The 72089-nt window shown below is 34.2% G+C and overlaps 5 protein-coding genes across 8 annotated transcripts; 2 read left to right on the top strand and 3 right to left on the bottom strand.

Annotated features, from left to right (window-relative positions):
* Window positions 1-204: 204 nt before the first annotated feature.
* LOC132543452 (acid phosphatase type 7-like) lies at window positions 205-4181 on the bottom strand. The gene has a single exon (XM_060206951.1). The coding sequence runs from the start codon at window positions 3737-3739 to the stop codon at window positions 2135-2137; it is 1605 nt and encodes a 534-aa protein (XP_060062934.1). The 5' UTR covers window positions 3740-4181; the 3' UTR covers window positions 205-2134.
* A 291-nt stretch (window positions 4182-4472) lies between these two features.
* Window positions 4473-11595, top strand: LOC132543487 (UBX domain-containing protein 6-like). The gene is made up of 3 exons (XM_060206995.1): window positions 4473-4812; window positions 6244-6545; window positions 8302-11595. Exons 2-3 carry the CDS (start codon window positions 6326-6328, stop codon window positions 9396-9398), a joined length of 1317 nt encoding a protein of 438 aa, XP_060062978.1. The 5' UTR covers window positions 4473-4812; window positions 6244-6325; the 3' UTR covers window positions 9399-11595.
* A 3370-nt stretch (window positions 11596-14965) lies between these two features.
* Window positions 14966-23847, bottom strand: LOC132543437 (E3 ubiquitin-protein ligase RAD18-like). The gene is given in 11 exon segments (XM_060206938.1): window positions 14966-15051; window positions 15054-15136; window positions 15278-15315; window positions 15606-15862; window positions 16792-17544; window positions 17864-17924; window positions 19237-19313; window positions 20850-20922; window positions 22696-22807; window positions 23334-23433; window positions 23791-23847. Coding segments are annotated over 11 exon segments (1662 nt in total). The 5' UTR covers window positions 23813-23847.
* Window positions 23848-35693: 11846 nt separating this feature from the next.
* LOC132543436 (F-box DNA helicase 1-like) lies at window positions 35694-57424 on the bottom strand. Its single transcript, XM_060206937.1, has 19 exons — window positions 56033-57424; window positions 55354-55481; window positions 53659-53782; window positions 52224-52417; window positions 51719-51838; window positions 51302-51399; window positions 50009-50087; window positions 48975-49064; window positions 48023-48251; window positions 46450-46618; window positions 44723-44859; window positions 44440-44539; window positions 42275-42399; window positions 41322-41397; window positions 39626-39703; window positions 38814-38939; window positions 37116-37222; window positions 36786-36911; window positions 35694-36573 (listed from the first exon to the last, which is right to left on the bottom strand). Exons 1-19 carry the CDS (start codon window positions 57422-57424, stop codon window positions 36430-36432), a joined length of 3642 nt encoding a protein of 1213 aa, XP_060062920.1. The 3' UTR covers window positions 35694-36429.
* Window positions 57425-60079: 2655 nt separating this feature from the next.
* On the top strand, window positions 60080-71577 carry LOC132543478 (ras-related protein Rap-1b-like). 4 transcript variants are annotated; one of them, XM_060206983.1, is made up of 8 exons: window positions 60080-60161; window positions 62087-62172; window positions 62666-62734; window positions 63270-63326; window positions 63724-63864; window positions 64323-64463; window positions 68310-68437; window positions 68851-71577. In XM_060206983.1, exons 2-7 carry the CDS (start codon window positions 62116-62118, stop codon window positions 68406-68408), a joined length of 564 nt encoding a protein of 187 aa, XP_060062966.1. In that variant the 5' UTR covers window positions 60080-60161; window positions 62087-62115; the 3' UTR covers window positions 68409-68437; window positions 68851-71577. The 4 variants fall into 4 exon arrangements, with proteins under 4 accessions (XP_060062966.1, XP_060062965.1, XP_060062968.1 ...); XM_060206982.1 differs by having other exon boundaries at window positions 68743-71577; XM_060206985.1 differs by lacking the exon at window positions 68310-68437 and adding an exon at window positions 68119-68249.
* Window positions 71578-72089: the final 512 nt, after the last annotated feature.

The following is a 72089-nucleotide window of genomic DNA, read 5'->3' as shown; positions in this document are numbered from 1 at the left end:
TATTTTTTTCACTTTATTATACTCTTAAAACTACATCTTGTTACCTGTAATTTGCACCTTATCATCTGTCAAAACAAAATAAGACTGATGACCAATGCCTGTGATGTTTCAAACAGTTTAAAAGCAGGTGACTGTCAAACATTTGGTTGATGTTGGGATGAAATTATCAACACTAACACATAATAACAAAAATTTTTTATTGCTGACAACCACAAGGTTCACCGTATAATATAATATCTTGTTAGTTCTTGTGATATTATCAGTAATAAGTCTAAATAACACATTGTAACATATACTTTAATGTTCAATTTCATAACTTTGCAAGAAAAACATGGAATCTATTGTTTTTTCACACTAAATCTATGTGCATGTAATAACAACCATTTGTAAACCCCTTCAACAATTACTTACATGGTCAGAAATTGTGCCTTATGACAAAATAAAACAAGTATGACAGAAAGACACAGAACTGTAGTGCTTGGTCTAGTTATCAGAACAAGTGTGCAATTTCAGCAGGTTCCATCAGATTATCAAAAAATTCAAGAACTGTCCTGACGGTGACAATAATTAAAGAAAAAAGCAACAACACAACATTTTCTTGATTTCTGAGCAGCACCAGTGGAGAAGAAGTAAGAAGTTTAGTGATATGTTTTTTCCAAGGTGACTACCATAAATATTGTGGCCAGCTTGGACATCGGACCAACCCAAATAATTAACAATACTGTCTTAGGATCTTTCACGATAAGTTTGAGCTAAAATGTGTATCCCTCTAGTCTATATATGTGGTAGTGGAATTTTAGAAGAAGTTCAAACTTTTTTTTTCTTTGTTTTTCAAATAGCATCAGTGCAACTGGAGAAGTTAAAAATGTGTCTTTTTAAGCTGGCGACAACCTTAAAAATAACAACCCTTGGTTTGGACTATCTAAAGAGCATCTAGACATTTTTGAGCTAAATCCCACCCATGAAATTTGACAAGTTTAAAATGTGAAAAGATTCTGCACAGCCTTTGGGTATATTGTATCATAACTACGTACTTTGTAATGGGTTGTGACCTAATGGATGAAAAGGAAACCTAACTTCGTATCAATAAAATTTTGGATATGTTTTACATATTGCACAGCTCATCTGTTTATCCCAGTAAATAGTATTGGTTATGGAATGTTTATAATGTGTAACATCAAAAAATCTAAATTAAATTCATGATTATAATAATTATGCATTAAGAAAATGATGCATTCCTGGAAAATAAGCTGTGAATAAGGCCAAACTATTTATCATATTAATGGTACTATTTACATCAACTACGTACATTTACGATATATATATAGATGCTACTCTCTTTCCTTCTTAAGGATGACTTATGCAAATTATATAATACTTTGACATAAAAGGAGACACTTCTTATCTTTTTCTATTCTGAATAATATTTTTAACAATAAAAGTTGGTTAAAATGCACCATCTGACCTGTTGGGCACTGAACCTGGACTGATTTAGAACCAAAATTTAAAAAATTCATACCTGACACTTTTCCTTCTAAATTACAGGGTAAATGATGGGAGCAACTACAGAAAAATGTATTATATAATATTATTACAATACAGTTTCTAAAAGACACTTCTTTCAGGTGAAATACTCATCATGTTGAACATATTAATAAAGGGAAGTAACTTTTTATCATTAATGGAAACCACCTGATGCAACATGCATATTTATCATAGGATTCAACATTCACTTTTATCAGAAACAGATGAATTTTTCTCAAAATAAAAAAATTAGAAATAGTGAACATCATATCAAAATAATGGGACGGAGAAACCAACATGCTGTATGTGATGATCCCAATTATTTCAAAATAACTGTAACAATATGTATAGTAACACAACTGAATGAAATGAAAATTCTTAAAAATTACAGCAGGGCAAGCAAATCTAAAATTCAAAATCAATTATTCTGATGCTTGCCTGATAAATTTCTGGTATACTTTACTTGTAATCAATTGAGGTTGTAGGAACATAAACCTGTATGACAATCCAAAGAAAAGTGAAAGACTCAAGTGGGATAAAGGCACTAAATGAGCCAAAACAATCTATATTACTGAATACACTTTTTCTTCTGACTTAAACACGTATATAGTCATGTGATATTATTATTACATTTATCATTTTTAAGACAACAAAATCTTAAAAAGTTAATGATCTTTTTCCTCAAACAAACTCCAATCAGCAAGATGATGGAGGTGAAACAAAGCACAGTGACTCGAGTATTGTAGTCATCGTAAACTACAAAAAAGTTCAAGTTGATCAGTGAGCCATCATCTTCAGTAGCTCCATTTCTATTTCTCCAGGCTTTACCAGCCTCTCCCAATGGGTCTGGAATGTTAACCTGAGTATTTGTGAATGGTCCATGAACTCTCTGAATTATCAACATTCTATCCACAAGGCTATTGTCCATTGCTGACCTGGCCTCCCAGTACAGGTGTGTATAGTTATATACAGTCAGGCGTCCATATATTTCTATTTCCATGCCTGATTTTGTAAATGCAGACCATCCTCCACCCGGTTTTGAGGTATACTCCGTCAGATATTGATTTCCTAGGGATCCAACAATAATGTGAACTGGGGCCATTGGATTTATGTAGTTCAAGGCCACAGCTTTGTTCTGGTAGGTTGGCCAGGTTCGCTCATACATATGATTATGTCCACTGAACACAACATCCACACCAAACTGGGAGTAAACACTTTCAAGATTCTGTCTAACAACAGAATCTGGCTTTCTACAATCTTCCCTTGTGTCATCCACAGAACAGTACATTGGACGATGAGCCATTACAACAATCCATGGGAAGTTACTTCGATTGTCATTGGCTTTTGTAAGGTCATGTTGTAACCACTTCATAAACCTTTCTACATTTCTTTCATCAGAGAAAAACACTTCCGTAGAAATGCATACAAAGTGAGTTTTCCCCATGTTTATGCTGTACCATAACTGCTCCATCTGCATTGGCCAGTCAGCATTTGGATTAGAAAATCTGTACCTATATTCGTCATCCTTGAACAAGTCATGGTCTCCTGGAACTGTCATATAAGGTGTGTTGGCAGACATCAATTGGATCAAGTTCAAGAATTTATCTCCAACTTTACCCCCATCACTACCCAAGTCATAGGCAATGTCCCCTACATGAAAAATAGCACTGTAGTTTCTTGCCCTAGACTCATGAACTAAGAACTGAAGATTTGCACTTTTAGTTCCTAGATCACCAAATACCATGTAAGTGTGTGGTTCATATTTGAATGGAACTCTGAAGCTGAAAAAATTGCTCCTTTGTGACTGGATGTCACCACCAACATTGTAGAAGTATAGACAGCCTGGAATCAAACCTTGTAAAGCTACTCTATGTAGATATTTCCACCCTTTAGTGTTATTCTCAAATACCACTGATTTTCCTTCCACTGAAACAGTGCTTCCTGGTCGATTTTGTGGATTGAACTGGACAATGGACTGGTCTTCTTTCTCTGTCGCCCACATTATTGTTATGTCTGTCGGATCAACACCAAAAGCAATGTGAATCTGCCTCGGAAGGGTGTCATCAGTTTGTCGTTTCATTTGAAAAATAACTGAATCTTGAGAATCCATTTGTCTTACAGGGTCCGCATAAGCGCAAAAGACAGATGAAAAACTGGACACCAAGAACAAAACAGTCATTAAGTGAATCAAAACAGCAGGTCTTTCCAACTTCATGTTTAAGGTCGGCAGGTAAAACTGATCGATTCTCACTTTAGTACCTGTATTTTTTCAGAATGATATTAGATAACTATCAAGACGTATAGACGACTCATGGCAGAGCACAAGTCGAGATAAACGACATCTTTTGGCTGATATTCCGGTACATTATGACTGCATTCTGCATGAAGTTAATTACAACTACGTTTTCTGTAGCCATGCATGCTGTCACCTGTAAATATTGATGACGTGTTGGGTTTTCAGGAAAACAACACCTTAAGTTTGTCTCCGATAACAAAATTATGTAAAATGTTGAAAAAAAATCACATCCTGCATGTGATTGTCGCTATAATGTTAGTTCACTTGCATTTCTGGCGTAAGCAAAAATATACGAGGTTTCGGCTTGACTTACGATGTAGCACCTAGAGTGTCCAACAGAAAACACACCAAACAACTTCAACTGCTACTTCCGCTAAAAATTAACCCTACGAATAGAGTCGTTATTAATTTCTACATGAGACATATCATTGACGAAAAACCCTTTTGGGCTCAAATAATACTGCTCACAGGCTGTCATTCATTAAAATCATGTAATGAATGGAATTTACAAGTAAAAAATTATTAGGATATATATACAGATGAGCACATGATATATTGTTTAAACTAATCACCAGTAAGAGTTGCCCCCCTCCCGCGTTGGAGTTACATTCGTAAATCATTAGCGACTCTGTGATGGTGGAAGGTATCGTTGATTTCGGATCTTTGAGTGTAGTTTTGTACTCTCTAACAATTGTAAGAGTTCGTCTATTATCCAAACTGATATTTTTGTGGTTTCGATGAATCGCCAATTCTAATGAATGATTTGGAATCTAAAGCCAACACTTTGCTGACTTCATCGTGGAGTGTCATTCTCGGTTTCTGCAACGACATAAGCGACTTTTTCAGTGCCAATCCATCAATAACAGATACGGACGACGTTCAGGTCCAAATACTGCTATTGTTGCTTATTTGGCTCGGTGTCAACACTGTCCTCATAGCCATATCTTGGTCAATTTATGGCACAAGGATACGTTCAAAGATTGACAAGAAAGGTGCGTCGGCTATGGGGAATATATTGACAATGTCTGTGGTGCGTGGTTATAATGAGTAGCCAATGCCGGCGTTGGACGGATACCAACTGCACATGTACAACCCGAGTTTGTTTGTCCCATCACCAGACAGCCCCTTTAAACTTGTCTTTTGGAATCGGGTGTTGGCTATGGGTGCAGGGAAATCTTGGGGATAATTGGAAGAGTTGTCATGGCGCTTATCTGTTCTTTTAGTTTCAAATGGTTTTGAGCAATATTTATTTAAAAACATGACATAATAAGCTCGTGAGCATTAACTATATAGGCCTTATTCTGTATCACTCATTGATGAAAAGAAACTTATTATATAATGCCCAGTAGAAAAGAAAAAACTTTTATATGACTAGGAATATTATGTTTCAATGTGATAAGAGTAGTAAATGAGAGGGCATTCGCATAAACTTTTTCAACAACACCCTCACCTTGATATACGGAAGCATTTCTTTACTTTCTGTGTTATTGATCTATGGAACAGTCTCCCTCAGGATGTAATAGATTCGGATGATGTCATTAAGTTTGAAATCTGTCTAGATGAATACTGTAACCGTAATAACATAACTTTCAATTTATAGTTTAAATGTTGCTCATTGATACAGGAAGTATCCTAGAAATGTAACGTGTTGTATGAACTGGTATGGATATAGAGGCCTATGGCATGCATCCATGATATATCCTATTAAATTATCCTTAGTAGTAAATGTATCCACAATATTGTTTTTGTCTTGGTTGTACACAGTCCATATGAAAATAATTAGTAGAAAAAAGCTTGATTTTTCCATCAATGCATTATTTAACATAAAACATTACTGGTATACTGAACCTTGCTGTCTGTGAAATTTGGTGGTACTTTTTTTTAAAGGACAGAACTCTGACTTGACTGTGACACGACAAAAATAAAATCATGGATAAATGGTTAGAACCCTTCAGACTACCCATGTGTATGTACTGAAGTTGAGAGTACAAATCACATTTCCAACCTTGACTAGTGTGAACTTCCCTTAGCCAAGCAGTAGAGTGTTTGACTAAAGAACAAAAGATGGCTAGGTTAGCCAAGCTTTCTTGGCTCTTTTTTATAGAACTTGATAGCATTGTCAAAGTTCATCATATAAGTGATGAACTGTGAACAATTACATATGAAGGATGTAATGATAATGGGAAAACAGGTAGTTATATACAAGGCCAAAAATAGTTATCTATTCACAGTGAAAAAAGTCCATAACTGAGAAAAATGTTTGTCATTTATTATGTAAAATCCTTAATCATGCTTAGACTTAAAAAAGATCTGTATAGAAACTCAAATAATTTTAGTGATGCATCGTAGGATCAAATCATGTATAAAAGCAATTTATGCAGTGATATTAAGATAAAAAAAAATTTTAATTATAAATTTTTCAGACCTTGCTGAACAGTTTCCAACTCAACCAAACTTGGAAAGGCAGTGAGATTTCTTTCTCAGTTTTGAATAACCACTGAAAAGATGGCTGCAATCAAGAAATTTTTTCAAAAAAGAAAACTTGATGTCACCTTTAAGAGAGCTGGAGATGGTCATCGCCTTACAGATGATACCCGGTCAACTCCTCGAACCATGGTGACAGAACCAATCCATCCTGTGTCAAGACAACAAACCTCCAGGGAAGCACAGAAGGCTGCTGAAGCTGCCATGATCAGAAATCAGGGTCAGAATACTAGAAAGTCAGGTAAAATTAAAATACATGTACATTCTGCTTCAGATTTCTGATCACCAGATGGTGGACTGTAGGTTCCTCTTAGACCCTTGTGGTGCCTGTATAAATTTCATGCCGATAAAAAACAGCACAGAGGATTTTTCTCAAATTTCATTTGTTGGTTACAGAGCTTTGTTACTAGTCAAGCTGTGCTTACTAAACCAAAAGATTGATAGTATAAACAAAATTTCTGTGTATATGAACTACATCAGAAATAAAAAGCAATATTTCACAAAATTTGGATGAAACATGTAGGAGTTTTTGGAACAGCCATTTTTTCCTAGAGAGTCGTTGATAGCCCTCAAGCTGCTTCATTTCTTGAGGAATTTCGGTTAGACTTCACATTCTCCAAAAGGACCATGATATCTCGAATGAGTTTGAGTTTCATGACTGATGGGTCATGTTCATTATGCTGCTATTTGTCAGTACTCAAGTGGCTACATTCCTTAAAGGATTTAGATCCAACTTAATGTATTTGACCATCTTTAATTGTGCTTCAGTCAAGGTTGACCTGTGATAGATATCATTTACAATGCCTTGTTTAGAGTTTTAAGTTTCTTAATAATTGTCTACAGTTGTAGAGTGTGGACTACCGTGCATTCTTTTAATCAGGATGTAGGAGTCGGAATTTACTAATGGTACTGAAATCAAGTTGTCTGTAGTCCAAACTTTTCTCATGGCACTGAAATCAAGTTGTCTGTAGTCAGAACTTTTCTCAAGGCACTAAAATCAAGGGGTCTGTAATCAGAACTTTTCTCATGGCACTGAAATCAAGGGGTCTGTAGTCAGAACTTTACTAATGACACTGAAATCAAGTTGTCTGTAGTCCAAACTTTTCTCATGGCACTGAAATCAAGTTGTCTGTAGTCAGAACTTTTCTCATGGCACTGAAATCAAGTTGTCTGTAGTCAGAACTTTTCTCAAGGCACTAAAATCAAGGGGTCTGTAATCAGAACTTTTCTCATGGCACTGAAATCAAGGGGTCTGTAGTCAGAACTTTACTAATGACACTGAAATCAAGTTGTCTGTAGTCAGAACTTTACTAATGACACTGAAATCAAGTTGTCCGTAGTCAGAACTTTTCTAATGGTACTGAAATCAAGTTGTCCGTAGTCAGAACTTTACTAATGACACTGAAATCAAGTTGTCTGTAGTCAGAACTTTACTAATGACACTGAAATCAAGTTGTCTGTAGTCAGAACTTTACTAATGGTACTGAAATCAAGTTGTCTGTAGTCAGAACTTTACTAATGGTACTGAAATCAAGTTGTCCGTAGTCAGAACTTTACTAATGGTACTGAAATCAAGTTGTCCATAGACAGAACTTTTCCTTTTCTCTAAATTGAAAAACTAGAACATGTCTTCAGACAGGAATGTCTCTGTTCTCATGTGTGCAAGTTTCATCGTTTGATTAATTTGCAGAAGTTGTCAAATGTGAACTTTGACCCTTTACCTTTGACCTTTGGCCACTTAATATAATCAGGTGTAGAACTTAATGTTATAATACTATAAGATAAATATAAACCAGATGTGTTTAGAGCATCTTAAAATTTGACATTGATGTGGAAAGGAATGTGGTAGGCAGGGTTAAGGCTGTATCATATACCTTCCATAAAACAGTGGGGCATAAAAAAAAGAACTTGGTGAAGACATGATTTATTAAGAAAATTTTTTATCATTTCTATTTTGTTTGAAAAAAAAAAAAATCCATTTTTCTTTTATTCATCAGCTGCAGTTTCTCAGAGAGCTAAGATGAAGCAGGAGATGGAGTCAGAGTTGAAACGGCAGGAGCAGGCCTTAGCTGCTGCGGAGGTGGCCCGAGCAGGTCCAACAAAGGTAGAACTGGACAGTGCTCCTGTACTGTCACAAATTCTCTACACTTGTCCAGATATTGGTCCCGCAGTCCTTCCCAAAAATGAAATGGAAGCCTGCATTGAGGAGTTCCTCTTGAAGCAAATTGCAGAAGAACCAGAAATGACTTCTGCTTTAATGATTCATACTCTCAACAAAGATAAAGAGAAAGTCAGAATTGGAATTGAAACATTGGTTAAAATTCTTGGTAATATCATAGCAAATCCTGGCGAGGAGAAGTTCCGAAAGATCCGACTGACGACTAAAGCATTCACAGAGAAAATAGAGCCTTTAAGGGGAAGTGATGAGTTTCTACAAGCTGCAGGCTTTCATATAATGTCCCAGCTGGTAAATGAAACTGAAGAAAATTTTTATATAATGGATGAAGTCATGGCACAAGACACTGAGAGACTTAGTGGCCTTAAAGAAGTGTTGTTAGCAGCAGAGCCAATCAAACCTCAGCTGGACAGGGCATTAAAAGTGTACCATCCCTCACAACATGCTTCCAAGTTCGACATTCCTAATGAATTCTATAATGTTAATCCTGAGGAAATCAAGAAAGAACAACAGAGGAGACATGATGCAGTGGAAAAGCTTGGCATGTTACGCACTAAAGCCATGCGAGAAAGGGATGAATTACGGGAATTGAGGAAGTATCGCTTTACCCTTATTCGAGTTCGCCTGCCAAATGGTGTTTTGTTGCAAGGAACATTTAAGGCCCAGGAAAAAGTGTCTTCTTTATTTTCATATGTGAGAGAAAATTTAGCAAATGATTGGATACCATTTCAGCTTTTATCAGTGGGTCAGAAACTGGAGGAAACGGACACATTTGCCGAAGCTGGACTGGTACCTGCAGTGGTAGTTACCTTCTCATGGGACCAGGCATTGATGGCTGATCTCAAGGCACAACAGGGTGCTGGGGCAGAAGGTGCAATACTGAAGCAAGAAATTATGTCTCTGATAGAAACATTATGATACTCTGATGTGACTGTGTATTGTGATAATATATGGAGAGTAATGTGGTTATACCCCTGGTATTTCAGAAGCTTTTGTTATCATGCATGTGTTTTTAGTTTGTTCATACTGGCCTTCTCACACAAGTTTATCGATGAACAAAATTACTGTTACATGTATGTAAAGCTAATTATATATCAGAAAATTGTTAATATATACATTAGATGTATGGCATTTGCCCATTTTATTTTCTTGATAGGATTTTCTACATTTTGGAGCTGTCCTGTAATGCTTTAAGTTTAAACAATACATATGTAGATCATTTAAATGGTGTCTATCATATGTAAGTTATATATAGGTATGGTGAATATTCTTATTATAGCCTTCCTAACTGGAAATATATTTTTGTCCAGAAAACAAATTCCGTTTAACTTTGCTTAGAATAATGGGAAATTGGAGATAAAATGTGACTACATTCCACTTGTTTTATAGTCCTTTCTTCACAGTCTGTTGGTGACACACTGAAAAAATTAAAACCACAATAAGAATACATTGTTTGTATATAATCTTGCTTTTCAAATGATAATAATTTTGATATAATGCCACTAGCAGTACTTTCAGTTCTTTTCAGTTTTATTTTAACTGATTTTTTTGTAGTTAATGAATTAACACAGCATTGATCAGGAGTTTGTTACAAAAGTTTTCGGTACTCTGGCTTTGGAAGTCAGTGAAATAGGACAATGTTAATAGAGTTAATTAACATCCAGATTTAAATTGAGACATGATGACAATATGGAACATTTTGAACTCACATACACTACAGCAGAAATTTATTATTTGTTGATTTTTTGTTAGAGTGAAGTTTAATTTGTTGTCCAGATTCGCTAGTCAATATTATATATATGCATATCATCAGAAAAAGACGTATTTGTCCTTAACATGTACTGTTTCTTCCATCTCTATGATTGACTTTCTTTGTGACAATTTTTTTCTTTGTGTTGGAATGTTTTGTTTAGTCTCATAACATGATGATAAAAAAAGTTCCCTGTATATGCCCACTCTGTAGGGAACTCTTGATTCCCTGGGATAAATAGGGTACAAATGTCGGAAATAGAAAGGTGTCCATATACACTGGGTCATGAACTTATGAAGGTTGTGAAAATAACTCAATTAGCAGAAATATTCTCCATTTAATCTGACTGCAACAAATTTTATATTTATCTATATCACAGAGGTTATGAAATGATTACCTGTAGCAGTGATAAGTATTACACACGCAAGAAATTTATTTCTAACGGGAAAAGCTTTCAAGCATATTTACACTAGTAAATTCCTCATTACCGTTTGTATTGATATAGAATCGTGTTAAATTTGTAAGAGAATTCCACCTTGACCAGTTATGTTGCTAGTTGTCAGTTCCACGGTCTGCTTCAAATCGAGGGTTAGACAAAAGTTTTGCCCCAAAGGTTGTGATTTCTAGTTTGTTCTTGCTGCAAGAGATCATCTTTTTTTACTGTCTCAGTGTTTGTATGTTTGTTGTCTTGATAGGTGTCTAATCTCTCTCACTAAAAACTGATGTATTGGTAGTTTATCAATGATTCATTGTTTTGTTAGTCCTTGGAGGTGACAGAGAAATCTTGTTCAAACTTGACATTAATCAATCTGTATCCCTGCAAATGATTGTTTGCTTTTCAAGATTTTACAAAAGATACAGATGTGGAGAGTACCTTTGGATACAAATATATAAAGTAGAGCCAGATAGTGCATTAAACTGCATCATACAGTCGCTTGTCCCTCCAGGACTCATCACTGATGCTGAAGGCCAAAGTTTTGAAACCTAGGATGTCTAAGAATAATCAAAGTAAATTGAAAGGAATATCAATATCTAGATGGGGAGGTGCACTGGCTACATCACTCAATAAGCTTCATAGTTTTGTATAAACAATGTATGTGATAATTTCAAGTTTGTTATTTATCGTTTATAAAGTTTCCAATGATAAATGTTTAGGCTGTTGTTTTTGTTGGCCCTGTATTGGTAGTATACATTTTAGCATGCTTTAAAGTCTCAATTAGAACATTTCTAAATTATGCTAACTTCAGCAGTTCTGATTTATCTTATGGATATCCCTTCTACAAGTAGCAATCATGAAAGGAGAAAAATCTTATGTTGAAACTTACATATTGCCTTTTAAACAGTAATAAAATATTGTAACAAAACTGTTGGTTCTTGATGTCGTTGTATTTAGAAATGGTGACTGCAGTAGATTGTTCATTTTAATTCTATTGATGTTCCATATGTCGTCAGTTTTAAGAGTCCTGCAGGGTAGAACAGTATAAGCCCATCCATTGTCAAAGATATGTTTAGATTTTGTTAATAAAACAAAATGGAAATAGTAGTGAAACTTTGAAAAAAGGGAAAAAAGTGCTGTATATTCTAGTGATAAATTTAAGTGTACCAAGATTAAAAAAGATGGGTGGAAAACAAAGAAATCTCTGGACAAGATTGAAATTCTGAAAAGAACAAAGGGCAATAACTTTGTGAAATATTGTTGAATCAAAATGTACTCGTGAAAACACAATCTATAATTGTGATAATCAAACCTACCAAGATTGAAAGAAATTGATTGATGACTGACAAAGGACGACTGACAAGATAAAACAAAAAAAAACAAAGCTAAAAATCCAAAGGGCGATAACACCTTCAAAACTTCTGGAATCAAATTTCTGTGTAGGAAAATCACTTCTTGTTATGGAGATTAAGTTAACCAAGTTTGAAAGAAATCAGTTGAGAAGTGAGATTTCTGGACAAGTTTAACATTATTAAAAACAATAAAAAGTATAGTAACTTTTCCAAATAGCATCAAATCAAACTACTGTTCAGAAAAACATAACTTCATATCATCAAGATGAAGATTTCCAGGCGAGATTAACATGAAAAAGGGGCAATAACTCTTCCAAATACAGTTTTATCAAACTGTCATGGAGGAAAACACAAATACCTTCCATGGATATTAAATCTACCATGTTTGAAAAACAACTGGTTGAAAATTGTGGGAGGAGCTCTCCTGACAAATGAAAGTTTACGAAGGACGGACAAATTCTTACTACAATATAACCCAACAAAATCTTTGACAGTTGTATAAAAATTCCACAGTACAGGTTTCTCTGATAAATATCAAGGTTAACTATAACTTCCTGTGCAAGACCAACCATATTGCAAGCGATAAAGATTAATGGAGAGAAAAACTGTATATTTCTGTAAAATAACATGAAAAATAAATAACAACTGACACAAGATTTTATCATTGAAGTCTTTTACTGTGCATACAAAAACATTTTTTTCACAAACTTTACAATAATGACAATGTATTATTAAAATACTACTTCACGAACAGTGTGTAGATTATCGAGAACTCCTATAGTGCTAAAGTATTAGGGATACTCTAGTATCTGACTCGTATAGTGCTATAGTATTTGGGACACTCTAGTTTCCTACTCGTATAGTGCTATAGTATTTAGGATACTCTAGTATCCTACTCATATAGTGCTAAAGTATTTGGGACACTCTAGTTTCCTACTCATATAGTGCTATAGTATTTGGGACACTAGTTTCCTACTCCTATAGTGCTACGCTAGCATCCTACAATAATTTATAATATGAAATTAATCTCAGTAACATGCAGCCTACACAATAATACTCTATCCTGCTGGTAGACAGAAAATATATTAAATACTAAATACATATTCTACGATTTAATTCAATAATATAAACGACGTAATTCTTTATTTCACATTTTATCTTTATGAAATAAATAGTTTTTAATGAAATAAATGATGATGTTTGAAATAAACCTGGCACATAGTAAATATCAGAATATTGAGATCCTTTTACCTGCAATACTTTGCTAGGATATTATTGAGTCATGTGATCCTTTCACCTGCAATGCTTTGCTAGGATATTATTGAGTCATGTGATCCTTTCACCTGCAATGCTTTGCTAGGATATTATTGAGTCATGTGATCCTTTCAACTGTAATGCTTTCTATGATATTATTGAGTCATGTGACACAAAATCACATCTAAATACTGATGACATTTCAAAGGAAAAACTTTTATTGTATTTATCCTTAGTTTAGCCCCCTTTCCTTATGTTAAAGTTCAGTATTAAAGTGCAGAGCTCGACGTTAACAGTTGCCCGATTGCCCGTGGCAAGTAAAAATTGGTGTCGGGCAACATGATTTTACCAGTAATTTGCCCGATCAAGCAAGCGAAAAACATTCAACAAGATAGGTGATCAAAGTCTTATGTCATTGATCATGTCACGTACCGGTAGAAATATTGTATTGAAAATCAGAACTACATTTTCTTACTTAAGTCTCCTTGAAATGTAAGCTCTAAAACAACACATCCTGACAATTGTTTCCTTTAATTAAATGACAGACATATATATTAGAACCGACTGCCTAGACATAGCCGATGGTTTCACAGTCACTAATGTTCACTGCGCATGCTCTAGTCGGCTAAATGGTCGAGACAAAATATATCGGTAATAGAATCTTGAAACAAACACATGCATATTTTATCAATAAAGACAAAGCTGGTATTAGCACAAATTGAAATTACAAGTGTCAAGAAATAGAAAGAATATGTTTAAGCAGCATGTTTTGTCACTAACCTTACATCACTAAACAGGAAGTAGACTACTGCCGGTATGGAATTGTGGAAAGATGCATGCGCAAAATTTCCCGTTCTATTAATAGACACTGTCATTTCGCTGTTGACTACGAAGCTAGTATGCAGTATGTTGTTACATAAATTCAGGTTTACTAGCAAAAGGCAAGCTGATCGCGATGTTGGCATTAAGCAAAAAAGATCGGACAGTAAAAAAGAACACGATCAAACGACCATTTGAGGAGGATTTCAGTGAATGGACCTAGTACCTCAGAATTTGACCCAAACTTGGTTATTAAACATTGGTGGGAAGCTGGTGAAAGATCAAGAAGGCCTAGTTGTGAATAAAAACATAAACTTGTTACTTCATTACATTTTAAGAGACTGTAAATAAAAGACAATCTAAAGGAACATAAGATAGTCTCTTTTTAATTCAAACATACAGTGCAATGTTTATACTAGAGTGAAAACCTAATAATTCAACATCATTTGTATGGGCAAGTTAATTTCGGCAACTGGCAAGTAGAAATTGAATAGCACTTGCCCAGCTGGGCAAGTACTAAAAACAGTTAACCAAGGCCTGAAGTGTGGGAAGAACTGCTGATTCTGCTAAATATGGGGGCTTATTTGAGGGCAGAAGCTTAGTGTTTAAAACCTACTAACCAGACAAATACGAATCACTTGAACATTGATTAGATGCTTTGCTGTAACCTTGATCTTAATGTACAAATTATTCAGTAACAAAACTGGTAAATATGTATGTGACATAACAGACTAAAAGATAAAACATGATTAGATAAGATTGAATACTTCCATCTCGTTTTACCGGAAGAGGAAAAACAACCTTAAAATATAACTTGAACAGAATGTTTTAACATAAGGAAAATGTCCACAATTTGTGAAGTTTGAAAAATTCATTAACAAATATGTTTTGAACGCCATTGATTCTGATTTTTATATCTCATCTTCTGCGTTTGATCCTCTTTGCGATGCCACCTACAGATGACCCAGTAGATCTCTTCCTCTTTGCGTTTCCTTTCTTCTTCTCATCACGGCTATCCTTTATACTCCTCCTCTGATCTTCATTTCTGTACATGAAACATACGACCTCAAGTAAATTCAATCATCTTGATCGAGATCTGATTTTCCATTTGTATTCCACAAGTATTGAAATACTAACAATTTAATTTTACATCATATAATGAGTCAAGGACAAAAATCATATTTACCCTGCTTTGACTCGTTCAGACTGTCTTCTGGTCCCAATCTGCAAAAAAAATAATAGAAAATTAAAACTGAAACTGATTTAAAGTTTATGGAAATAAGTTAGTAAGCAGACCACAAAGTACACAAATTTCTCCATTGGGTAGAAATAACAGAGAATTATGGGAAATGGTACAAAAGGTAATGACATGTAACTGATAATAACTAGACACATCAAGGATTATGGGGTAGACAAAACAGAGGATTATGGGATACAATACACTGAAATAAGGTCAATCTCTGCTACATCGTTATAAAAGACAAAAATCACGCCACGAAACCTTAGTTTATTACCTTCATGGTTACTGGAGACGAGACCCACAATATAGAAGATTCATCACTACCCGTGGAAACACCACTTTCAACTGAAAGCCCAGATACGTGACGCGACCGTAGGGATGTGTTGTGTACAACTTCAGTATCAAACAAAGGCGTGTCTTCCACTTCCACACTTTGAACGGCCCCATCCTGCTCCCGAGGTATGGGAGTTTGGGACAGGGCAGGCCAGTCAGATCGACAATCATCCTCTTGGTCATCTTCAGAAAAAGTATCTGCAGCGAAAAAATAACAACATTTGATTCGGACCACCTTGGGATCATTTCATGCAAGTTTGAGCCCAATACCACTAGTGGAACTTGAGAAGAAGTTAAAAATAGTGGACTTGTGGACACTTCGGGTCAGATGACCTTAAAAACAAGAGTGCTGTGGATACAATATACACCACCACAAAATATAAAGATCAAGATCAAATGGCATAAATCTGATAAAAATCAATGAACTGTAAAATCGCCCCTTCATGCCTATCGAACCATGGTATTAGTGACATTGAGCAAGTTTTATGAAAATCGGATAATTAGTTTTGGAGGAGTTGCGTTCACAAGGCTCAACTATGAGCAGGCTACAGATACAAAGTTGAAAATGGCACAAATCTTACAAAATCAATGAACCAAAAAATTGCCCTTTCATGCACATCTACCCATTGTAGTAGTGACATTGAGCAAGTTTTATGAAAATCTGATCATTAGTTTAGGAGGAGTTGCGTTCACAAGAAATGGACGTACATACAGAGGTACGGACGGACAGATGGAGAAGATGACGCCAATAAATCTGTTCTCAATGAAGCTCAACAAGATATCTACAGATCAACTAAACTATAGGATTTTTCTACAGACTTCACACAATGTCTGTAGAGCTAAAACATGCATTCCTGTCAGGAAGATGGCCAACATAAGATGGCCAACATATTACCATTATATGACAATTTAGAGACATTAATAGCAATCAGAAAACCTTCTGAATATCTGTTATTACAGTATATCTAATGATCTCTGAAAAACCAGAGTATTTATCTTCCAGTTGATTGTATTTGTTCCCCTTTCACCTTTTTGAAGTTTCCACTTCAAGAAAATTCTATGTAAGTTTACATCTAAATCTTCCTGTTTTAACTGAACTGATTCAGAATATTTAACATATGTTATACCTATAGACGAGTTGATTTTCTTAAAGAGTTGATCCTCTGTGTCACTTCCAAACTCGCTGTCTTCCACGAAGAGTGCACACTTTCCTGGTGATGGTGGTACAATGAGATCAGCTGGTAAGCTGGGACTCTTTAATGGGGAACATCCCAGGCCAGCCAGTTTTCTTGGTGATGGGGTGGACGTTATGATATCTCTATGTATTCGTCTTCTCACTTTCTTTGGTGTCCTTTCTATCCGTATTTCTGATGACCCTGTACTAGGACTAGGGAGTGTATGACTGGTTGGGGAGTTTTTGTCTAATCCTGAATTACTGTTAGAGTTTTCTGTTAGAGAGTTAGTTACAGAACACAACTCTGAATTTATTTCTGTAACAGGATCACCTTCCATATCTGGATTACTTTCCGATGAGTGTTCTACAGGACATGACGAGGAATTCTTTAGCACCGAATGATCATCAGAGCTACCTTCTACACCTGAATTACCTCCTAACAAGTTATCCACAGGACAAGATGTTGACAAAGAACTTGTTTGGACTAAAGGACTAGCAGAGTCACTCTCAACATATGACCTTCCTCTTTGAGACTTCATCACATGACTAGGTGTAACATCCGTAGCCATGGCGACAGGTTTTTCGTTTTCACTCTCCTCTGTTGGAATCTCACTTTTCTTCCCTGGATGTGATTTCTCACCTTTAGTTTTGCGACTATTCCTGGCCGCATTGACCAAGTCATCAAACTGAGACTTATGTGCCTTTTCTGGTGAAACAAACAAGATATCATTAATAATATTGTATCATTAAACATGGTGATGCTCAGGCAAACTGAAAATTACCATTATACTGATCATATCATTGAACATAGTAACAACTATATTTCACAAATTCATATTTTCAATCAGTAAATCAGAATGATACATCGGCGATGACATCTTAAGGTAACTGTTTTTTGTAACCGTTTTTTGACACATCGGTGATGACATCTTAAGGTAACTGTTTTTTGCAACCGTTTTTTGAAACATCGGCGATGACATCTTAAGGTAACTGTTTTTTGTAACCGTTTTTTGACACAAACTTACCATAATTTTGTAGGACACTTTTAATCGTGGCAGGGGAACTGTTCTTTTCAATATGAACTCTCTGAATGAAAAAAAAACAACAACATATAAATGTGACTACTACATATATTATAGATTAAGGAACTTTTCAGTTAAACAAACAGAAAAAGCTAAAATTGCTTTAGAAATAATTGGAATATTCCTCTACCAGACTGAGGAGAAGAAACCAATAATACCAAGATAATCATAAAATCATCCAGTGACCATAAAGATAATTTATTAACATCTCTACATATCAAGGTTTTAATTCTACTTAAATGATACAAATCATTACAGCAGGTAGCCAGCTCTCAAATAAAAGCCATTCATTTTAGGAGGCGATTTTTTTTGTTTATTTTATTCTAAATCCAGGAATTTCTATGTCTACATACTGTTATAATTAGTATAAGTACATTTTATACACTACACATTTATAATCCACGAAATCAAATGTCTATGACACTGAGCCTAACGAAAAGATATGATGTCATAGTACGATAGTGGAGAGATAGAGTGTCAGATAAACATAGGCAACTCTTTATCAAAGACATATTCACATATTTACTACAAGTTAATTTCGTGGGATAGAGGGCACCAACACTTCCTTAATACTTTTCAGAGAAAAAAAAACATGTCATGATGAACTTTCGAAGAGTTTGGTTGAAAACCAAATGAGGAGATTTTTGGACAATCAAAAGTTTACAATGGACAGTCCCAACACCTGATCACAATAGGTTGCAGGAGAAGATTTGAGAGGTGTATAAAAATAAATCCTGTAATGGTTTGAGAAACTGTATTATTATAGTTTACATCTGCAGGGCAATGGTGCTATATCATCTAACCAGACAGAAGTGTAAGGCTAAGTACCACCAATGAACACGTGATCATTTTGACCTCTCTGATGGCCAGGTAATTTTTCATTAGCTCTGTGGGGCCGGATACGGGCCACATTCCAAATTGGATTTATTTCCAAATGGCTAAATTTTAAAAAAAAATTAATAGCTTACTCCTAAAAGTTTCCTACTGAGTTGGTTGTTTTTTTTTTTATTTTTTGGTGTTTTTTTTTTTAATGAGATAAAAAGCCTCACTCCCAAATGAGTGAAAAAAGGCCTGCAGGCATATTAAATAATTACAGTATTAAATAAGTGATTCTAATTTTAAATAAATTTTTAATCAACAAGAGACAGCAACATATTTTATTTTCCAGGTTATAAGTTGTTATTGTTTGGCATGGATGTCTTCACAGATTATCTACGAACAGATACAGGGCCTGATGTTACATTCCATTTACTTAACAATCTCTCCATTTATAAAGAATGTCAAAAAATAGATATGCTTGGTTATAAATACAATACCTCCTTGCGTATACTGCTAGAGACTCCTGTTTGCTTTGCCTTTTCTAGGGCTTCAAGTTCTTTTATCACCTGTTCAACTGCAAAAATAAACATTTTCTGTTTGAAAGTATCGACCAACCATTTCCAATATACATGCAAGCTGCTGATGAAGGCAGTAACAAGATGTCTCTCGTATTTCAATACCATATATCAGGATATCTTTGCGGTGTACTTTTTTGCAAAAATCCAACAAATTTACTATTTGGCATTTTTGCATACCATCAGGTATTTTATCTTCTGTGATTTTGTCATAAATTTGATAGGCCTCTTTTGAAATATTAGAATACTGTAGAATGGACATAGCTTACATATATACCAGTTTACCAGTGGAACATCCACTGGAAATCCGACTGACCAGTCCTAACAGAAAGGAATATTCACAAGAACGTGTTCAGATGTAAGTAGATCAGCTCTATACTGAATTACCCATGCATTTACAACAAGGAGAGGAAAGCATACAAATTTCGAGATTTAATTTTTTTTTTTTGCAATTGATGAAGTGTCCATAAATTTGCAAAAATCTGATACCCACAAAAAATCTTGCTATATATCAATTACTAAGCTAATGTACTGCCAATCACATAGGGATACTGCAAGTTGTGATCAAAATTTAGTTGCTTTCATTTGTTTCCAAATAATTGAAAATGCTAAATATAAGTCTATAATTCTCTTTACTGCATTTCTAGATGCCAATTGGATAAAAGAAAATTCAACATGATATGTACAATGAATTATCCTGTTGGCATTCACATTACCTATGAATGCCAACAGAGTGTAGCCCAGTGCTGATACCGAAACACTGAAATTTCCCATCTGTAGATCAAGAGAATTACTGCCAGCAAAATTCAAATTCATAACAAGAGGGTCAATGGGCCTGCATCGCTCAATTGGTATTCAATGTGTATCGAACTAAGAATCGGTGTTAATATCACAAATATATTGACATACATACTTCTAATGCTCAACTCTAAACAGTTGTGACTTGGGATTTTAAGTAAATGACAGACCTTTCCTTCTCTTGAACTTTGACATAGAAACACCTCTCCAACAAATTTGTTGAACTTTGACATAGAAACACCTCTACAACAAATTCCATATTTCTCAACCTTTTAATTTACCAGAAGAAATCTTTTAAAGGTTTCAAGAAATTTGATCTATGTGACCTTCAAGGTCATATTTTTTTTAATATATCAGTGATCATTCTTTGAACCCATCAGCCAAATAACATGCTTCTACATCTTTTGGGTAGTCAGAAGTGTTTTGAAACATCTTCACAAATTTACCTCACTAGGATGTTGAATAAGCATCAATGTCATTTCTTCTTTGCAAACTTTATTGGGTTGTATCCTGAAAACACATCACCCAAATATCATGTGACTTTTGGTTAGCCAGAAAGGTTTTTTTTAACAGTTTTAACAAATTTAGCCCCTGTGACTTTGAACATGTGTGTCAGTGACAGCTGTATATAGTAACTTTAGCAGGCCTTGACCTCCACTGTACACAGTAATTTTATCAGGTGTAGAATGACAGATGATAGTAAATATAGACCGACAGTTGACAGCCTAAAATCATACCTGGCCTTGGATTTAAGGAATCACATTCCGCATTATACATCAGCACAAATTCACGATGTCGGTTTATCAGTGTCTGAAATAGCAACCGAACATAAATAAGCAAATCATACATAATCCAAATGTTACAATCCTAATAACAAGGTCATTTGTCAATATTGATTCCCATTATTCCCTGTTTCAGACTCAATACTTCATTAAATATTCTGACACAATGGATGGCATCTTTATATATGATTACAAAGCAAAATGTAAAACTATTTATACTTTTGTTGAATAAGGGATTATAACCTAATGGCTAGGTTAAGATTTTACCCCTCTGAGGAATGAAATCCTCTGCACCACTTCATTTTTCTTTTTTTCTAATTTTGATGCGGTAGTGCGACACAAACCTCTTACACACACAAGAAATCCCAGAGAAGAATCTTGGTGCCCACCATTGTTTGTTCTTTAAGAGTTGAATCTTTTCCTTTTTTTTCCCTCTTTTTTTCATATGATATTGGAAAATTCCTCTATAAAATATATATAATATTCTTTAACTGCCAAAGTAAACAAAGATCACCTCTCAGTACTTCTGATTTTTCAAACCAGTCCCAAACTCAACCGGGCACAACTAGAGACCAAGGGGACCTCACATATGAAATTTGAGAAAGATCCATCTAGTACTCTCTAGAAGTAACTATAACATTATGTTATAGTCAAAAGTCCAAGATGGTCTTCTGTCAGCTCCTTTTATTTATCACTTCCAAAACCATTAGGGTATAAATAGGGATCAAGGGAAAAGTACACATGAAAGGTCCATCCTGACTCTCTTAAGATCTATTCATAACAAACTTTCATTGTAACAAGAGGTCCCAGAGGGTTTTTTGGCACCCACCATCATTAGATTTTTATTTGTTCTTTGAAAGTTGGATCTTTTCCCTCCTTGTCTGTTTTTGCTCTTAATAATAAGACATTTGAACATTTCTCTGCAGAAATAAATGATAATCTTTACATGCCAAATCCATAATGGCCACCTGGAAACCATTTTGTATCTTCTGATCAGTTCCAAAAGCAAACGAGCACAAGGAAAGACCAAAGGGAACATACATATGATTTAGTGATATTCATTCAGTACTTCTTCAGAAATAGCAATAACAATCTGCACTAGGCAAAATCCAAGATGGTTGCCTGTCAGCCATTTTGTTTTTCTAATCAGTCCCAAAATCAAATAGGCACAAATAGGGACTTAAAGAACCACATACATGAAATTTTAGAAAGATCTATACAGTATATCTCGAGAATAGTGATAAACTTTCAAAGTCAAATTCTAAGATGTCCATCTGTCGACCATTTTGTTTTTCTGATCAGTCCCAAAAACATAATGGCACAAGTAGAGACCAATAGGAACCTACATATGAAATTTCAGAACCATCAAGTACTTGTTAAAAAATAATGATAACAAACTTTCAAAGTAAAAAACCAAGATGGCTGTCTGTCAGCCATTTTGTTTTTCTGATCAGTCCCAAAATTAGATGGTAAAAACTAAGTACCAAAAGAGACTATATAGGAAATTTGAGAAAGATCTATACAGTTGTTCTCAAGAAATAGCAATAACAAAATTTCAAAGTTAAAATACAAGATGGGCACCTGTCAGCTATTTTGTTTTTTTGATCACACCCAAAATCAAATGGGCACAACCAGGGACCAAGGGGAATCTAAATATGAAATTTAAGAACAAGGGGTCCCAGAGGGATCTTGGCACCCATCATTGTTTTATTTTTATATGTTGGATCTTTACCTTTCTTTTTTTCTGGTTTGCTTTTAATGATAAGGCATTTGAACATTTCTTTGCAGAAATTAAATTTACCTGTTTATCGCCCTTGCAGGACAGACCATCTTCTTTGAGTTTCTTCCGTAAATTTTTATCTGACATTATGTTGTAAACTAGCTTGGTCATATGTTTTCTTTTAGGTGTTGCTCTGTTGAATAAAAGTACACATTACATGCTTTAAGTAACATTCTTTATTCTCTGATTATTCAACAAAGCAAAGACAAAAAGTATTAATCTAATTAATAAATACTATTAAACAAGGACTGTCGGAAATACTGTAGTATAATTTTTTCGCTGGGCTTGAATTTACAATATGCATTTTTGTTGGCGCTTCATTTGTTGGATATTTTTCACTCAGATTTACCTTAGCATATATTTTTTCTTTACAAAATGATAGAAAACTGAGAGGAATACAGAAGTAATGAAAACAATTGTTTTTTTTAGACGGTATGAGATTTTTCATAATTCATTAATGTCTGTAAGGTGTTAACTCAATATATCATTCAATCAAATTACAGGTCTATTATACAAAATTTGTCTCATGGATTGTTTCAAGTTCAATATTCAAATATCATTGTCATACTGCACAGTAACATCCTCTGACAAGACTATCAGAAAAACATGTAAACTCCCCTTGTAACTATCATTAAAGGTTGCTATATTTATTGTTTTACCTTCGTAATGATGATTTCTTTTCTGCACTAGCTAGGCATTGGTCAAGGTGAGTGTTGATAGCCTGGTCATTCACTTCCACACCACACACTGGACATGGCACTAGGGACAAATGTATTTATAAATGGTGAGACTGATTTGTGATCAAATATTAAAATAACTAGATTGTGTGGTAAAGTCACACACTTAGCTATAATTCTGCCTTAAACCACATAAATACATGATCAATTGTACCTATCACAACTGAAATAGGTATATGTTACTATAAAAAATATCTCAAGTTTATTTTTGTGATAAAAAGTATATAAGTTTGGAATCAAAAAGTAACAGGTATGTTTGAAACTTTCTCATCTATATGAAATGAAGACACTGATGCCCTAATTCACTAAACAAAATCTTTCTACCTTATACTGAGGATAATTGTCTGAAAACAACAAATTTTACATGCTGGATAATTACTTTTAACAGTAGAGAACTCCATGGTTTGATCTTGTGGTGTTGAATCCTCATCATGAGAAAGTGACTCTGTGGTATCCAGTGATATGGCTGACAGAACAGGCCCATTTTTATCACAAGGTAACATACTGTTTTCCTTGTTACTTCTGGCACTTCTCCGACTGTCTGTGGAGACATTAGCCACATTATCTGTTGAACCTAAAGAGCTATCAGCTATACTCTCCATTAAATCTATATCAACACCCCCTATCTGCTTCTTACTGACAGCATGTGATGATCTTCTAGAACGACGTTTTTGTACTTGTTCATCTTGTAAGTTCACAATATTTGAGTTTTTCAAACAATCCTCAAAGTCTTCTTCGTCGGTTGAGATAACCACTGTGGGACAAGCTTCTCTGGGATTCTTTCTCTTGGGCGAAAATATATCTAAGATCAATTTATTACCCTGTAAATCAAAAAATATCTTAATTAGACAAAAAGGCTCATATAATTATTTATCTGAAATTAAGACAATCACATGTTTTCAATTATAGGCATAGTTTTGTGTAGAAATATCTTGATATCATTGTTTTGTGTAGAAATATCTTGTTTTGTGTAGAAATATCTTGATATCATGGTTTTGTGTAGAAATATCTTGCTATCATTGTTTTGTGTAGAAATATCTTGTTTTGTGTAGAAATATCTTGTTTTGTGTAGAAATATCTTGTTATCATTGTTTTGTGTAGAAATATCTTGCTGTCATTGTTTTGTGTAGAAATATCTTGTTTTGTGTAGAAATATCTTGTTATCATTGTTTTGTGTAGAAATATCTTGATATCATTGTTTTGTGTAGAAATGTCTTGTTTTGTGTAGAAATATCTTGTTTTGTGTAGAAATATCTTGTTTTGTGTAGAAATATCTTGTTTTGTTTAGAAATATATTGTTATCATTGTTTTGTGTAGAAATATCTTGCTGTCATTGTTTTGTGTAGAAATATCTTGTTTTGTGTAGAAATATCTTGTTTTGTGTAGAAATATCTTGTTATCATTGTTTTGTGTAGAAATATCTTGATATCATTGTTTTGTGTAGAAATGTCTTGTTTTGTGTAGAAATATCTTGTTTTGTGTAGAAATATCGTTTTGTGTAGAAATATCTTGTTTTGTGTAGAAATATATCTTGTTTTGTGTAGAAATATCTTGATATCATTGTTTTGTGTAGAAATATCTTGATATCATTGTTTTGTGTAAAAATATCTTGTTTTGTGTAGAAATATCTTGATATCATGGTTTTGTGTAGAAATATCTTGCTATCATTGTTTTGTGTAGAAATATCTTGCTATCATTGTTTTGTGTAGAAATATCTTGTTTTGTGTAGAAATATCTTGATATCATGGTTTTGTGTAGAAATATCTTGATATCATTGTTTTGTGTAGAAATGTCTTGTTTTGTGTAGAAATATCTTGTTTTGAGTAGAAATATCTTGTTATCATTGTTTTGTGTAGAAATATCTTGTTTTGTGTAGAAATATCTTGATATCATTGTTTTGTGTAGAAATATCTTGATATCATTGTTTTGTGTAGAAATATCTTGATATCATTGTTTTGTGTAGAAATATCTTGCTGTCATTGTTTTGTGTAGAAATATCTTGATATCATTGTTTTGTGTAGAAATATCTTGATATCATTGTTTTGTGTAGAAATATCTTGATATCATTGTTTTGTGTAGAAATATCTTGCTGTCATTGTTTTGTGTAGAAATATCTTGCTGTCATTGTTTTGTGTAGAAATATCTTGCTGTCATTGTTTTGTGTAGAAATATCTTGCTGTCATTGTTTTGTGTAGAAATATCTTGCTGTCATTGTTTTGTGTAGAAATATCTTGATATCATTGTTTTGTGTAGAAATATCTTGATATCATTGTTTTGTGTAGAAATATCTTGCTGTCATTGTTTTGTGTAGAAATATCTTGATATCATTGTTTTGTGTAGAAATATCTTGCTATCATTTACTTTTTCTATCAGTACCTGTATTAATCAAAGCTATGTTTTCTAAATCCCGTAGTAAATTCTAAGGTTCTAAGATGTTCTTGTAAACATTAAGATAACACATCACAGACATTAAAGACAACTTGATCTTATATTGTTTACAAGGGCTGATTGATAAATTGTGAGCCTTGTATGTAAGGGTTTGACTTTCAGCAGACATATTGCATTATTTTTCAAAATAACCCCCTTTAGTATCTATATACTTTTGCCAGCAATGTTTAAGGGCCTCAATGCCACTTTTAAAGAAGTCCTTTTCTTGACCGTTCAAAGAGTCCTCTACTGCATGACCAAAAATGGCCTTTTTCGATTTCAGGAACAGATTAAAGAGCCAGACCCATTCCGTTATAGATATTTTTTCATATTTTATTGACTGGAAATGTTGTTGTATACTAATTGATAATATATAAATAAAGACTTGTATAAAGTTTCGAACTTGAAATTGAAAGGGTACCGTAGATATCGGTGCCGGAATTAGTCTCATTAATCAACACCAGGATATGAATATTGATGAGGAAAAGTTACATAATACGTTCAGACGCGGTCAGAACCAAAACAAAAATGGAGAAAGAGGTGAGTAGTACGTCCATGTGACATCGCTTGTAAAGAGACAAATGACAAGATAACTGGTTAAAATGTCAAACAATATACATTGTATACAGAAGGAAAAATGCACTAAAATGACCTATTGTGAACAATAACAGTGAATCAATATTTTTTATGAAATTATTGTCCCGATCATAAAGCTGTGCAGAAAGAAAGAGGATACTGGTTGTATTATTAATGACAGACTTTTCACTTATATGATCGTTTAGCAAGAAAGGATTCTTTATCAACACAGACTTACCACCATAATGTAAATCCATGTGGTAACAGTAATCACTAACGACTCAAATTATCGTGTATTTACAGACCAACAATATCACTAAAAAGACTAATACTTTGGCTGGTGTTCGACAAGTTTCAAGTTTCGTCATCCCTTGAATAAGTATTATGACTCTGACCTTGAGATCAAAGTCAGTGACCTAACAGCAAAGAATCGCACACCAGCTCAATCAATTTCAATAATATATCTTTAATGGTTTAAATGCTACACCCAAACAAGAATTCATTGAACAGTTAATTTATTTGATCTTTGACATTAAAGTGAAACATTGCACTGCACATTGGCTCTAGGTATTGAACATATACAACTTTCATTAACACATCTTTATCTGGTTAAAAGTTTTAACAAGAATCTATTAGAAGAACCAGCACTACAGACATATGTCTCCAATAAGGAGGGAAACATAATGGTTATACACTTGTTTATACATCTGATAAACATGATATCTTTCGTAATGGAACTCAAGCCTTAAAATGACAGCACCACTGAATACAAAAAATTATACAAACATTTTCCAATTTCCTAATGAAAAGTTTTACCTGGTTATTTTCTCTTCTTTTCTTCATTCGGGTAAACCTGCCAAAACCAGAATGTAGTTTTTCATCTTTGGATTTGTCAGTCTGGTTTGCATCATTACCGAGGGACATTTGAACTTTATCGTCCTGATAGTCTTTTGTCTGTGAGGACAATTGTTGCTCTTCAGTCTGAATGTCATCCTTTTCTTGGGAGGAATAATGTCCTTGTTGCTTGCACTGAATGCTGTCCTTCTTCTCTGAGGAAAATGCCTGCAGTTTTCCAACAGCATGAACATCTTTCTTTGTAGCCGGAACATTGTCATCACAATTCCTCCCCTGGTTACGTGTTCCACTCTCTATTTGTTTGCCAGCCTTTCGATCTGACACCCTGTAATACAAGTTAACCATCAGAATTATCTGTCAGTCAGAAAAAGTAAACACCAATTCTCTGGATTCCTATTAAAAAAGCCTTCTGAAGTCCTAGGATCAACCAATAAGACGCAAACTTGAGAACAATATCATCTCCTGGTTTACTCTGTGTTATATCTACCTGACAGATGTAAACTTTACAACATATCATCTCCTGGTTTACTTTGTGTTATATCTACCTGACAGATGTAAACTTTACAACATATCATCTCCTGGTTTACTTTGTGTTATATCTACCTGACAGATGTTAACAACATATCATCTCCTGGTTTACTTTGTGTTATACCTACCTGACAGATGTTAACAACATATCATCTCCTGGTTTACTTTGTGTTATATCTACCTGACAGATGTTAACAACATATCATCTCCTGGTTTACTCTGTGTTATATCTACCTGACAGATGTTAACAACATATCGTCTCCTGGTTTACTTTGTGTTATACCTACCTGACAGATGTTAACATATCATCTCCTGGTTTACTCTGTGTTATATCTACCTGACAGATGTTAACAACATATCGTCTCCTGGTTTACTTTGTGTTATACCTACCTGACAGATGTTAACAACATATCGTCTCCTGGTTTACTTTGTGTTATATCTACCTGACAGATGTTAACAACATATCATCTCCTGGTTTACTTTGTGTTATATCTACCTGACAGATGTTAACAACATATCATCTCCTGGTTTACTTTGTGTTATATCTACCTGACAGATGTTAACAACATATCATCTCCTGGTTTACTTTGAGATATACTTACTTGATAGATGTAAACTGCAGAACAATATCATCTACCAGCCTGTTGCTCTTAAGGTCTGCATCATAGGTGGCCTGTAAATGACACAAATGCAAATCTCTAACAATATACTAGATTTGTATTCTAAACTCGTGATTGAAAACTTTTATATAAAACATCAAAATGCTGTTTTTACTATCTTCAGATAATATCTAGTCACTGTACAAGCTGTTTATAAAGATACCTGTAAATCTATAAATCATTTCAGTTATAGAACAAGACAAGAAGTTGAAATGCTTTTGATAAAGGTTGCTGTGATAGTTTTGTCAAAAGCTAAAAAACATCACCCTTTGGTGAAGATCTGTGATGGGAGGTTCTTATTGAAAGGGTTGTGTTTCAGTAGAAGCTGAGAGAGTGCTGACATGGTTGTGTCCTTGGGCAAGACACTCAAGTCTAAACTGCTTTGGACAGAATGTGACAACCCACACATGTGGCTCAATTAAGTAGCCATCAGTTAATACATGGAGACCCAGCCTCAAAATGACCAGCTGTTCATAGCACAACAAATAACTTACCCGGTACATCTAATAACCAAAAACCATGGTTACTAACTTAGATCAGAGTAACTAGAATTATATCTGTATGATATTCCTCTAAAATTTATGCTGATAAATCATCCAATATGTTGTTATTAGTAGGATAAGATGGCAGCCACTTTAAGTTGGATCTGACAATTGTATAATCCTATCGTTAGCCTTTGTCTGCTGTTCTGAAAGACACTGGTCATTGATATATAGACAATGTTAATATGGTTCAAAATATACAATAACAATTATAACTTCAAAAACTTACCACATTACAAACCGGGCAAACATTTTTATAAGACAGGTATTTCCTAATACACAGCGAACAAACTGAAAAAATACAACATAGTGATAACTGTTAGCTAACAGACTGAAAAAAATACAACAAAGTGATTACTATTAGCTAACAGACTGAAAAAAATTTAACATACTGATTACTGTTAGCTAACAGACTGAAAAGAATAACAAAAAATTGATTGGAAGGTTATAATTGATCAAATATTTCAAATGCCGGACAAAAGAATAAAATATAGTTTAATTTGTTGCTTTATAGTTAATGAGAAGTGGAACTATAAATGCACTCCTTCACTAATATAAGTACCTACACTTGATTTATCTTTCAGTAAGGGTAAAACACGACCTCATGAACAATCTCTTCAGGAACGAAATTTTCTGTATGAATACCTGATAATAGGTTAGACTCAATCACATCAGTTTAGTAGTTTTAACCGGTGTTCCCCCTTGTAAGAGAGCGCTTGAAAACAGGGTAAAAGTCTTAATCTGAATTTCATCAATCTGTACACTCATTTGGAGGTAATGGGGAACACTGCCTATTGTTTTATCATTATTACAAACAAATACTATCCTGATCTGCACCACTAATCCCACTACAGAAATATTTGAGATGAGATTGCCAACCCTTTCAGATTTTTCTGTACCCACTATAATTAGAACATCTTATATTACATCTCAAGAAAAGCAGGAGTCACTGACAGCTTTCAGACTTACATATGGATAAACAATTTATTTCAACTAATATATTGGCATGGACTTCCCAACCTACCACACTGTAAAGTAACATGTTCAGTATAAGAAGAAATGACTTCTACACCTTATAAGTTCCAGAGCTGGTTATACTTACAAGTATGTGAACAATTTATTATCATTAAAGCTGTCTTCAGGCTCTCAAAACAAATTGGACATTTCAACAATTTGTCAATTTCCTGTCAAATGAAAAACACATGTAAATTAATCTTCAAAAAAGTTTTTTGAAAATGTACCTCAGCATCTTTTTGATGTTTCCAATAATATATGAATTGAAAGTTTATGTTGATGTGACGAATATGCAATAGTTCTGGTATGGTATAGAATTTGATCATTACTGCAACTTGATAGTTGAAAACAGATGCTTAACTGTATTCACTGCACAAAAAAACCTACTGAAGTTACACTAAAGACCACTGTACAGTTCACAATGTCAGTGGTATTGCAGCTTGCATATATATATATATATATAAAACAATACGTACCACAACATCTTGATGGATATTGCAATACAGTTTTGTCCGCAATACCCAGCACTAATCAGCTTGCATATACATGCAAGAACTGAATTTTATGTGTCATGAATCTCTCAGTATATAAAAATGTGATTTCCTTACTTTTTAAATGCCGACACAGGGTTTTCCATAATTTTGTTAGTAGTAGGCTGTGTAGTGAAAGTAGGAGGCTGGCCTGCCGTGTACATGTAGTCGTGTACGGAACATTATTACAGAACTGGATTAGTATAGGCAGCCAAATGATCAAAGTAGCCAGTCAAATTGGCCGACAACCGGCTCTTATGGAAAACCCTGCCAACACAAGTCACTTACTTCCTTCATTTCTAATTGTTCATCTAAATGTATGGACAGATTATGGTTAAGATTAACACATTGTAACACTAGAATGCCAATAGAGTCACATAACTAATATAGTGGAACCCACTTAATAACATGTCTGTTAATGTCATTTTCCTGTTATTATCACGTTTTCTTAAAACACCAATTTTTCCCCTACATATTCTATATAATCAAACATCTGATTATATCACTTATTTTCATGTGGGCAATGCTTAACATCACTTCATTTTGACAACTATCACAAAAAAAACACAGGTACTTGAGGACAGGAACTACGGATTTACTCCTAAAGGATCATATGTCATGCCTGTCAGTTCCAGTCCATGACCATATGCACAAAGAAAATGTACCTGGTATTTGTATTGTTTATAATGTTGCATCTGATCTAGAAATGATTTAATATTGTTTGTGACACACTTTTCTACAACATTTTTGGCTTTCATGTTTCTTTTGTGTCCTTTTTTCCTAAGATACATTAGTAGTACACCTCCAACTGCCTTGTACATAAAGAGCTTGGACTGAAGAGTTGGTAGCTCCATCAGTGTGATACGTCCCATTTTCTCAAAAGTCACTAGTGATGAATGCAGCTGCCAGCTCATCTATTATGGTGTCAAGACTCCCAACTGTATTCAAGGACAAAACTGGCTTCTTACAATTTTGAGAGCATTTTTTAAGAATTCCTTTTTTTCGAAGCAGTGTGTTGATGTGCTAGATGGCACTATAAAATTTTAGGAGGTTGGTGATCCATTTCAGATAATCCACGTCAGTCAGAGATACAGACTTGTTTTACCTGTTTGTCGACGTGACTCTTTAAGGTGTATACATTGTAGCTTTTATGTTTCATTAATACATGTTTTATGTTTATAATGTAATGTTAGTGTTAAATTTCATTCCCCGATCACTTGCCCACTTCTCCAGGCTGTGTATATTATCTTGTAGAAGCTGGTGGTGACTGCATTTCATCCATAGAGACGTATCTCTTAGTATTTATATATATTAACCAGACATTCATCCAAAGGCATTTAGCTCGCTTATAAAAATAAGTATATACGGTATTCTATGTATATAAGCACACAAGTACCTGTGGTTCATCTATTCCCCTAAAACGTATAATAATCATCTAAACTGACCTTATTATGATTATATTCGTAAATGGTGGATCGCTAAAAAAAATTTATGTTCATGTGATTCAACGTACTTGTTTCAATCCACATTATGACATTATAACGACAGGTGACTGTCAAGTCACAAGACCAACCCGTTAAAAATATAAGACAGCATTATCCTATGAACTGCTAGTTATCATTTAAAAACCTATAAGAACACACAGTCAGTTATAACAAATTTATAATAAGCTAGATAGCATGCATAAAACTATTTACCTCCAACTCCGTCATCTTTCCCGCGTATAAATTTTCTGCGTGAAATGTTTCGTGCCTCCTGGTGTGAAGAGTTCCACACCGACAAGTTATCTCCCTTAAACCTCGCCATGTCCGAATAATAACTTTAAAAGTTGTATGAATAAAAAACGAAAAAGTAAACTCTAATTATTTCTTTTCTCTCAAAAAATATGAAAATTCGATTCTCATCATGGAAAATGAACTGATTAATGAGTGACTATTTTTCTCCACATTTATTATTATCTTTTTTTTTCACTCTGTTCTACAGGAAAATGTTTGCACGGTTTTCTAGCCAGAAAGAAGTTTGCAGATTTAACTTATATTTGACCAGAGACGTATATAACACATATATATATGATATATACGTCTCTAATTTTACAAATGTTGCCATTGATATTGGTATGAAATTGACCCTTCTATTCTCTTTATCGTTTCTATTATTTAAATTCAGCTGAGTAAATGAGCAGTTAATGATATCCTCTTTTACTATTTAAGGTGTAAATTACAACTTATTAATGCCTAGTGTTAAGTCAAATGTTGTATCTAGTTGGAAGCTGGCAATCCAATGAACCATGAAGATTACATTTTTTGTAGAATCTTTTTTTACAATTTTATGTTAGAAAGAAGGTCCAAGATAATAGGTCATTCCAATTTTTGAGGAAATATATCCACTTTACGAAATTTAAGTAAATTATTGTCCAGTTAGAAGTCTTCCAAATGTGTCTAAGGTTTTTGAAAGAATATATTTCATGATCGAATAGGTTTCATATTTAGAATGTCATTTTAACCCTTCCTTGACAGCTTTGGAAGCAAGTCAACTCTGCTGTGATTTCCTAATGACTAAGGTTTTTGACAACCTTCCTCTGACTTCGAGGTCTGTTGCTGAGGAAGCTGCAAGCCTATGGTTGGATGATGTTCTGGTGAAAATGGGTTCAAGTTTAGAATGCCATTTTAAACCTTCCCTGACAGTTTTGAGTCATATTCATATTTCCCTCTGACGTTGAAATTAACAGATAAAACAGCTAGATAAAACACAAAGTAATTGTTTACACTGTTTATTACACTATCCTTTCAAATACCAATCTCCTTTCTTCCATAGAAACATGTGGGGAAAAAATTGAAATAATTGATGATGACCCCATTAAAAAAAAATAAAAAAGTGATTTTTGTTAAATAAGGTAACCTTCAGAACTGTATATAGTAAAATTGACAGGTCGGTTCAGTAATCCTTAAGATTGATTTTCATCACCATCAGAGGAAGAGCCATCTGATGATGGCAGGCTAAAAAGGCACAACAAGGGAAAAAGTGGAACCTACTTAGAAAATTTGAGGATTCACTCTGGAATTCTCAAGAAATAGTACATGTAATAACAAGAATTGTTTGCATGCGGTTGACAGAACAGGAGTATAGGGTGATTTGACTGGCTCACCATCTGATCATGGTGGGCTAAAATTGTCTTTAGTATTAGTTTTTTAACTAAATGTAACAAGGCAAAACAAGGTTTAAATACATTTTATCTATATATATACCTTATCTCATTACAATGATAAGCACAAGCACCAATATTTCCATTCCTCACCATGTATTCTAACAGTAAAATGTCTGTTTTACATGTAACAGTCTTTCAGAATCATTCTAACAGTAAAATGTCTGTTTTACATGTAACAGTCTTTCAAAATAACAATGGCAGTTTGTAAGTTATTCTTCAAATGAAAGCACCTATGGCATGACTCTGTCTGAAAGGACACAAGTAATGTATCCAGTATCAGTATATATATATCAAGGCAGAATTGACAATCTCATACACAGCACCAAATGTCTGTTTTACATGGTCAACATCCCTGTAGGATCTGGTACCCAAGGTATCATTTTAAACCTTCCCTGACAGTTTTGAGTCGTATTCATATTTCCCTCTGATGTTGAAATTATCAGATAAAACAGCTAGATAAAACACAACGTAATTGTTTATCTTCCCCAAGTTTACACTGTTTCTTACACTATCCTTTCAAATACCAATCTCCTTTCTTCCATAGAAACATGTGTAAAATGTCTGTTTTTTGTTAAATAAGGTACATGTATATAGTAAAATTGACAGTCTTAATCCTTATGATTGATTTTCATCACCATCATCTGATGATGGCAGGCTAAAAAGGCACAACAAGGGAAAAAGTGGAACCTACAAATGAAATTTGAGAAGGATTCATTCTGGAATTCTTAAGAAATAGTACATGTAATAACAAGAATTGTTTGCATGCGGTTAATCATTCTAACATCATGTAAAATGTCTGTTTTTTTTTAACAAATGTAACAAGTTTAAATACATTTTATCTATATATATACCTTATCTCATTACAATGATAAGCACTAGCTCCATTATTTCCATTCCTCACCATGTATTCTAACAGTAAAATGTCTGTTTTACATGTAACAGTCTTTCAGAATCATTCTAACAGTAAAATGTCTGTTTTACATGTAACAGTCTTTCAGAATCATTCTAACAGTAAAATGTCTGTTTTACATGTAACAGTCTTTCAGAATCATTCTAACAGTAAAATGTCTGTTTAACATGTAAGTTTTTCAAAATAACAATGGCAGTTTGTAAGTTATTCTTCAAATGAAAGCACCTATGGCATGACTGAAAGGACACAAGTAATGTATCCAGTATCAGTATATATATATCAAGGCAGAATTGACAATCTCGTACACATAGCACCACAAGCTGGGATCAATTCTGTGAAATATTTTACAGGACGGTCCACATCCATGTAAGATGTTTCATCCATGTTTATACACCTTTAAATAAAAATGTTTAATCAAGCATTCCACAATGTCCAGCAGTAAACGTGGTCTGTATCACCAGGAAATCCACATGATATATAAATAATTTAGGAAAACATTTCCAAGCAATTGACCACAGCTTGTTTTGATTAACAGCTTCTTCAGAAGTCCATTTATAAAGTTGTTATACTGGGTCTGTGGTATTAACCAACATCAATTATCTCAACATGCTCCTATACTTCTGTAGGTATACAAACAGTTTTCCTTAAAACATTTAGTGTTTTTCTGCACCATTCAGGTTCTGAAATCTTCTGATAACAAAACATGCATTAACCAATCAAAGGTTATCAGGACTCCAGATTGTTTTGATAAACACCATCATTGTCTATTGATAAACACCACCATTGTCTATTGATCAACACCACCATCGTCTATTGATCAACACCACCATCGTCTATTGATCAACACCACCATCGTCTATTGATAAACACCACCATCGTCTATTGATAAACACCACCATCGTCTATTGATAAACACCACCATCGTCTATTGATCAACACCACCATCGTCTATTGATAAACACCACCATCGTCTATTGATCAACACCACCATCGTCTATTGATAACAACACCTATTGATAAACACACCATCGTCTATTGATCAACACCACCATCGTCTATTGATCAACACCACCATCGTCTACTGATCAACACCACCATCGTCTATTGATCAACACCACCATCGTCTATTGATCAACACCACCATCGTCTATTGATAAACACCACCATGGTCTATTGATAAACACCACCATGGTCTATTGATAAACACCACCATGGTCTATTGATAAACACCACCATCGTCTATTGATCAACACCACCATCGTCTATTGATCAACACCACCATCGTCTATTGATAAACACCACCATCGTCTATTGATCAACACCACCATCGTCTATTGATCAACACCACCATCGTCTATTGATCAACACCACCATGGTCTATTGATAAACACCACCATCGTCTATTGATCAACACCACCATCGTCTATTGATAAACACATTCCATTTCTACAGATCAACACCACCATCGTCTATTGATCAACACCACCATCGTCTATTGATAAACACCACCATCGTCTATTGATCAACACCACCATCGTCTATTGATAAACACCACCATCGTCTACTGATAAACACCATCATTGTCTATTGATCAACACCACCATTGTCTATTGATAAACACCACCATCGTCTATTGATCAACACCACCATCGTCTATTGATAAACACCACCATCGTCTATTGATAAACACCACCATCGTCTATTGATCAACACCACCATTGTCTATTGATAAACACATTCCATTTCTACAGATCAACACATCTGATTTTTGTTTATCTGTTCCTTCTAGTTTCCTCATATTCCTCTTCTTTTTTACGATCCTCTTCAGTGGTGCCTAGAAGACCATTCCATGTTGCATTTTCCAATCTAAGCGTTCCAGGGCTGTACACTCCACCGTCTAATTTTGTACCGTTACTCTGGAAGGTAACGGAAAATTCTATAACAACAATTTTGAGTTATCCTCCTTGGCAGTTGTACATAGATGATATATAATACATTATAATTATGGAGCTCTACTCTTGCTTCTGTTGTTAAAAAGAAAAGAATGAAGTTTTCATTTACCCAATATTAAAGAGAGAGCTGATGAAATATTAAAATGATGAGGAAACAAAACTGTCTTATCCCTCACCAATTTGATTTCCTTTTTCTGTAATGTCAAAGCATATGGTTTGAACTCGGTTCCAGTTTTCATGCATGTGAATGCGACACTTTTATCTTTCAGTTCTGAGCTAAGCACTGGATACTCAAACATACACTGAAACAATAGATAACCATATCAAACATGTATTTACAGCACTATAAATTTTTTTACATTTTGTATAAAAGTATATTTTTTTCAATCAAATGAAAAGTAAAAATATCACAACAAATATTATATCATTGATATCAATGAGCAATCCAAAATAAACAATCAAAACTCTTGAATTCTTCAAAATGTGAGAAATACCATGTTACGTACCCCATTTTTCTGGATCAGCTTGGTCAGGGTGGGTGACATGATGAGAGCGTTTTTAGCTCTGGTAACAGCTACATAAAGCAGATTACTCTCATCTTCACTCAGCACACCTACAAGTATCCATTCATTTATATACTGATCACTAGTAACATTTCTGATAGAACCATTCAACAGTACAACTCCTGAACCTATCACCTTCTGTTAGAACCATTCAACAGTACAACTCCTGAACCTATCACCTTCTGTTAGAACCATTCAACAGTACAACTCCTGAACCTATCACCTTCTGTTAGAACCATTCAACAGTACAACTCCTGAACCTATCACCTTCTGTTTGAACCATTCAACAGTACAACTCCTGAACCTATCACCTTCTGTTAGAACCATTCAACAGTACAACTCCTGAACCTGTCACCTTCCGTTAGAACCATTCAACAGTACAACTCCTGAACCTGTCACCTTCCGTTAGAACCATTAGACAGTACAACTCCTGAACCTATCACCTTCTGTTAGAACCATTCAACAGTACAACTCCTGAACCTGTCACCTTCTGTTAGAACCATTCAACAGTACAACTCCTGAACCTATCACCTTCTGTTAGAACCATTCAACAGTACAACTCCTGAACCTGTCGCCTTCTGTTAGAACCATTCAACAGTACAACTCCTGAACCTGTCACCTTCCGTTAGAACCATTCAACAGTACAACTCCTGAACCTATCACCTTCTGTTAGAACCATTCCACAGTACAACTCCTGAACCTATCACCTTCTGTTAGAACCATTCCACAGTACAACTCCTGAACCTACCACCTTCTGTTAGAACCAATCAACAGTACAACTCCAGAACCTATCACCTTCTGTTAGAACCATTCAACAGTACAACTTCTGAACCTGTCACCTTCTGTTAGAACCATTCAACAGTACAACTCCTGAACCTATCACCTTCTGTTAGAACCATTAGACAGTACAACTCCTGAACCTATCACCTTCTGTTAGAACCATTAGACAGTACAACTCCTGAACCTATCACCTTCTGTTAGAACCATTCAACAGTACAACTCCTGAACCTATCACCTTCTGTTAGAACCATTAGACAGTACAACTCCTGAACCTATCACCTTCTGTTAGAACCATTCGACAGTACAACTCCTGAACCTGTCACCTACACTTCCCTAAAACATAGATGTAGACAGTGTCCATTGATGAAGGAGTCAATCAGGGTCAATTAAATTGTTATCCCTCAGAAACAATGGAACTTGATCTGTAGCTTATATGAGACACTATTTGAAGAATTATTTCTCATAACTTTCATGTTCATCCCCAACATCTTACCCATTCTTTACAGTGTATATGTTGTAGGCAAAATAATGGAACTTGGGGGCACTTGGTTACAAAAGAAAATAGATTTGAAAACATTTTACCTTAGGGAACCTGAAAGTGAGTCTGTTCAGACATTTGAACGAACTTGGTAGTTTTTCATCCAAACATCTCACAGGCCTCATAGCAAAGAGCCACTTAAATATCTCAAGACATTTGAATCTAGTGACCTTGAAATTGGACCTAGCTCATTCATTTGGACAAATGTGGTAGTCATTCATCCCAGAATGCAATATTAGATCCTTGGGGCTCTTGGTTGTTTCTTTAACATTTGAACATATCTGACCCCAGCATAGTGAATGATATTGGGAAGGTACACTTACGAGGTAAAGGTGTGTTAATGAAGTCAAATTGCTCCTGCATCTGTATAGAGGAAACATAGTCGTCTGTCAGATGTACTGTACTGAATTCCAAACCCTTCGATTTATGTGCTGTACTCAGAACAACATCTGTATAAATATAATGTCCTTTTTTAATGTTCATAAATATAATAAATATATCACATAAATATATAGTGAAACAGACAAAGCAGATAAAACACTGACTTTTAAGACTGAATTTAAACTATTGTAAATCAATTAGATATCATGAATATTTTCTTTCACAACTTACATGTCCAGACATATTCGCTGATACATTATTTCATGAACGCTGATCTAGAAATGACTTTAAATTAGCAAATGATGAGCTATTTGACATGGATTCTGCAGAACGGATGCCATCCAGCATTATCATTGTGCAATTAATTGCGAGGGATATGAATTCGCGATTGACTCTCATGTATCAATGTGAAAAGAAAATGCACATAAAAATAAGTGATTTACAGTATATTTCATATTTTGCTAGGACAGAAGGTCTAAACATAACTGAACTTTTCTTACATTGACTAAAAAGGTGCCTCATGTACTACAAAAACTATTGACCACACAAATTTTACCCCTTACGACAGGGACTCTCTGGTCTGCCGGGAACTATACCTGTATATATGTTACAGTTTCAACATAAAGAAAGGCTTCTGAAGGGCTCAAAACATGGCCCCAGAGATGTCTTCCTTTGACTGATCAGTAGGTCGTAGAATTATTAGGAGAGCAACCACTAAAATAAGAAAACTGAGACAGAAATTGAATGGCTGTACCTGCTATTCTGGTGTCATGGATGGTCTTTCTGAGGATTTTATATAAAACCTGACATATTGTAAACAAGCAGTGTAGATCTCTTTATATAAAATATGTCCTATCATGTTAGAAGCAGTGTAGTCTCATTATAAAACCTGTATGTTTTAAGCAGTGTAGATCATATAAAACCTGACATATGTAAACAAGCAGTGTAGATCTCTTAAATATAAAACCTGACATATGTATTTTCAAGCAGTGTAGATCTCTTCATTATAAAACCTGACATATGTAAACAAGCAGTGTAGATCTCTTAAGTATAAACCCTGACATATGTAAACAAGCAGTGTAGATCTCTTAAGTATAAAACCTGACATATCATGTTAGCAAGCAGTGTAGATCTCTTAAGTATAAAACCTGACATATGTAAACAAGCAGTGTAGATCTCTTAAGTATAAAACCTATATGTAAACAAGCAGTGTACATATATAAAACCTGACATATAAACAAGCAGTGTAGATCTCTTAAGTATAAACCCTGACATATAAACAAGCAGTAAACAAGCAGTGTAGTAATCTCTTAAGTATAAACCCTGACATATGTAAACAAGCAGTGTAGATCTCTAAGTATTAACCCTGACATATGTAAACAAGCAGTGTAGATCTCTTAAGTATAAAACCTGACATATGTAAACAAGCAGTGTAGATCTCTTAAGTATAAAACCTGACATATCATGTTAGCAAGCAGTGTAGATCTCTTAAGTATAAAACCTGACATATGTAAACAAGCAGTGTAGATCTCTTAAGTATAAAACCTGACATATGTAAACAAGCAGTGTAGATCTCTTAAGTATAAAACCTGACATATGTAAACAAGCAGTGTAGATCTCTTAAGTATAAACCCTGACATATGTAAACAAGCAGTGTAGATCTCTTAAGTATAAACCCTGACATATGTAAACAAGCAGTGTAGATCTCTTAAGTATAAACCCTGACATATGTAAACAAGCAGTGTAGATCTCTTAAGTATAAAACCTGACATATGTAAACAAGCAGTGTAGATCTCTTAAGTATAAACCCTGACATATGTAAACAAGCAGTGTAGATCTCTTCATTATAAAACCTGACATATGTAAACAAGCAGTGTAGATCTCTTATGTATAAAACCTGACATATGTAAACAAGCAGTGTAGATCTCTTAAGTATAAACCCTGACATATGTAAACAAGCAGTGTAGATCTCTTAAGTATAAACCCTGACATATGTTAGCAAGCAGTGTAGATCTCTTAAGTATAAACCCTGACATATCATGAATGAAGAACTTTAGAACATGCTTTCATCATCTACAGTAATATCATATATTTTCCTGGGGCACATTTTTTTGCATTTATTTTTAAAAAGCCACTTTTTCATGGACATTTTATTTTATGGGTAAATATTGCCCACTTTATCTACTTATACTTACTTTAAGAGATCATGGACCCACAAAGTCAATAAAGATAAATCACCAAAAAAAAAATTAGCAAAAGAAAAAAAGTGTAGATGAATATAATGACCTTGGTAAAAAATTTTACAATTTTTATATCGTCTGAAAATAGAATTTTTGAAAGAGAGAATTTATTTTTTGAGAAGTCAAAGAAAATACGTAATAACCTGACTAGATAGCAATTAATTTGAATGAGAGAAATTATTCCCCCTTCACCAATGTGTCCATACTTACCTTTAATCCTTTGTTCAGTTGGTAACATAAGATAGTAGATGTCCATTATCATCCCAAAACCAAACCCATCTGTACCCTGAATTATAAAGCAGTTGGAAAGGATGAAACGTTTGATAAAGAACGTTTGTGGTATTTTTTACATCCAAAGATAGATCAATGATTCAAATATTCGCTGTCTTACCAAAAGCTGGAACTAAAAAGAATATCATGAAACAGACAATGACTTTCTCTACCAATTTTATAATGAAGGTATCTAATTTTCACAAATTTTAAAAATCCTCCAATATTGCGAAATATATAAAACAAAAAAACAAAAAGAAGGCCATGGCACTTAAAGGTAATCTGACAATTGATGAAAGGATGGACAAACCATGGAATTTTCATATGGTGTTCTGACAAATCTGATGCATTCAAATTTTGAACATTCCTCAAAAGTATCAGAAACTCATTAATAGTAAGTTCTGTGCATGAAAAAAAGTTGCACAATTATGTTGCAAAATGACTACTGTGATTTTGATCAGGCTGAAAAATAACCACACATCATTTATCTTTTTCTTTTCCTTAACAAATCAAACTCCAAATATTTTCTGTCAGTGGTGTCCACAAAACTTGAGAAGTAATTCAGACTATTTGTTCAAGATGAAATATGTTGGATTTTGGACCAAACCTAACAAGATTTGGCCAAGACAATCTCAGGATCACTTCTAAACGTTTGATATCATTGCCAATCCCTAATAATGTTTCAGGCCAAATTTGGTTGTAATCTAACCAGGCATTAAACAGAAGTATGGATTTAAAGGAAAAGTTTACTGACAGCGGAGAGCACACAATTACCGATGATGCACAATAGCAATAGTTTATCTCGACCCTTCAGATCAGATCACTAAAAAATACAGTTTAAATATGAATACTGGTACTGATACCAGATTTCAAACATGAAGAAGAATACTCACCCCTACAAAAGCCACCTTATCATCTGTGTTCTCATGACAACACCTCTTCACAGCCTCATTAAACAGAGTGGAGTTACACCTGGTCAGGACAGCTAACTGGCCTACCTGTTCTCCTAAAACTTTACCTGTAACATCACAGTTGTATATCAACAGACAAGTTACACCTGGTCAGTACATCACAGTTCTATATAAACAGACAAGTTACACCTGGTCAAGACAGCTAACTGGCTGTTCTCCTAAAACTTTACCTGTAACATCACAGTTGTATATAAACCTACCTGTTCTCCTAAAACTTTACCTGTAACATCACAGTTGTATATAAACAGACAAGTTACACCTGGTCAAGACAGCTAACTGGCCTACCTGTTCTCCTAAAACTTTACCTGTAACATCACAGTTGTATATAAACAGACAAGTTACACCTGGTCAAGACAGCTAACTGGCCTACCTGTTCTCCTAAAACTTTACCTGTAACATCAGTCTTCACTTAATTCACTCGCCTTGACACAAAGAATACATGGTCAGCATTTTAAAATATAAGCTGTATTTTGGCAAGTGTGAGCAAAGACAAGAGCCCCAGGGAACCTCTAGCAAGTCACATTTGTCTCTCTGTCCCGAGCCAAAATGCAGCTTATATTTTCAGACGTTGACCATGTTTTCTGTTTATCCTGCAACCTCTATTGAAATCCAGACTATCAACACCTCCAGCATTTTCTTGTTTAATCTTTGTTTTACCTGATGTTGACATTACACCAATTTTTCCAGATAACGTATACAGAAAAATTGTTCCAAACCTCAAAGGATATATACAATATAACAGCAATTTTATCATTTTTTATAATAAACTTGTTAATTACAACAAAAAAATTGCTTATTTTAACAGTTGTTCATATTTTTGCATAATATTTCAGTAAATCAGAAATACTTCAAAATTAATGCACATGATAAAAAATACAGCTGTTGTTCATCCTGCCATATATGTAAAAAATAATGTCGCATGTGTATTTCAATAAAGTAACTAATAAATATATGTATACAGTTAATTGATAAATACATGTATACTGTTAATTTATACTGTTAATTGATAAATACATGTATACAGTTAATTGATCAATACACGTATACTGTTAATTGATAAATATATGTATACTGTTAATTGATAAATACATGTATACTGTTAATTGATAAACATATGTATACTGTTAATTGATAAATACATGTATACTGTTCATTGATAAACATATGTATACAGTTAATTGATAAATACATGTATACAGTTAATTGATAAATACATGTATACTGTTAATTGATAAATACATGTATACTGTTAATTGATAAACACATGTATACTGTTAATTGATAAATACATGTATACTGTTAATTGATAAATACTTATATACTGTTAATTGATAAACATATGTATACTGTTAATTGATAAATACATGTATACTGTTAATCGATAAATACATGTATACTGTTAATTGATAAATACATGTATACTGTTAATTGATAAACATATGTATACTGTTAATTGATAAATACATGTATACTGTTCATTGATAAACATATGTATACTGTTAATTGATAAATACATGTATACTCATAATTGATAAACACATGTATACTGTTAATTGATAAATACATATATACTGTTAATTGATAAATACATGTATACTGTTAATTGATAAATACATGTATACTGTTAATTGATAAACATATGTATTCTGTTAATTGATAAATACATGTATACTCATAATTGATAAACACATATATACTGTTAATTGATAAACATATGTATACTGTTAATTGATAAATACATGTATACTGTTACTGTTAATTGATAAACACATGTATACTGTTAATTGATAAATACATGTATACTGTTAATTGATAAACACATGTATACTGTTAATTGATAAATACATGTATACTGTTAATTGATAAACACATTTATACTGTTAATTGATAAATACATGTATACTGTTAATTGATAAACATATGTAATACTGTTAATTGATAAATACTTATATACTGTTAATTGATAAACACATGTATACTGTTCATTGATAAATACATGTATACTGTTAATCGATAAATACATGTATACTGTTAATTGATAAATACATGTAAAGGGGTAATGGTATTGTAAATGAATCCATTCTTACATGGCTGACCATTTCCAACCAGAGTTTTCCTTTTTTCATTTTTTAGTGTTTCCAAACAACAAGCAGCAATTTCAGCAATCTCTGGACCAAACCGGAATGACTGATGAGAAAAGAAAAAAACAAGTTAGAATAATGTCCCTTCTACCGAACAAAATGGAAACAAACATAAAAACATATTGATATAGTAAAAGTTAAGACCATAACATTGACAAAACTAGTGTTGTGTATGTTAGCCTACAGAGTTCATTTGTAGTGATACACCTTCAGTTACCTGTATACTAACCTGTGTCAGGTAGAATATTGTGGAAGCCTGAACAGTCTGCATGGAGTTAACAGCCCCCCTAAAGGAGTAAATCTGCTGGTGTGGGTCTCCTACCAGGATCTTTGAAGTCATTTGATTGAGCAGGATGTCTGATATAGCTATTAAACAAAAACAATTGAATCAGGTACATACAAGGAATGTAGAACCAGGAACATACAAGGAACGTAGAACCAGGTACACACAAGGAACGTAGAACCAGGTACACACAAGGAACGTAGAACCAGGTACACACAAGGAACGTAGAACCAGGTACACACAAGGAACGTAGAACCAGGTACACACAAGGAACGTAGAACCAGGTACACACAAGGAACGTAGAACCAGGTACACACAAGGAATGTAGAACCAGGAATGTAGAACCAGGAACATACAAGGAATGTAGAACCAGGAACATACAAGGAATGTAGAACCAGGAACGTACAAGGTAGAACCAGGTACACGCAAGGAATGTAGAACCAGGTACACGCAAGGAATGTAGAACCAGGTACACGCAAGGAATGTAGAACCAGGTACACGCAAGGAATGTACAACCAGGTACACGCAAGGAATGTACAACCAGGTACACGCAAGGAATGTACAACCAGGTACATGCAAGGAATGTTGAACCAGGTACATACAAGGAATGTTGAACCAGGTACATACAAGGAATGTAGAACCAGGAACATACAAGGAATGTAGAACCAGGTACATACAAGGAATGTAGAACCAGGCACATACAAGGAATGTAGAACCAGGCACATACAAGGAATGTAGAACCAGGCACATACAAGGAATGTAGAACCAGGAACATACAAGGAATGTAGAACCAGGCACATACAAGGAATGTAGAACCAGGAACATACAAGGAATGTAGAACCAGGAACATACAAGGAATGTAGAACCAGGAACATACAAGGAATGTAGAACCAGGCACATACAAGGAATGTAGAACCAGGCACATACAAGGAATGTAGAACCAGGCACATACAAGGAATGTAGAACCAGGCACATACAAGGAATGTAGAACCAGGAACATACAAGGAATGTAGAACCAGGATCATACAAGGAATGTAGAACCAGGCACATACAAGGAATGTAGAACCAGGCACATACAAGGAATGTAGAACCAGGAACATACAAGGAATGTAGAACCAGGAACATACAAGGAATGTAGAACCAGGAACATACAAGGAATGTAGAACCAGGAACATACAAGGAATGTAGAACCAGGTACATACAAGGAATGTAGAACCAGGCACATACAAGGAATGTAGAACCAGGAGCATACAAGGAATGTAGAACCAGGAACATACAAGGTAGAACCAGGTACATACAAGGTAAAACCAGTCACATACAATGAATGTAGAACCAGGTACATACAAGGAATGTAGAACCAGTCACATACAAGTAAAGAAGCCAAAAATTAAAGACACTTAATTTTCACATAGCTTTAACATATATCTAAATCTGAAACATCAGATAGCATTGATTAACTTGTTACTCTCTTAGTGTTTATTGACCATTCCATTTCTTATCAAACATACATCTTAATACATACTTCTATTTTACACCAGATATAAAAAACTGAAGATATCTGAACCTCTCTAACTGATTTTTATTTTTCTTGTTTGTTTGACAACTAACTACCCGGTATTATGTTTTGGTATGTATCATTTCTGTACAGTTCTGGAGACAGCCTTGAGCTTTACCTGGAGTTAGGTCCTGAGCCTCATCTATCAAGATACAGTCATATTTAAAGTCGAGACGAGGGTGACTCAGCTGGTACAATTTCAGGTAGCCATCATGTGATATTGGTACATCTTTATCTTTGATGTCCTTCATACGGTTCCACAAGTAACATGTGTCATCAACATACATCTACAAAATGCAGGATTTCAAACTTTTAAACTTTAACCTGAGTGATCAATGACTACAGATTTAAACATAATTTACCAGTAAAACAATGAAATTTGTGGACAATCACCATAATTATTTACCTTCAAAGAATTAAAGGTTAACCAGAACAAAGTCTATGGTAAAACTTGATGTTGACCAACATGACATTGCTAATGACAAAGTGGCTTGATTGTACACAGTTTGTATGAGCATAATTACTCCCTTTTACTCAGTCAACTGAGTCAATGGGTGAACCTGAATCATACCAGCATGAAATTACCTTTTGCTAATGACAAAGTGGCTTAATTGTTCTGTTTCTGTGAGCACATTTATAGCATTTGCCAGTCAGGAAAATGTGCACAAACCAATTCAAACAAGCAGGTAAAATGCCTTAGATACTTGAATGTAACTTGTCTACTACAACTATTACCTCCCTTTATAGCCTATGCGTAAATACAATAACCTCCCTTTAGGGAATATAAAGCATGCTCCTTGCAGTGACATTGTCTATAACTACATTTTCAGCGCAGACACTCCCTCTACTGCGGGTACTATTTTGGTACTGTGTGGTGGCCATTATGCTAACTGCTACAATACTGTAATTTCTTGTGTATTGCCCACGCTGTTGATTGCCTGCGCTGACCAAAATAACTGTTTTAAGATTCTGATTATGCAGAAAGCCGCTGCATTGCATTTCCCGCAGGTTATCTGCTACTAATTATATATAAATGTCTTATGAATTTCCAATGCATTGTTTACAGTGAAGTTGTCAGTTCTCACAAGCACCTTTACCTTGACATGTAAATAGTGTTAAACATATTTCTGATTCTTATTGTGAGTTGTATTTACTTGACTTGTTCATGCACTTGGATGAGTGAGGGCTTACACATTTACACAAAAACTGGTTGAATGTCTTGTGTGACATAAGCCAAAGTGTGTTTGTGGGTGAAAAACGCTTGGCACAATGTGAAGTCAGAAATAATTCAAACAAGTTTTCGGTGAAGCTGGAGTCTGTAAGGTTAAAAATGGGAGAGATTGATGATCAAGAAAGTGATGATGACATACCCCTAGCAGAGATTGCTACGCTGGATAGCGTCTACAGTGACTCACAGCTGTCTGACTTTGATAGCTGGGAATAAGCTTGATAAACTTTTGATTGTGACAAACTTGGTTCTTTCCGGAACAATTTTTAATATTCTATGTGTAAGATAATTAAAGCAAATTATGTTACATTTAACAAATTTTGTAAAGTCTGTAGTTTTAATTGTTTTTGGTGAGAAATTTGTCAGATAGTCTGCTCCATCCGACAGCCTGCAGAGGGCACTTTTTCGTGTTTTAAATTGTATAGTCCGCAGGTAAAACACAAAATATTGTGATAGTACAAACCTCCTTTTTTTCAGGGTCTATGGGAACCCTCATGCCTGATTCATCCATCCTGAAGTTAGGGACATGGTCTTCTTTAGGAAAAGGATCTGCTGAAGATAGAAATGTATTCAATGTGTCCAGGACAAATTTGGCCCTCACAAACAAGTTATCTCCCTTCTTTTTTTTTATTGTCTGTGTGATACTGAACACAGTAGGACCACTCCCTCGTAACTTCCCTGCTTCTTTGTACCTGAATTACAAAAGTAAACACATTAAATACAACGAATTCTAAATTCAATCTATTTTTCTTCCAATATTCTAGCTGACACAGTTCTCAGACTAACCAACTTGATTGTGAGACACAGTTCTCAGACTAACCAACTTGATTGTGAGACACAGTTCTCAGACTAACCAACTTGATTGTGAGACATGGTTCTCAGACTAACCAACTTGATTGTGAGACAAGGTTCTCAGACTAACCAACTTGATTGTGAGACATGGTTCTCAGACTAACCAACTTGATTGTGAGACAAGGTTCTCAGACTAACCAACTTGATTGTGAGACACAGTTCTCAGACTAACCAACTTGATTGTGATTCTATATAAATACTGGGATAGATATATTGTGTATTACAATATCTGTTAAATATCATAGAATTACAAATGTAATATTCACAAAGCATCCATGTGACATGTGATATTCCATTGTTTTAAACATTACAAGATAGTATCATCTTTAAAAACAGCTGCTACAATTTAATATAAGACTGATAATTTTGTTGCTAACATACAATAATGAGAACATCTTTTGCCGAATAATCTTGAGACTTCTAAAGTTATCTAAAGTAATTCAGAGGATATTGCAAATTAAAGCAACAAAACTGAATTAATGATTTTACTTGTGTATTAAACATTGAAGTAACATTAAGTCAAGACTATTATCTTATTACAAGGAGAATTTTTGTTGTCATACCTAAAACCCTTTTTTGAAAATGCTAAAGCATGGCCTGTTTTACAGTCCACATTCCAAGGAAACTTGGTCTTGGCATGATCACACACACTCCTTTAAAAGGAGAAAAAAATGGAAAAGAAATTAGGGATAATTAGTATTTATAAATCTGAAACACTATCTTGATATTACAATTGAAAACATAATTGGCCTGAGTTTCATCATGTCAAATCAATGAAATGTTTTAATACAATCAATTTATAAATATTTTGGAATTATCCTCTATTTCTACCGGACAGAAACACTTCCAGTGAGGGCATGATATCTCTATCTTATCCTGGCATCATAGCCTACACGTACAGGAAGTGACATTTCAGGTTTGTGTAATTGTTAATGACATCATTTTTTGTGATGTGTCAGAGTTAGTTTGGGTCATTAACAATTGTCATCTGGGCCTCAAATGCAAATGCCTGTATCGATGGTTAAAATGTTACATGTATATTCATTTGCATATCTATTTTCAAGGGGGAAAAGGGGTAGACCATTCCCTACCTTGAGGGTAGGACAGAAAAATCTTTACCCAAGGAAGAGATTCCTGACAGTTTCACTCTCGGCAAAGCCTCTGGTTAGACAATCAAGAATCTCCTCCTCAGGTAGAGATTTTTCTGTCCTACCCTCCACCTAGGAAAACATCCAGTTGATCTTTATACTAGATTCTAAAGTAATCAGAAGCATTGTTAACTTAACCTATTTCACGACTGTGCCGATTTCAGCAAATAACAGGGTTGCAGTGAAACAAATTACAATTTGTGTTTAAATGGTCCTTTCATTCACAGTTCACACAGGTCAAAGTTCACCAAGTGCAAGCCAGTCAGTCCTAATTTGAATCCACTCCTAGATGACTGTTTCTTTTACACAACAGTTGTAGTGATAACTTGACAACTGGGAATTGAATAGCGTTATAGAAATTAGTATTTGCACCAGTATAACACTAAGAAAACTACTACACTAGAAAAATGGGTAATTTCATAAATGTTATGGTAAATATTACCACTTACTTGTTAAACACAAGTAGGAGGAACTTGGTGTTTGGCCTCAGCTGTGTGTATCTCACTAGTGTGGTTGTCTTCCCAGTACCTGTTACCAATATTTAATATTAAAGTTCATACTACAGTTAATATCACATCCCGAAAATGAGTAAATATCACATACCACAGTTAATATCACATACCAAAGATATCACATATTATATACAGGTATTATCATATGACTGGTATTTTTCTTGCAGCTGATTGGTCAAAACGGGCATGAAAAGTCTTGATCAATACCGATATTATCTATTTTCCAAAAAAATTAGAAACGATACAGTCCAGCAGACCTGTTTGGTCTAAAAATAGCACAGACAGTGCGATACATGATGTATTGCATGACTTGGTCTAAAAATAGCACAGGGAAATTACTGAAAGTTCCCATGATGAAGTGCTTCTCCTCCAATGCTTAATTTTTACAACTGAAGTGGAGTAACAATTAATTTTAACTTCAAGTAGTCTGCACTTTCTTATTTGTGAATAAGTTATTGTTATTGTTATGAATAAAACAGCTGTTACAAGTACAATTGTTCAGAGTCTTTCATAAACAAAATTAATTCAAAGTAAGCTGAACTTGAAGAAATTTTTCATATAATAAAACAATCATAGATTCTTTATTAGGTTCATACATGGATTTATCAACCCTTAAAAGTGACATTCACCAAGGCCGTATTGCTTTTGTGAGTTGATAAATCCTTGTATCAACCTAATAAAGAATCAATAATTGTATAATATCACATACAATGTTCAGATAATATCACATACAATGTTCAGATAATATCACATACAATGTTCAGATAATATCACATACAATGTTCAGATAATATTACATACAATGTTCGGATAATATCACACACAATGTTCGGATAATATCACATACAATGTTCAGATAATATCACACACAATGTTCAGATAATATCACATACAATGTTCAGATAATATCACATACAATGTTCAGATATCACACACAATGTTCAGATAATATCACACACAATGTTCAGATAATATCACATACAATGTTCAGATAATATCACATACAATGTTCAGATAATATCACATACAATGTTCAGATAATATCACATACAATGTTCAGATAATATCACATACAATGTTCAGATAATATCACATACAATGTTCAGATAATATCACACACAATGTTCAGATAATATCACAACTTGGTAATGAATTCAAGTCCCTTATCATGATAAATGTAACTTCTAAAAAGGACGAATGGAGTGTACAAACAGAAATTAGTGAGAATACCTGCGAAAGCAACGATCTTAGCTAGTTCTCCAGGTTGACAGTTATGGTTCACCACCCGCATCTGTTCGTGTGTAAGTCTCAAACTGCTCTCTGCACAGCTGTGGAAATTACATTGGTTATTAGACAATCTATAAATACAAACTAAATAGGAGTGTAAACTTAGGGGCAACAGATCAGACAATTACATAAAACATTATCATAAAACAGTGGAGAATGTAATCCTTGATGGAAACCTTAATATCAAGTCTAAAATTCTATCATATATAAACGTGCATACTTTTAAAATGTGACCAATTTAACATCTGAAATCAAATGCAATATACATAGTAATTTATTTATGAATTCGAGAAAGACATAAACAGATTAGTCAAATCACAAACAATTGATGATGCTGTATAGATATAAATGGACATGTACCCATACTTGACCATACACTGTTGACCAGATTTTCCTTGGACAGCCCCCTTCAGGTCCCCCAGACTAGCAGCAGATGCATTCTCATACAAGTAGAGAGCATAGAACAATCGGTAATGGATTCTAGAAATTGAAGAAAGATACATTGTTTTAAGAAACCAACAGAAAATAAATAACAAAACATAGTGAAATTAAAGAAACTTCATTTTAAAATGTCTTCAATAATGATAAACTTATTTTATTTATTGATACGGTAGCTTTAGCAACATTCAATTTCCATCTGTTACAAATTTAAAGTTCTAATATGATACAAATACAAAATATGAAAAAGGGAAAAATCCAGATTTTGATAAATTCCTTATTATGAGCAGTTAAAGGGAATATTCAGCACATGTTTGTAGATACTGACATGTTCCCCAAAATCATTTCAAGTGATTATCATCATTATCAGTATTCTGAGAATATTTAAGTAGAATTGATGCGGTATGATAATATGAACTTGACACACCCACTAAATGGACCTATGGACCATTTCTTTTTGAAGATGAAGAAGAAAGACGCCAGGCAGTAGAGACACTCTAACACCTCCCGTGTGGTACAATCAGACATCGGAGATGTTAGACAGCTGAGTACTTTCTGTATATCTAACACAGAATCTGATATAATCACCAAACACGTGATTATACTCCATGGATTAGCCTCCTGTAAAATAATATATAACATGTAGATTGTGTTATTGTTTACAATGCTGTTTTCACTTTATCTTTTTGTTGTTTTATACACAGTATTCCAAATCATCAATTAAAACAGTGTTTACAAAACAGGGCCACTGTGGTCAATTGGTTAATGCGTCTGACCGTCTTTATCACTAGCCCCAGTAGTGGCCATAAACCTGTCACGTCTTTACATGACCCGCACTGTTAAAAGGATGTAAAGTAATAACAAATTAAACTAAGTTTGTAAAACTTCTATATTTCTCATTTTCTTCTGATATCAATCATTCAGTGAATTGATTTTATTGAAATTTAAGTTGGGATCAAACTAATATCATTCATATCCATTGTCTCTTAATGTAGTGTGACCACCTACTAGTCATCTACTATTTGGTCATCACCCTTCAACATCAAGTGTGAAGCAGTGTTTATAGAGTCATCAAAGAAAATATGCCCTCATAATCTACCACAATACACTGTTATTACACTCTCAGACCACAATACACTGTTATTACACTCTCAGACCACAATACACTGTTATTACACTCTCTGACCACAATACACTGTTATTACACTCTAAGACCACAACACACTGTTATTACACTCTAAGACCACAATACACTGTTATTACACTCTCAGACCACAACACACTGTTATTACACTCTAAGACCACAATACACTGTTATTACACTCTAAGACCACAATACACTGTAATTACACTCTCAGACCACAATGCACTGTTATTACACTCTCAGACCACAACACACTGTTATTACACTCTAAGACCACAATACACTGTTATTACACTCTAAGACCACAATACACTGTAATTACACTCTTAGACCAATTGTTTAAGCATGCTGACAAATGGATAAAATATACTATTTATGGAGTAAAATCTTTTGGTCTTTGGATTGGTCAAGAAGTTGAACTTTGAACTTTGTGCACTCAACACGTTTGTGAAAATTAAAACGAACAATCAGGAGTTATAAATTGTTTTTGTACTAATTTGATTCTTATTTTTATCAACTTATCCCTTTAAAGATAATAGACCTGTTAATTACTTTTGTGGTTCTTAACAAATTAAGATATTTCCACACATTTCTAAAACTGTCAGTTTTGCATGTTAATTAGCAAGCCAATATCAGATTAATATAAAAATCAGGTAGGTCAGTGACAACGTTAACATAACACATAGTATACTGGTTTGTTTACATACAACTTCCTAACCTTGTTGACTACACACTGCGGTATCCTTTCCTCGAGGATTTCCCTGGCCCACTGGTACTTGGGGAGTGTCTTCAGACACTGAGTCATGTTACTGGCCGTCACTGGCTTGATGTTCCTCATGTAACTGAAACAAACACAAAATTTGCCATGAAAATTCATGGTTATTACATATTAATGCAATAGCCAGCACAAGCATAACAAAGACTTAGGACAATTACTGTGCCATCATGAATGCTAGTCTGACTAGGAATTAAGAAGGGGGCTCACTTCGCCTAAGGTGAAGGTCCGAGGTGTATGATTCCACACTCCCTTCCCTTTGCTGTTTGTGTTTCCTAGAAGCTGGGAAACGGACCATATATATGATATGGTTGTGTCTTAGAGCAAATCACTTTATTCTTATTGGTTGTGAAGATGTGCTACAGGCTTCACATATGTTCCAGCTGTACTACAGGGAGTCACTACCTAAAAATGACCGTGAGAGAGCGATACTTACACAGGTGGTAGACACAACAGCTCAGGTTATTATACCCTTGTAACATCTCTATAACTACAAATACAGGTAGTAGACACAACAGCTCAGGTTATCATAACCTTGTAACATCTCTATAACTACTTATACAGGTGGTAGACACAACAGCTCAGGTTATCATAACCTTGTAACATCTCTATAACTACAAATACAGGTGGTAGACACAACAGCTCAGGTTATCATAACCTTGTAACATCTCTATAACTACTTATACAGGTGGTAGACACAACAGCTCAGGTTATCATAACCTTGTAACATCTCTATAACTACAAATACAGGTGGTAGACACAACAGCTCAGGTTATCATAACCTTGTAACATCTCTATAACTACTTATACAGGTGGTAGACACAACAGCTCAGGTTATCATAACCTTGTAACATCTCTATAACTACTTATACAGGTGGTAGACACAACAGCTCAGGTTATCATAACCTTGTAACATCTCTATAACTACTTATACAGGTGGTAGACACAACAGCCCAGGTTATCATAACCTTGTAACATCTCTATAACTACTTATACAGGTGGTAGACACAACAGCCCAGGTTATCATAACCTTGTAACATCTCTATAACTACTTATACAGGTGGTAGACACAACAGCCCAGGTTATCATAACCTTGTAACATCTCTATAACTACTTATACAGGTGGTAGACACAACAGCCCAGGTTATCATAACCTTGTAACATCTCTATAACTACTTATACAGGTGGTAGACACAACAGCTCAGGTTATCATAACCTTGTAACATCTCTATAACTACTTATACAGGTGGTAGACACAACAGCCCAGGTTATCATAACCTTGTAACATCTCTATAACTACTTATACAGGTGGTAGACACAACAGCACAGGTTATCATAACCTTGTAACATCTCTATAACTACTTATACAGGTGGTAGACACAACAGCCCAGGTTATCATAACCTTGTAACATCTCTATAACTACTTATACAGGTGGTAGACACAACAGCTCAGGTTATCATAACCTTGTAACATCTCTATAACTACTTATACAGGTGGTAGACACAACAGCCCAGGTTATCATAACCTTGTAACATCTCTATAACTTAATTAAAAGTATGATTAGAAGAAAGCATAAACCAAGACCAGTGTTTATTTTGCTGGACCAGTATATAGATGATATGACTAAACACATTCACCTGATGATTGAGGTCAGGAACACTGAAGGAGACCTCATTTTGTTTTCAACCAGAACAGTCATCATTTCTTCTGTTGTACCCTCGATATTCTTCTTCAACTTGTGGTAACGCTTCTTCCATGGCATAAACTGTGATAGCAGAGAATATATTGCCATCGTGGAATGACAAGTCAAAGCAATGTTAACATATCATGATACATATGTATTGTGAAACATGAAATAGTAACATGTACACTACTCTAAGTGTCATATCTATCCTTTATCCATAACTTTAGACTCAGTGCAAGGCTATTTTAGGGACATTGTGGGATGCAAAACTCCCAAAATATATAGCTTACTTTATAAAACTTCCTGCCTAGTATACCTATGATTTGAAAAGTGTAGGGGTAGGGCATATTGCAGGACAAGGAGATAGTATGTGTGATGAAATTTTTATGTTGAACAAAAATGGGAGGTTTACTACCAGATAGGGGCTTATTATCAGATTTAAATATTCATCACTTCCCAACATATATAATGACATTTTCATAATATTTACAGACTGTGTAAAAAACAGCTATTCTCGTTCATATACAAGGATAATTCACCCGTTTTGGAAAATGGGGATGAGATTTTCCTTTTTGATATAGCACATTCTGAGAACTTCAATGAGATTTATCATTCAAATTAAAAATATTCACCTTTTCCGCTGAAATGATCTCATTCCATTGTTTACACACCCGGTTGCTATTTAGACACAGATCCAACATTGGCAAATGACAAAAGATATGTTCTATCACTTCTGTGGGTAATCTACTGAAATAATCTATCTTCTCTATCACATTCTTCTGCATTGTTCCACTTCCAAGAAGTCCATATTTGTCTGTTGTAGCATTGTCAAGCGCTTGTGACATACATTCATCATCTGAAGATGAAATAGAGTCAACTTCCATTCTAATGAGTTGATCAGGTTTTAGTTCCTTCCTTGAATACACCCCTTTTGTAAGTGAATTGAGTCTGTTAGAGCTAGAGGTACCAGACAAAGACTTTTTTGGTTTTAAGTTGGGATTAGCGACAAGTTTTTTCTGTCCTTCAAACAGCTTCTTGACAACAGCATTTTCTTTGAGTTCTTTCACTGAACACTTAGAGAGGGAACACATGGTGGAGGAATACCCAGACCTGCTTTGTTGTGAGGATTTCTGAGTGGAGTGAAAGTCTGGACTTTCATTGTCACTAATAAACACATTAGAGGAGCCTTTCATCTTTTTGACAGGAGTATAACCAGAGACTGTTGTACCATTGGCATCATCCTGGTGGCTTTTTTTGCTTCCTGATTTATCATCTACAGAACTTGTTAAGAAATTGGTCATCTTTGGTTGATTTGGTAGAATCTGTTGTCGGCTATTTTTGGAGGGAGGTGAATTTTTCTGACTAGTGTTGAAATAAGATGTTGTATTACTCTTATTTATTCCTTGTTTGGAATCACTACTAAAATTGCCTATGGACTCCTGATTATTGTCTGACCTGGCTTTCTGATTAAAATTTATGATGTGTTTACAATTGTCATTTGTGTTGACGGTGTCTGACACACACCCAGCAGTGACATCAACATGTATTGTACTACTGACATCATCATGGTTTGTGGAGAGATTTTTTTTTGGTAAATCTGCAAATTCTGGTAGAACACTATTTGCACAGAGATAAGCAGCACTTCCAAAACCACCAGGTTTTTCATTGTGGAATGCATCAATTAGTTTGGCTCCTAAAGATGGAGAGTCGTTTTGTGGAAATGACACTGTTGCAGAGGCTGTTCTATGATGCTGGACTACCTTTGACACTGTTGCAGAAGCTCGACTGTGAACTCCCTGTGACATCTTTCTGCGCGGAGTTCTGGGAGTGAGATTTGGTAATTTTGTCCTAGTAGAGGAATCCAAAGGACTTGACAAAGGCTGCATACCTTCTTCTGTTTTTGCATGAGCAAAACAATTTTGTACATCCATATGTATTCGTCTTTTTTTCTTCGGATTCTCTTCTTCTTTTCCATCCATCATTACATCTGATTTAGTATCAACAGATTGTGAGTCTTTCTCCATTTCATGCTGATTACCAGTCAACTCCCTGTGTAAAAACACTATAGTACTTAACATCATTACAACTTATAATAAAAATTTATCTAAAGTGTTACAAAGCCATGAACAGACCCTAACTTCTACATCTACTTACATCACACCTTCCTCTCTTTTCAAACATATTCAACATAAGCACACACACACATATATATATATATATATATATATATATAGACATACTATTAATGATTTTTGTTTCTAGAATAAATGTTTTGAATGTTGACACAATGAACTTAGAGTAGTAGGCACAGAAATAACTGGGAGTTGCCTGTTTTGACAATGTTCAACTTAGAATGCAATGCAAGTTGAGGCAATATTCTCTTGTGTTAAAGCCCTTAACCCTACTACATTTACAGTTACTTTTAATCAAAATGGATACACATTGTAGTAAATGGTGAACTAAGTCAGGGATATAGATTGTCATTTTAAGACATAATTTGAAAACAGAATTGAATATTTGTCATGGAAATATGTCAAGTGTCACATTTGCTAATTGGTCATGTTACGAAAGTTCTTTTACTTTCAATTTGTAAGTCTACAAATGTATCTCTGCCGGACTAACAATTGACACACTCATTTAGGATCGTAACTCATCTATATATCAATAAATAATGCTCGTCAATATTTATGTTTCGACCCTGATATAAAGACATTTTAATGTGTTTACGAGCGAAAAAGTAGTTACAATCACCTGTGAAAAATAAGTTGTTTCTTTCTGCCGCCATTGTGTGCTCTAACACATGAACCGGAAATTCGGTGTAAAATTCCGCATTTTCGTCTACGATATCGCGAGTGTTTATAGGAAAGAAGAAAACGATCAGTGCTATATTGTTATTTCATTGTGTTATTATATAAAGGACAGTTAGTTCTGCAATAGTCAGAAGGGTTCTACTATGCCGCGATTTGATTTTTGTCTTGGATACGGACGTTAGTCCGAGTTCCTCACTATATCAAAACACCAGATCCGAGCGATCCAACAAGGGTCGGCATTCACGAAACGTTTTATACAGTTTACAACAATCATAAACCATAAATCGATGAAAATAAATATTTTTTCTTCTAACTTGAGTGTATGTCAAAGTAATTAAATGTCGTAAGCTATTTTTTCTATTCATTTTCCTCAACAACTTTACTTACAACAGCCGCCATTATTCGGAATCTTTCTACACTTGTGTTTTTGTTATTGTTTTTTGTGTTGTCCTGTTTTGTTTTTTATAGGGAGTAATTCTAACTATCGTCCGTGAAAAAGACAAATAAAATCGCGGGTAGCCTGTGATAGTCTTAACTCTACGAACTATATCATTACATGATTGTAAGAAGTCTAGTTTTTCTATGCCATTCTTTACACTGCCTTATTTTTTGGGTATTGTCCCCTTTCTGAAACACATTTATTTTTAGAGCCTTTAAAGTATTAATGAAAGAGACCAATTCAGTGCCATCATTAGAGAATTTCAAAATGTAACCTTAATTTATAAATATTATTAGTTTGAAAACAAGACTCCGTAAGCACTATTTTATATCATATTATGAAACACATGGGGAAATTGAAGTGGTGCCCAGAATTTGTCCATGAAAAGACTGAAACACCCAAACCAAGGAATAGAGGAGATAACGGGAAGACGTACAACAGAGTTGTCTACGCGTGTATTATATAGTAAGCCATATTGGTTAAAATCATAATCACTTTTTTTCGCTTTGGCAACAAACTAGTGTGTCGTTACGTATACCTGCCAATGTCGGTATGTAAAGTGAAAAATCAGTGTCATTAGCAAAGTGCATTTATTAATTACTAAGTTAATTTCACTCACATATATAAAAACAGATAAAAATAAAGTAAATTGGCCGTGTAATTGATGTATCTCCAAGGATGTTGCGCCACAAAGTTAGGGTTGCCTGTTTGACAATTGTAAGAGTTATCTCCCTTAGACCAACTCAAAACTCATTTTTTCCAATTTGCTAAGTTCAGATCTGATAACTTTCTCTGCATTATCAAGTTACTTGATATATCGTTTTGTTATGTCAATGTTATGTTGAATAACCAAAGTATCTATCCCCTAAATTTAAACAGATAAAATCAGATGCCTCTAAAACAAGTGTAATCATGAGACATTTATGTTATATGTGTGGTGGATTATTGAAGAACTGGATCAGACACGTGATTTGCGCACATTGACTAGCTCAGCGGTGCAACTCGCAAAACTGCAAATCACTCTCGCGAGCATGTCTCGCATATCCGTTCGTTTTCCTCATTTCCAGTGGTTTTGGTGTCGGCTATCATTACAGAATATCGATAATATTCCGTTATGCCACACAGTATCATCACTTCGGTTTTGCAACCGATCAAATAAGAACAAAGTGTATCAAAGATTTAAGTGTTCATGGGTATGTATGTAGGTTTTCTATGTGTGTGTTTGTTCGAATGTACATGTGTATGATGATTCGTGCGATTTGAATGTCGTATAAAGTGCGTGTGGAGATTTGGTAAATCTCAATTAAACGCTTTGATGTCAACGTGTTATTTTGTTCACTTATCACAAACATTTTGATGACTAAGATGCAGTTAAACGGAAACTGTATATACATTAAACACTGCGCGTGCGTCAGGTGCTTGCTGGGAGAATTTCCAAATATAGTATCAGACTGTTCATATATATTTTGACGTCATTTGACTCATTCAGGCAGAAAACATTTAGTCAGAAGGGTAAGTTGAGAAATTTGAATACACATGTTTATTATTTTCAAACTTGTAAAGGTTTTGTGTAATTTCCATGCCGACAAGTTGTCTAGATTGTGGCAAAGTTAGAGATTTGACTTTTGGGTGTGAACCTCTGTGAAGGTGGAGTAGGCTTCTAGACACCACATTAATTGAGGAGTAGGGGTTGGTCAGAATCAACTGTTAGCCGATTTTATCAGGAGTTGTCCCTTGATATTTAGCAGATTTACTTCTCGCTTTTCGTAGAACTTATAAAAGCTCAGATTACTCATGCAGTTCGCCACACAGTATGTCACAAATATGATGCATTTTTACAGTAGATGGACTGACCCATATGTCAACTTCCTCCATCTCGACCTCAAATGGCATTTCCTGTTCAGAACTGTTTACACTGCTAGTTTGACAGTAATTAGAGATGTGATTTTTGCCTGTTATTCTACAGCGTGATGGGTAAATATGTCATGATACAGGATTTTGACGTTATGATAATGTGTCGGCTATCTGAAATTTGGTTTTCTCAACTGGCCCATCCAGCATGAATAAAAATGCCAGTCGGCAGTTTAAAGTTTTGTACAGTAATGGTCATCATTAGTATGAAATATAGACATACATTTCTTCTCATTAAAATTTTTTTTATATTTTACTTCTATACATATACGCCCATGTCTCAAACATTTTGAAACACACTTCACATCGAAAATATGTGATAATTAGACATATGAACACAGTTAAAAAAGCATGTGGTTTTAATAGCCTAGATTTGGGATTGGCAGTTTAATAACTTTTTGGCTATTTTATGGCTGTACTGGAATGTATAGAGGAGTGTTACCACGCAGTGAGCAAAACAGATAATTAGTCATTTTAGTAAGATAATATTGATACAAGATTCTATCTGACACTATTTAGATGGAGATATACATGCTGTTCCTTAGTCAAATAAACAGTGCATGTTTTACAGAATGAACAAATTTCAATCTAAGATTTTTTTTTAAATCACCTCCAATTAAAGAATCAGTGGTTGTTTGCCTCTATTACTTTATACTGAAGAGGGCTTTATGGATCTGAAGATTCCATTTTTCTTCTTATTTTTTCATAGTTTACAGAAATTTATAGCTTTCTCTTTTTCTTTATTTCTCTCCAACTGTGAATCCTTAGTTGGTATTTGGTATGTATGGAAATTTTCTGCTTTTTATTATATTTGTTTTCCCATTTTGAATAAGTTTTTTTTTTTCTTTTGTTAAGTATTTATAGCAATAACTCTACTACATAAACACAGTTAGTGAGATACATTATGGGTGATATATTGGTAACCAGTATGAATGTTATTCTACATAAATTATATTAGGGCACTGTCAACTTTGTTTTGTTGCATGGATTAACCACTCTATGAACAACCACACTCATTTTGAGCAATCAAGGTCTAGTCAAATACCACAACCAACACTCTCTTTCTCATGATCAGCTTCCTGAAATATACAAAACACTACGGGTAGGAAATTTTGATCCTTACACCTAAGATCTAGAGGTGTGGTTACTTAGGCCAATGCTCTGACCAACTGAGCTGTGACAGTCCCCTTAGACCAAGTGATAATAGACATGTCCTTACTGGACATTTTGTCTTACAGAGGTGACAGATGAAATGTAGAGTAGGAAGCAGATTTATCTGTAGTCACTGAAATTGGCACAAACATTTCTAAAACCAATTCAGAATTATCATCATTGCTTGATATGTTATCACAAATGATTTTACTATATAGAATGATTTGCTGTGATGTCTGATAACATCAGTTTGTGTATTGCAGATTGAGACCGGGATATATGATTGTGAAATGGTGATAATTATTGTCGGAAACATATCAATTTTGTTTACAGTAGTTAAAAAGTGTTATATATTTATTGGTCTTTCTTTGTAGCCCTTTGATACCATCTCGGACCACACAAGATGAGGGAGTACAAGCTAGTTGTACTTGGCAGCGGTGGTGTGGGCAAAAGTGCTCTGGTATGATATCAAGAATTTTACTTCACTTGTTATTGTTCCTGTTATATGTTAGATGTGCGCCAACTCTATGTTTGTCATATTTAGTAGAAATGATGTCTTTGGTAAAAAAAATTCTGGCATTATAGTGAAAGAACTATTATATATGTCCAATGTGGAAAAAAATAGTTACAAATTGTTGCCAAAATGCTTGCTCAAATGATTTCCAGAGCATTGAATGTATTAGATAGCTAGTTTGGCTGGTTGAGTTTCCTATTATATTGAACAATGCAAAGGAACATAGCTACTTGCTGAAGAATAGGTCTTAGCTCTTCACCAATTCTATCTGCTTAAGGGAAATTGTTTTAACTAATAACTGGTGTAGCGACTATTAAATCCAGTGTCTGGCTGTTGGTATCATCATGTCTGTACCAATAATATGTATGAAGTCACAATGTATATGATTAATATAATAGTAAATAACTTGTACTAAATAACAACATTGACTTTTTTCCAGACTGTTCAATTTGTACAAAATATTTTTGTGGAAAAATATGATCCAACAATTGAAGACAGTTACAGAAAAGTAAGTATTCTTTCTTTGTGGGGAAAGGCTGCCACCAAACATGGAAAGACAATAGCAAAATTGTGTAAGATTATATAAAAATGAATGGTAAATGATCACTGTAGTCTTCATTACATTGTTCAGTTACATTGATTTGAATGTTCTTAATTAGAATATTAAATATTACTGGAAGCTGGTCCATTAGATATGTATTAGCAAATTTTCAGGAAAATCAGTAATTGCAGTGTCTGATATTAATTGAATTTATATATACCTCACCCATTCAGTATATTCAATAATGTTTCGTATAAAGCAAGTTCTCCCAAGAATGATGTGTTCTCATCACTTACATTTATAACAGTTGTTGTACCTTCACAAATGTGATATTAATATATATACATATGCTGAAAAGATCGTGAAATCAGTGTTGGTAATAGTAGGCTTGAATTTTAATGAGAACACTAATAATTTGATTTGAATGAAAATTTGGAAATTTCCTACGGTACATGTGAAATGTTTAGTGATGTACATTCATTGTTATTTTCCTTATTAACAGCAAGTAGAAGTTGATGGACAGCAATGTATGCTTGAAATCCTTGATACAGCTGGAACTGTAAGTATAAAATCTACATTTTTAATGTTTAAAATTCAACAAATATAAAAAAAAATTCACTTCCTTCCTTATTGGTGCAAATTTTGAATTATTCGAAGTCTAGATAGGATAAAGCAGGTTTAATATTTTGTTGCTATTTACACAGAAAATATTGATTTGTTTATATGGATTGCCGAATAATTTTAAATTTCTCTCACATGGGCCTGTCACAGTGAAGGACAGTGTACAAGTATTGTTCTCATAGGTTTTAGTTTTAATTGACTTAAACATTAATAGTTGATTCAGTATAGCTGACCGGTTGGATTCATTGACATATGTACCGAATTCAATACTGTCATTTAAATAAAAAAAAATTAGATTATGTTATTTCAGTTTAAATATATTGTTTTATTTCTAGGAACAATTCACGGCTATGAGAGATTTGTATATGAAGAATGGACAAGGTTTTCTTCTGGTGTATTCCATCACAGCACAGTCAACATTTAATGACTTAGCAGATCTGAGAGAACAAATCCTTCGGGTCAAAGACACAGACGATGTAGGAACTGTTGTTATGTAGAATTGTAGTGTGATATAATGATTAATATTTCTTATTTTTTCCTTTCACAAAATCAAATAAGAAATGATTAAGGTGAATTCATGTCTAGAATATGATGTGATACAAGGTTGTTTTTGCTCAATTATTTCATTTGTAAGACTCTTAAAAAGAGTCTCAGAATAACAGGTCAGATATTACTTTCAGAGAAACAAATTCCTAAAAAAAATATTGTCTGCATAAATTAATTGTTATATGGTTTGAAAGTTTAAACAAATGACGATATTTAGATTAAGGGAAAACTTCTAAAGCTCACTGCAGTTACTGTAAAGTTTCTGTAGTAATTAGTGTTGTTTGATATATTGATAGCTTGTTGAATAAATGATTTACTTTAAAAGAGTTCACTGGTTTATGAATAGACAAAAGTACCTACATGCCTGTCACCACTTTTTTCTTTACAGGTGCCTATTATTATTGTGGGGAACAAATGTGATTTGGAAGACGAGCGAGTCGTGGGAAAAGATCAGGGTATAAACTTGGCAAGAAACTGGTCTTCAGAGTTTCTAGAAACATCAGCTAAGGCAAAAGTGAATGTGAACGAGGTAAATCTATTTTGTGACACATTACCTTTAACTAACAGTCGACCTATTATTAATATATTGCTTCACTTTTACGTACTTGTAAGCTTTGTACTTATTTTGCAAAAAGAAATTGTCTTTCTGTGTAGTTTCCAAAGATATTTTGTCATCCAGTTATATTTTAGTTGCCTTGCAGTATGTTCTTACTTTCTTATTTTCTGAGAAATCTTGTCGTCTGACTTTCATTATAGAAGTTAACTTCAAAAGTGGTGCAAAGATTCTAACAGGTCAATACAATTAGATTTTCTATTGTTGGAAATCAATTTTTTGTCATTTGTTGTAGAAATATTGGGAAATACATGATCAGAATAAGCAATGGAGAATTTTACTCCTAATAATGTCTGAAAGCAATTTTTGTGATAATTTACAATTTCTGTTTGTAATATATATGGACTCGGATAACTATAATGCCTGTTTTATGCTGGAAAATTATTACTAATTTGTACAAATGGCGAGTAATACTGGGTATTTGGAACTGACATGATTACTAATTGGCTGAGATCACTTGAAAATAATTCTTTACATGAAATTTCTTTAGAAGATTTTTTTTTCAACTAAAACCAAGTTTCATAGATAGGACAATGTATTATATCAGGTATTTACCCTAGAAATTACAGTTGTCTAGTATTTTAGAACCTTCCATTTGTATCGCTCTTAACCTTCCGATGTTTTCCTTTGAAACTTTAATGTAAATGTCTGATACTAAATAGATTTGATTCTACTGCATAATGTTACTAGAAGATGAATGTCTATCGTAAATGTCTGTACGATAATTAACATAGACTACCTTAAGTTTGTCTCCTAGCTTGTTGACTTGTGTATAATGATACAGGATTCTCCCCAGAATGATTTCTCATATTGACCCAGCAAGTTATTACAATGAATGACACTTTTCCTGGAATGGTTTGAAATAGTGTACCTTTTTATATGATGCAAGTCGATTCCATTGTTATTTTATTTATCCGCAAAAAAATTGTTTCTCTCTTGGGAGTAGAAGTACCACAATATCAATGATGTCATCTATAGTGGGGTGTAGACGTAGAAGTACAACATACCACAATATCAGTGATGTCATCAATTGTGGGGAGTAGAAGTACAATATACTACAATATCAGTGATGTCATCTATAGTGTGGAGTAGAAGTATAACATACCACAATATCAGTGATGTCATCAATAGTGGGGAGTAGAAGTACAACATATGACAATATCAGTGATGTCATCTATAGTGGGGAGTAGAAGTACAACATACCACAATATCAGTGATGTCATCAATAGTGGGGAGTAGAAGTACAACATACCACAATGTCAGTGATGTCATCAATTGTGGGGAGTAGAAGTACAACATACCACAATATCAGTGATGTCATCAATAGTGGGGAGTAGAAGTACAACATACCACAATATCAGTGATGTCATCAATAGTGGGGAGTAGAAGTACAACATACCACAATATCAGTGATGTCATCAATTGTGGGGAGTAGAAGTACAACATACCACAATATCAGTGATGTCATCAATAGTGGGGTGTAGACAGAAGTACACAAACCACAATGTCAGTGATGTCATCAATAGTGTGATGTAGACAGAAGTACAACCTACCACAATATCAGTGATGTCATCTATAGTGGGGAGTAGAAGTACAACATACCACAATATCAGTGATGTCATCAATAGTGGGGAGTAGAAGTACAACATACCACAATATCAGTGATGTCATCAATTGTGGGGAGTTGAAGTACAACATACCACAATATCAGTGATGTCATCAATAGTGGGGAGTAGAAGTACAACATACCACAATATCAGTGATGTCATCTATAGTTAGGAGTAGAAGTACAACATACTACAATATCAGTGATGTCATCAATAGTGGGGAGTAGAAGTACAACATACCACAATATCAGTGATGTCATCAATAGTGGGGAGTAGAAGTACAACATACCACAATGTCAGTGATGTCATCTATAGTTGGGAGTAGACTAAAAGTTACAACATACCACAATATCAGTGATGTCATCAATAGTGGGGAGTAGAAGTACAACATACCACAATATCAGTGATGTCATCTATAGTGGGGAGTAGAAGTACAACATACCACAATATCAGTGATGTCATCAATAGTGGGGAGTAGACTAAAAGTTACAACATACCACAATATCAGTGATGTCATCAATAGTGGGGAGTAGAAGTACAACATACCACAATGTCAGTGATGTCATCTATAGTGGGGAGTAGACTAAAAGTTACAACATACTGCACTGTCATCAAAAGTTTGGATTCTGCTTAGAAGTACAATACCCATCTCAAAAAGGATGATCTTGACTGATGTGTAGAAGTGTAAACCTTTTTAGGCAAGAGAATGTATCTTTGAAATCCCAAAGACTTCAATGCCCCATGGCAGTAGCAAGAAGCTTGCAGTTAAATAACTGTGTAGTTGGTCCTTGTCATAAAATTCTGTCCAGTTGATTGACTGATTCTGGAGGCAACTCTCAGATAATAGTCCCGACTCCATGCTGTTAATTGTAAATCAAAACAAGGATCTTTTGAAAGTTCGGACTTGTGTTTCAAAGATGCAAAATGTTAAAATCAGATCTACACTTATAATCCCTATCAGTATTGCATGATACATATATATTTGTAGATATAGTGTTATTTAAGTGCATGACTGGGACTTGGGAAACCTCCATGTTATTAACACAATAATATCAGGTTATCATACTCGTGTGCTGCTATATCCCCTGCCTTAACCACTTTGTCTTGTTTGTACTGCTTTACTTGTTTGTGTAAGACAAATTCATTTTAGACAGAATTTTGTTTGACGTTTTGTTTTGTGCCAGCACAGCTGAAGAAACTCGTCTTCCAATTTTACTTTCACTTTCTCACTAGAAGGCTATTATTGTAAATTTCAGTCTTGTAATTTGCTTCTATCTTTAAATTTAACTAGTTTCACTTTCATTTTCTGTTTATATTTAGGCATTAAATGATGATAAACATTTCACTGTCCTTTTTTTTCAACATATCATAACCTTCCATTCTTGGGTATGGTTTCAATATGGAATTATTTATTTTCAACATATCTCATCTTCTAAGCTTATCAAATCTTTTATATCTAATACCGAAAAAATGATATAAAACAGGGTTTTAAGTGAAGCTATCAAGTAATGTAATGATAGTAATTTTTATTACTGATATAAAACCTGTTTGATTTGCTTTTTATCTGTCATTTCTAGGAGATAAACATAACATTATCACAACTAAATGCTTTTAATAACTTTAATAACAAAAGTCTTTCTCACTTTATCCAGTAGTCAAACATCACACACAAGCTAAACTCATGAACCACAGGCACCTGTCGACACAGCTTATTTATATGTGTACACTGCATGGGGAAAAATACATATCATACAACATTACGAAAAATAGATCCGCTCAGTCTGATAAATGATATACTGGCAGTAAGCTTGGAATGTCCAGTTTCAGGTTCTAAGTTTAAAAAACAAGTTGAAATCGCGGGAAAAGTGTCACACACAGTAAGTACTGCTCTGGGGAGAATCCTGGCCATGTCAAATAAGGTGTACAAAATAGTTCAAAAAGTCCGTTTCTCTTTTTATTTTCAGATATTTTATAATTTAGTCAGGACGATAAACAAAAAGAATCCAGAAATAAAAGGCAAAAATAAAACCGGGAAGAAAAATGGGTGCTGCATTCTGTAGAAGATCGTCATTTAATCGCATGCATATTACATGGTGTAAGTATGGCACTTTCAGTATAAGGGGAGGCCTTCATCCTAATTGCTTTTCATTTTCAGGTGTTTTATAGTTTAGTAAGGACAATAAACAAAAAGAACCCAGGAAATGTAAGTGGTCCATCTGGAGGTGGCAAGAAGGGTTGCTGTGTACTACTGTAGGAGTGTCATCAATATGTATGTAGACTTGTGTGAGTATACAGGTAAAACAGCAACATCTATAACAATAATTGACATTACCACAGAAGTACTAAATACTGAATATAATCGTGAACTTGTCTAAGTATACAGGTAGATTGGGTACCCAACAATAACTATGTACTGCTCTACTCTACAACAGTAGACTGATCTTAAGTTATCACCTTTGATTTGGTTAAATCCAGATTTGTACTGTCCCTACAGCAAGCATTGTTTCAGATGCATTAGTACCGAAGATTTACCTCCCTTAGTCTGTTTACTATCTGGTTTTGCTGAATTTGCTATTCTGTCTTTGCAGGTATAGAAAAATATCCATAGGAGATGTTGACCACTCGTCATGGTGCCGAGAATAAATCTTAAATTCATCGACTCAAATATGTGACAAGAAATATTTTCTTGCTTCCAGGTATAATTTCTGAATGTCACCTAGCTGTGTAAATTTACGGGGCCATACTGGACTAATGAGTTATAACTTACACGGATACATGTCCTGAGTACCAACGTCAGTGAATGGAGACCATGTCACTTGCAACTTTAATATATAACATGATATACATTAAAATCTGTAATAAGGTTATCTGGCTTGCTTGAAAACAGTTCTGAGGAACTTTGCAGGAAGCCAGTACATTGGTAAAGATTTTGTGTTTGATGACTGAAGATTACATGTCTGATGACCCATTACTAGGTGTGGATTGGGGATGTGACTTGATTGCAGTGAATTGAGAGCAGACTTGGTGCACAGAAAGTTTCGTGGATCTGTAATTTTTGCTTTATATATTTTTATAGGCATGGTAAACATTTAGCTGATTGTTATAATCATTTTACACAGTATGCATAACACATGTGAAATTTATGCAAATCAGAAAGTGAACCATATGTGATGGTCACTTGGTTTGTACAGCAGTGTGTTTGTATAATCAGCTTTTATCTAAATATTCATATGCAATGAGTTAAACTGGAAAGGCCAGATATATTTCCTGTGTACAAAACTGAAAAGATTGCTGGAATGTAATTTGATCAAATTAAGCAGATAGATGAATTAAACAAGAACTACTTGTAATATTCAGTTTTGCTTGCATGAAAAAACTGGATTCACAGAAATGCTTCAAGACCAACATTAATTTGTGTACATTATAAAGCAGTTTTTGATGTTTCTTGAAGTCACAAAGTGGTAACAGCATTCCAGCAAGACCTTCTTAATAAGGACCTTGATGATATTTCTTTCTCTCTAGTATTATTGGATGATATTTCTTTCTCTCTAGTATTATTGGAAATCAAGGAGAGGTATTATTTGGATAAACTTACATGGATATTGATATATTATAACATTCAGTGTACTTGAATGAGAGGAAGGTTGAATAATTTCAAACACATATGCGGTGCAAGTCTGATTAAAGAGAAGGGCACATTAGCTGCACTAAATCTGTAACATCGTTCAATAATGATGTCACCATACTATACTGTGAAGACTTGAGAAACATTTTTCTGACGGTGTATTTTAAATAATTTGAGGATTGAGAGATATAGAAATCATTGTAATAACAAGGTAGAAATTCTCTTAATACTGTGTGATAACAACTTACCTGGAGTGTGGGAGACCAATTTGAGTGATGTCAAGTTTACTTGCTGGTTGAGATTTGAAATATACAAGTTCTGCATTCAGTACTATTCTACCTAATGATCTATGCAGTATGCAGTGTGATTTTCTTGTAAACCATGGGCAAATATAAGTTATGTCTGATGTGATGCCAGATTTCAAATATATTTATATAATGCCGGAATGAAGAATGTTAATTAGAAAAATAAACTCTAAAAAGTTTATTAAGGAGGGAATTAATGACAACTTGTATTTCTGCCTGGCTTTACCTTTGTGCTTACAACACCTTTCTCGTTCAATTCCACTTCATTTTCAATTTTTTGTGTATTATTTGAATGTGTTAAAATTTCAAATAACTTTTTATGTTTGTAACATGGAAATGAATGTATTTTCACTGCCAGAAATGCACTGCTGCTGTCTTGTATCAGATAACATCATAACAGGCCATGGTAGTTGTAGACCTCATTCTTGGTAGATAGATAGTAGGGTAAATTGTGATAGTCTTTTGTTGGATGTAGTCGTTTATGTTACCATCACTTTGTCAGTATGTAGCGATCATTTCTATTCTGAAAGTTGTAATACATTTTCATGACACATCAAGTTCCTGAGTAAGGTCGATGATAAGAAACTGATTTAATGAAAAGCAAAAAAAAGTTAATGTAAAAGTTAATAAGATTAATTATTGGAAGAAAATTGTGCAAATTCTCAAGAAATGCTTTCCTGTAATTTGACAAAGTTTCAAGGATAAAGTGAAATATTAAGGATAAATTTCCTTCATTACCAGACTAAAGCGCCAGATCTTGCCTTTGATATACAAGATGTTGGCAAGTGATTTTGATTATGACCTGATTTTCAGGATTATCCTTTAATCCTCATAACCTATATTTTTTACAGAGATTCTTCTTGTGTGGCATTTGTAAATAAACTTCATAGATTTATTTAATCCTTTGACATATGTTTCTTTTTTTTCGTATATGTAGGTACTCTTTTTGTGATAATAGTCTTTAATCTGGCTTTTTTTCCTCTTTGTATGTTGCACTTAATCCCTTTGACAGATTCATTTTGTAGAATTGTACATTGCCACTGTTGTTTTGAATCTGGTTTAGTGCATTTCTTGTTAATATTGAAGATATATGTCAGACTGTAAGCTTTATATTCAATGAGATGTTGATTCAGTTACCCATCAGTTGGACAAAGAAAGTTACAAAGACATGTACATTTTGTTTTGAAGAGAGCTGTGGCAATAGATTTCAGAACAAGGAAAACCTTTTTTTTTTAAAAAGTAGACTTTAAAAAGTAAATTTATATGTTTTGTGTAAGATTTTCATTTAGATATATTGCTGGGTTTACACCAACTTCAGATATTATGTTTTGACACACCCTGTTGTTACCTGCTGAGCACTACGATCCTTGTATTAAACTTTGGGTGCTCTCGCAATATCATAGAACTGATTCATTAGCTGTAAGCTTCAACATACACAACTGTTCGAACTGTACCAATTTTAAATTTTTAATTAATAATAAATATGTACACAATGAGGTAGTTATGTGGTTTTTCATTTTTCCTTGAACAATAAGGATTGCTTTTACTAACAATCTGGTTCAAAGATGATAGGCAACCATCTGGTATAATATTGTGGACCATAGGCAACCATCTGATATAATATTGTGGACCTAAGGCAACCATCTGGTATAATATTGTGGACCTAAGGCAACCATCTGGTATAATATTGTGGACCATAGACAACCATCTGATATAATATTGTGGACCTAAGGCAACCATCTGGTATAATATTGTGGACCATAGGCAACCATCTGATATAATATTGTGGACCTAAGGCAACCATCTGGTATAATATTGTGGACCATAGGCAACCATCTGGTATAATATTGTGGACCTTAGAGATGAGATGTCTCCCTTCCTATATCATCACTATTTATACAAACATATACACTGTACCAGTAAAATGTATAGAATTATTTGATAGACTTCCTGCTGGTGAAATATCACAGGTTATTTGCTATAAAAATACTCAATTTCTAACTGT

The sequence above is a fragment of the Ylistrum balloti genome, unplaced genomic scaffold (assembly GCF_031769215.1).
Source record: "Ylistrum balloti isolate Yb309-2 unplaced genomic scaffold, AGI_CSIRO_Ybal_v1 Utg369756, whole genome shotgun sequence".
Classification (NCBI taxonomy): Eukaryota; Metazoa; Mollusca; class Bivalvia; order Pectinida; family Pectinidae; genus Ylistrum; species Ylistrum balloti.
Note: the sequence above shows the minus strand (reverse complement) of the source record. Positions and strands in the feature narration are given on the sequence as shown.

Excerpts from the sequence above, each read along its gene's own strand:
- LOC132543478 (XM_060206983.1), top strand. The coding sequence starts at position 62,116 with ATGAGGGAGTACAAGCTAGTTGTACTTGGCAGCGGTGGTGTGGGCAAA. Across the intron at positions 62,173-62,665 it reads GTGTGGGCAAAAGTGCTCTG|ACTGTTCAATTTGTACAAAA; the intron begins GTATGATATCAA and ends ACTTTTTTCCAG. Across the intron at positions 63,865-64,322 it reads GGGTCAAAGACACAGACGAT|GTGCCTATTATTATTGTGGG; the intron begins GTAGGAACTGTT and ends TTTTCTTTACAG.
- LOC132543487 (XM_060206995.1), top strand. The coding sequence starts at position 6,326 with ATGGCTGCAATCAAGAAATTTTTTCAAAAAAGAAAACTTGATGTCACC. Across the intron at positions 6,546-8,301 it reads TCAGAATACTAGAAAGTCAG|CTGCAGTTTCTCAGAGAGCT; the intron begins GTAAAATTAAAA and ends TTTATTCATCAG.
- LOC132543436 (XM_060206937.1), bottom strand. The coding sequence starts at position 57,424 with ATGGAGAAAGACTCACAATCTGTTGATACTAAATCAGATGTAATGATG. Across the intron at positions 46,619-48,022 it reads TAGACCCTGAAAAAAAGGAG|ATGTATGTTGATGACACATG; the intron begins GTTTGTACTATC and ends TGCATTTTGTAG. Across the intron at positions 41,398-42,274 it reads ATAAGGTGGCTTTTGTAGGG|GGTACAGATGGGTTTGGTTT; the intron begins GTGAGTATTCTT and ends TTTATAATTCAG.
- LOC132543452 (XM_060206951.1), bottom strand. The coding sequence starts at position 3,739 with ATGAAGTTGGAAAGACCTGCTGTTTTGATTCACTTAATGACTGTTTTG.